General features: G+C 42.4%; 1 protein-coding gene and 1 long non-coding RNA gene across 2 annotated transcripts; one reads left to right on the top strand and one right to left on the bottom strand.

Annotated features, from left to right (window-relative positions):
• Nucleotides 1-17,676: 17,676 nt before the first annotated feature.
• On the bottom strand, nucleotides 17,677-45,198 carry anks6 (ankyrin repeat and sterile alpha motif domain containing 6; the record flags this gene model as incomplete). The annotated part of the gene is made up of 19 exons (XM_079490086.1): nucleotides 17,677-17,778; nucleotides 18,841-18,934; nucleotides 19,184-19,300; nucleotides 19,868-19,935; nucleotides 20,047-20,236; nucleotides 20,795-20,955; nucleotides 21,844-21,988; nucleotides 22,458-22,652; nucleotides 23,196-23,239; nucleotides 23,628-23,862; nucleotides 25,167-25,318; nucleotides 25,648-25,754; nucleotides 35,988-36,192; nucleotides 37,357-37,401; nucleotides 37,575-37,725; nucleotides 39,226-39,424; nucleotides 42,159-42,374; nucleotides 43,763-44,005; nucleotides 45,071-45,198. 19 exons carry the CDS (start codon nucleotides 45,196-45,198, stop codon nucleotides 17,729-17,731), a joined length of 2,745 nt encoding a protein of 914 aa, XP_079346212.1. The 3' UTR covers nucleotides 17,677-17,728.
• Nucleotides 45,199-49,734: 4,536 nt separating this feature from the next.
• On the top strand, nucleotides 49,735-57,098 carry LOC306913435. Its single transcript, XR_013788533.1, has 2 exons — nucleotides 49,735-50,108; nucleotides 54,935-57,098. It is a non-coding gene; the product is annotated as an uncharacterized lncRNA (long non-coding RNA).
• Nucleotides 57,099-72,089: the final 14,991 nt, after the last annotated feature.

Raw genomic sequence — 72,089 nt, 5'->3', positions numbered from 1 at the left:
TTTTGATTAGGGCACTGGCCTCAGAGTTCTTCACACTCAACCTGAGTGTATGTGAGATCATATTAAGCTTGTTATATCTTTCCATTGTTGTCACGCAAATACCACTCTTTAAATCTTTCACTGATGGTTTCCTGTTCACCGTGCGTACACTCTACCAGTGCTGTATCTGCGTAGAGAGGTTCATGGCAGTGGTTCACCCAGTGCTCTTCCTCAAGTACAAACCCCTCAGGTACAGGGTGGCTTGCTCTGCGGTGGCCTGGTTGGTCATTATTGGGACATCACTATTTACATGCTGGTGGGTCCTACCATGATATTGTTTTATGTTCATTTGGGCAAATATTACCTATTTTTCATGTCAGTGATGCTGTTGTGCAGCCTGGCCGTTCTCAGGGCTCTGAAACAGCCCATGCCAGGGGAGACGGGGAGGGAGAGGGAGAGGGACAACAGCATGAAGAGGAGAGGCTTCATTATCATCTGCCTGGTCATGGTGTCATTTTTGGGAAGTTATTTTATTTGGTACATTATTGTCAATTAGTCAAGGACACACACAGTGAACTCCCAATTATGATCTTACACTTACATGACTAGTAGAAGGTTACCCTATTTAATGTTGCATAATTATGTAATCCTATAATTTGTTGTTTTATTGTATATTCTTATTCTTTTATCTCTATTCTCTGCTTTTGTCTGCTTTATTGTTATTTTGTTTGGCAAAGCACTTTGTAACTTTGTTTCAAAAAAGTACTATATGAATATAATATTATAGCGTAGTTCAATAGTGTTTGCCATACCCTGAAGAAGGCATTTGGTTGCCGAAACGTTGGTCCCAATAAAAAAAAAATTGCCTCGTGACTACGAGCTGTGCGACCTCTCCTTCCTTCTTTCAAGTTTTGTCTCCCGTGGTCAGCAACTCCCCACTATTGGCGTGCGTTCCTACCTCTTTGTTTTGGTAGTTCAATATTGTTAACACATAATCCTCAAACTGTCATTGTGAAAATGCACCAGTTGTGTTGTTTCCCCAACTGTTCCAGTGTATTGCTAAGCTTCAGTAAAGTGGCTACGGCTAGTCTCTTGAGAAATAAGTTGTAATTATGTGTAGCTTTCCACAACTCGGGTCCATTTTTATTATGTATAGAAAAGTGGAATGACTGAAGTGATAAATTCAAAATATTTTGAAACTACCTAGGGTACTTTGAGAAAACCTGCACTAGACAGAGCCACACACAGCCATAGGGGCAAAGATAGACCTTCCTCCACCACTTGTTACCCTGTTGCCACACACAATGTTAACTTCATCAGACCAATACACAAATCCATCTCTGCCAGAGCGTGAAACATGAGATGGCAGGTCTGTCATGTTCCCTGCAAGATAAACAACTGGAGGAGATGGACATCATGATCAGCAAAACCAAAAGATGTGGGCAGCAGTCATCATACACACATACAGCCTCATTCAAAGCGATGCTGCACACCTGTGTATACACGCATGCATACACACACAGTCACACACACACACACATGCGCGTGCACGCACACAACCACGTGAGCGAGCGAGCGATCACCCTCCCTTGTGCCAATGTTGGCACCTGTGCCTATTGTGGAATCTGGAATTCCATAATTCAACATATTTCATAAGTAATGTCTCCCATGTGCCAATGTTGGCACCTGTGCCTATGGTTGCCCGTTGCCTATCCCTGTTCTAAATGTATTAGGCTACTACATTTGCTATCATTCTGTGTTTTTCCCCCTCTCTCTCTCGTGCTCATTTCCTGTTCCAGTGCCGTTTGTGTGAGGAGTGATACTTGCCAGAGGGCTCTGAAACAGATGAAGTCAGCTAGGGGAAGAGTGTCAGCTGTGGTACTCAATGGGGGCGGCAGTGGCTCAGGGGTAGAGTAGCCAGGGGTAGAGTAGCCAGGGGTAGAGTAGCCAGTAGAGCGGCTGGATGGGAACTGCGAGGTTCCCAGTTCGATCCCCCCAGACTTAGTGTCAAAGTGTCCTTGAGCAAGACTCTGAACTCCTAATTGCTCCCGATGTACAGTTGAGGTTGGTGCCTTGCGTGGTTTCCTCCGCCATCGGTGTGTATGAATGTGTGTGTGAATGGGTGAATGTAATGCACGATCTATGTAAAGCGCTTTGGATAAAAGCGCTATATATTTACCATTTAAATGCACCATTTACTCAATGAAGTTAAGACAAAAGCTCTTAACATTTTTTAACTGTCTATATAATTATGATAATCCTTTGGTCAGTTTAAATTTGTCATTTGAAATCCAGTTACAAGTCACTCTATGCATGATCTCAACTCATCAGCACGGGGTGACAGTCTGCTTCGTTTCTGTGACTGATAGCTAGATGTTGTTTGTGCTGCAGAGGTTTCACGTTGTGGAAACCAGATGAATCTGCCAGAGCTAAAAACAAAACAAAAAAAACAAGTACAAATATTGTTGCCATGCCAGGTTAGGATGAGCACTGATGCGCTGTCAGATGGTAACTATTTGCATATGAAACCACTGGAGAACATATTAAAATGTGGTACACTGCATCTGTGGACAGCAGACCACACAGAGAAGAAGACCCCACAGGTCAAGGTCTGACTGCAAAAATGTAACAGTTATGATTAGTTATGTGAATGTAGACATGTTTTGTAGACATTAGTTAATATGTTGTAGTGGTGTTTTGTATCATGGAGTATACAGTATAGGTATTTTGATTAGTATTACATTGTAGAGGTGTTTTGATTAGGTCTATGTTGTAGCTGTGTTTTGTAATAATAATGTAATAATCATTTGTTTTGTCACTATGTATATTTGCACTTACATGAAATGTGTCCTTTGCATTTAGAAACTGTAACCATTCTGAGCAGGGCAGCACTCAGGGACACTTTGACACAGAACTGTGGTGTGAACCGTTTCCCAAAGAGACTATATCTAGGTAAGTCCATTTCTATAATTATATTGTGGAGGTGTTTTGATCAGCATTATGTTATATTAATATTGAAAGTGTCTCTTATCACTATGTTTCTCTCTCTCTCTGTCTTTTACTCTCATTTGTTCTTTTGTCCATCTCTTCCAAAGACTTTATTGAATTGTGAAAATAAAAGAGTCAACGCTGCCGCCAGGAAAATGAACACGTCAAACGAATCCTCTGTCTCTACCAACATGATTTTAGACATCACAGGTGCAACAACGACCCTGGTCCTGGGAGTCCCCATCAACATCACAGGTGCAACAACGACCCTGGTCCTGGGAGTCCCCATCAACATCTACGTTCTGTGGCTGATATTAACCGGACCAGCTGATACAATCGCCTCAGAGTTCTTCACACTCAACCTGAGTGTATGTGAGATCATCTATAGCTTGTTATACTTTCCCTTTTCTATCACGCAAGACGTCCGCTTACAATCCTTCACTGATGGTTTCCTGTTCAGTGGCCGTCCGCTCTTCCAGTGCTGTATCTGCGTAGAGAGGTTAATTGCAGTGGTTCACCCAGTGCTCTTCCTCAAGTACAAACCCCTCAGGTACAGGGTGGCTTGCTCTGCGGTGGCCTGGTTGCTCATTATTGGGACCACACTGTTATATGGGCTATTACGCATACTGGAGGACTACCATATCAATACATTGATTTATGTTTATTTTGGTGAATGTCTATTTTTCATGTCAGTGATGCTGTTGTGCAGCCTGGCCGTTCTCAAGGCTCTGAAACAGCCCATGCCAGGGGAGACGGGGAGGGAGAGGGACAACAGCATGAAGAGGAGAGCCTTCATTATCATCTGCCTGATCATGGTGTCATTTTTAGGAAGTTATTTTATTTGCTGCATTATTCTCATTTTGGTCAGTCAAGGAGTCTTTTCACATGACTTAGTTAAAGTACTTATAGCTGTATGTATGTTCATTGCTGTGGTCAGTGGGTTGGTTCAGCCTCTGCTGTGTATATATATATATATATATATTTTTTTTTTCTTTTCTTACAATTTATCTCTACACCATCTAGGCTATGTTTCTTGTTCAGCTGTAATAATGATCTTGTTTTATGAAGCACTTTGTTTCAAAAATTATATATATATATATATATATATATATATATATATATATATATATATATATAGCCTATATATATAGGCTAAATAAACAGATGATTACATCATGTAACATAACATGTAACAGAGAAGAAGTTAAAGGCATTTACTATACATAGTTGTGGCACTGCAGCAGCCAACAAAAAAAATAATCAATCAATCAATCAATCAATCAATCAATAATCTACTATATATGTGCAATCTTTCTTCAAAGTTTAAATTATAATTAAATTTAAATGTCCCATTGTCACATAATATCGGTGTGGGAGCCATTTAGTATTTTAGTATATTTTCTATATAATCTAATGCATTTATTATTTAGTTTGCTTTGCTTGATTAGTTTGTTTACAGACATTATTTTACAGCTAAATGCTTTTGTTTTGAAGGTGATGGGCAATTCTGGGGGCACAGCTGAGTCTACTTAATTAGGTGAGCACACACAGGTAGTCAGTGAGCACCGGGAAGGTTCATGGTTTTTTACCAGCAGGACAGGGAGTGCCTATAGCATTTTGACATCTTTTGCTGTATGTGTCTGGACTACAATAAAACACCATCAAATGTTGCTGCCTGACTGGACAATGGCCTCATTTCCCTATACCACACTGCGTAAGATTCGCTGCCCGGTGCCTTTAGTGGCCTTTTAAGTTTTTATTGTTCATTGTGTGAATTAGCCACTACATAAAGTAAAAAACCTCCCTTATTGAAGCGGAAACTTTTATTGTTGTTTTGGATTTTTTTGCACTGTTGGATGTTTGGAGTTGGAGTTGATCGACGCACTTGCACTTTCAAACAAAGCAATCAATGGAGCCACCAGCCATGCCGGCACACCCGCACAATGCACTGTCACTTTGAAGTTTGGATCAAGCTGTTAAAGATACGATCAGAGGACCAAGCGGCCCAAATGGACATCACACTCGCACAAAACTACGCAGCAACAACATTGGTATGTGAAGAATAACTGTCAGCCTTATTGGAAGGAGGCAAGCTCATTGGAGTGACTGGATTATTGTCCTGCTACACGTTGATGCATATTGGGAGTTTGTTGGACGTGTGAGTCATCCTGACGTAAATTAATTACACATTGCTTGTGTGAATCACATTCAGAAAAATGGATCCAGTTGTGGCAAATGAGACAGTGACTGTGGGTGGTTCAAATGTGTCAAGTGTGGAGAATGTTGCTCAGCCCGAGCCCTCTGCAAAACGGGACATCAAGTTCACAGCAAAGGGATTGGCTTTTTGCATGCAAACATGCCAAGAAAAAAGATCTGCTAAAAAACAGGCCAGGAAATACATTGAGCCAATACGTGTGTTGATGAAATCTCATGACAATGTGAAATCTGTGCAAAGTAATTTGTAACTTCATCAGATGTTATGAGGAGGCCATGGATATGCATGAGTCTTTCATAAATATGGATTTGCCTGAGGAGGAGGTCAAAAGGCAAAATACATATTTCAATGCAACAATGGTGAAATTGTGTAATTTCACTGAGGATGTCAAGGGTTGGTTGTTTGCTGCAGGGCACCCTCATGTGGTATCAAATGAAAATGATGTTGAAAATGAGTCTGAAATACATGACAATGTTGATAATGATGATCTTGAGACCCAAACTAAACAAAGTACTATTATTGACGATATCAATCCAGAGGACAGTGCCTCCAACATTTCACGTCCAAGAAAAAAAACACACTCTACTGCATCTAAGACCTCCTCTACTGCATCTAAGACCTCCTCTACTGCATCCGCCAGGCTAAAGGCTGAGGCTGACAAAGCAGCACTTGTGGAGCGCATTAATGCATTAAAAAGGAAACATGAGTTGGAAGCAAAGGAGGAGGAATTAAGGAAGGAAACGGAGAAAATAAGAAAGGAAAAGGAACAGTTGGCTCTGGAGAGTGAGCTAGCTGCAACTAATGCCAAACTCAATGTGTTGGAAACCAGCTCAAAATGCAGCTCCAAAAGATCAGATGGAATGAACTCATACCTGGAAAGAAACAAGGCTCAGAATCGGATGACAAGCCAACTCAACCCTCGAGCTAATCAATTTGTCCCACAGGGAAATGACAAAAATGATATGCAAAATGTATTTCACCCTGAGGCCCAGGCTGTCACTGTAAGGCCAAAGACAACATCACAGACCATCAGATTTATGGAAACCACACAAAGGGCAACATTGCAAACCTCAGACCACCAACCAATAACACTCAAGCACCAATAACACAAATGGTTCACAATGCTCCACAAACAGGACAGGCATCCACCTCAAACATGACATCTAACAATAGCACCCAAAATGACATTGTGAACATTATGCAACGCCAAACTGAAATTACTAATATGTTGGTACAGCAAAATTTAGCATCTTCCCTACCAGTGAGAAACATACCCATTTTTGATGGTGATCCCCTTCAGTATCATTCCTTCATCAGATCTTTCAAAAATTGTGTTGAGGTTAAAACTGACAATGAAAGTGATCGCTTGCACTTTTTAGAACAGTACACCAGGGGGCAACCAAGAGACCTGGTGAAAAGTTGTCAGCATCTACCCTCTGTTCAAGGCTACCAAAGGGCCAAATCCTTGCTTTCTGAACATTTTGGAAATGAATACAAAATTGCCTCTGCTTATATGGACAGAATTCATGATTGGCCTATGGTTAAAGCAGAAGATGTAAAAGCACTGCAGTCCTCTTTTCTTGAGGGAATGCTCTAATTTAACACAACAAATCACGCACATGAGTGAGTTGGACACGCCATCAAACCTCAGAAGTATTGTTATGAAGCTTCCTTATAAGATGAGGGAGAAATGGAGGAGTGTTGCATGTGATTTACAGGAGCAACGTGGTTGCAGAGCACTTTTTATTGACCTTGTGAACTTTGTGGAAAAGGAAGTTAGAATTGTCTCTGACCCACTGTTTGGAAATATTCAGGATCCCAAAAATACCAGCTACAACAGGCAACCCCCCACTGTCAGTCAACCAAGGCAGAGGAATCAGGGCACCTTTGCCACCAGTGTCACTGCAGTGAAAGAGGGAAACAAAAGTCACATAAAATGCTGTTTATTCTGCCAACAAACCAGTCACTCACTTGACGAATGCTCACAGTTTGAGTCCAAGACACAAAAAGACAAAGTAGATTTCATAAAGGAGCATGGGATTTGTTTTGGATGCCTGAAAGTGGGACACACAAGCAAATTTTGTACGAGTAGATTGTATTGTGGCGTGTGTCAGAGAAGGCATCCGTCAGTTCTTCACATTGAGCATAAGGAAGCTCAGGAAACTGGGAGTGAAACCTCCTGTGAGTCTCAGACATGTGGCCATATAGGGGCCGGAGAGGAGGACAATGCTGTGTTTTCCATTATTGCAGTTAAAGTGAAGAGCAAAATGAGTGACAGAGTTGTGCAGACATATGCATTTTTGGATCCGGGGAGTTCTGGTACTTTTTGTACTCATAACCTTGCAAAGAGACTGGGGCTAAGTGGCAAGCCAGCCAGTATTCTATTACGAACAATGGGGCAAAAGAAAATTGTGAATACCAGTGTATTGTCTCATTTGGAAGTGTCTGGCATGGATATGGATGATTTTATTGAACTGCCAAATGTCTTATCCCAAAACGCTATGCCAGTGTCACGGGTGAATATTCCACAACAAGATGATGTGGAAAAATGGCCTTACTTGAGAAACATAAAGCTGCACGACTTGGATGCAGAGGTGGACTTGCTCATTGGAACTGATGCTGCAAAAGTGATGGAACCATGGGAGCTGATTAACAGCCAAGATGAAGGACCATACGCAGTCTGAACAAGAATCGGCTGGGCCATAAATGGACCACTGAGGAGTGGAAGCAACGACAGAGCTAAGACTGGCTGCTCTGTTGTCATAACAAACCACATATCTGTGGAACATCTGGAAGAGATGCTCATTAAACAATACAACCATGATTTTAATGAAAAAACAACAGAGGGGCAATTGGAAATGTCAAGAGAGGACATTAAATTCATGGACATAATGAAAAATACAGCAGAATTGAAAAATGGACATTATAATATTGACTTACCTTTCAGAGAAGAGGATCCGGTATTGCCAAATAATCGCTGTGTTGCAGAGCAGCGACTACGAGGCCTAAAGAGGAAGTTTGAAAAGAACATCAAGTTTAAAGAAGAGTACACCTCATTTATCAATGATATGCTGGTTCAAGGTTATGCTGAAGTTGTACCCACTGAACAGTTGGAACAAGAGGAGGGAAAAGTGTGGTACATTCCCCACCACGGAGTACATCACCCCACCAAAGGAAAGCTGAGGGTTGTATATGACTGTGGTGCCTCATACAAAGGAACATCCCTGAACTGTCAGCTCTTACAGGGTCCCGATCTCACAAACACTCTTATGGGGGTCCTCATTCGCTTCAGGAGTGAGCCTGTCGCAGTCATGGCTGACATCCAGGCCATGTTTCATCAGGTGCGGGTACCTGATAAACATGTTAACTTTCTTCGCTTTCTTTGGTGGCCTCAGGGTAACACCAACCAAGAACCAGTCGATTGTCGAATGAGGGTACACTTATTTGGGGCCGTTTCATCCCCCAGCTGTGCCAATTATGCATTGAGGCGAACTGCGGAGGACAATGCAGTTCACTTCCCTCCTGAAGTGATTCAAACAGTCAATCACAACTTTTACGTAGACGACTGCCTCAAGTCAACAGCCTCGGAGGGAGATGCTATTAGGCTTGTAAAGGATTTGACTGGACTTTGTAGTCAGGGAGGATTCAACCTCCAAAAATGGGTGACAACCAGCCGTTCTGTCTTGGTGTCAATACCAGTTGACCTCAGAGCAACAGAGATGAAAGAGCTGGATTTGGATACAGACCACCTGCCTATGGAAAGAGCACTTGGTCTGCAATGGTGCGTTGAGACTGACCAGTTCAGCTTTAGGACTTCATTGCAGCCACGCCCACAGACCAGGAGAGGTATCTTGTCGGTGGTCAGCTCTCTGTATGACCCTATAGGGTTTTTGGCTCCTTTTACTATACCAGCCAAGTTACTGTTGCAGGAGCTTTGCCGGCAAAACTTGAAGTGGGATGAACACATTTCCACCTCCTTCTCCAAGCAGTGGTCTGATTGGCTGAGTGACCTACAAAAGATGAGTGTATTCAAGGTGGAACGCTGCATCAAAACACTGAGCCTTAAAACATCTGTGACAGCACAAATTCATACCTTTTCTGATGCCAGTGAAGCTGGTTATGGTACAGTGTCATACCTGAGACTGAAAGAGGGCAATAAGGTGCATGTTTCATTCCTTGCTGGAAAGGCCAGAGTTGCACCTCTGAAGCACATCACCATTCCTCGTTTGGAGCTCACAGCAGCAGTCCTCGCTGTCAGAATGGATGGAATGCTTCAAAAGGAGTTACAGTGGCAACTGGAGAAGTCTGTTTTTTGGACTGATAGCACGACTGTCATCAAATACATCTCCAATGAAACCAGACGTTTTCATACATTTGTTGCCAACAGAGTCACTGTGATCAGAGAAGCTACAGATGTCAACCAGTGGAAGTATGTGGGCTCCAAGCTCAACCCTGCTGACGAAGCATCACGTGGTTTGAGAGCTGAGGAATTTCTCACACATGGAAAATGGATTAAAGGCCCAGATTTCCTCTATTTGCCTGAGAATGAGTGGCCTAAACTAGACATGGATCATATGATTCCCATCGATGACCCTGAGGTCAAAAGAGAAGCAGCAGTAAATGCCATTGTTCAGGACTCTGAAAATCCAACAGACCATCTTGTCAACTACTTCTCATCTTGGAGGAAGGTTAAAACATCTGTTGCTTGGTTCCTTGAGCTGAAAAGACTTCTGCTACTTATAAGTCAAAAGAGAAAGGAACTTAAAGCTGCCGAAAGCGACAAGGATGCTGGAGTCAGAAGTACTGTGGAACAGAAACTTAAGAGCTTCAAAGCCACACATGTTGGAAAACATTTGTCTCCCGAAGATTTTGATGAAGCAGAGAAGGCGATCATTCATTTTGTTCAAAAACACAAGTTCAAAAGTGAAATTGCCTCTCTCAAACATGGCTCAAAGATGGTTTCCAAGGACAGTCCACTGTACAGGCTAGACCCCATACTGGAGGATGATATTCTCAGAGTTGGAGGTCGTTTGCACAAGTCTGCATTACCATCAGAAACCAAGCACCCTGTTATTCTCTCTAAAGATCTGCATGTCTCCCAGCTCATTTTACGCCATATCCATCAACAACTAGGACACGCTGGGAGGAATCACATGTTGCACAGACTTCGACAGAGGTATTGGATAATTAATGCCAATTCAGCTGCAAGGAGGGCAATTACAGAGTGCATGGTGTGTAGACGGCACAGAGGAAAACTTGGAGAACAGAAAATGGCAGACCTGCCGGAAGAGAGAGTTGTGCCAGACATAGCTCCTTTTACTAATGTGGGAGTTGATTATTTTGGTCCCATAGAAGTGAAAAGAGGAAGAAGCCTTCTAAAAAGGTATGGCGTGATTTTCACTTGTCTGACCAGCCGTGCAATACACCTGGAGGTGGCACATTCCCTTGATACAGACTCTTGCATTAATGCCTTGAGGAGATTCATATGCAGAAGAGGCCCTGTGTCAAATTTAAGGTCTGATAACGGCACCAATTTCATTGGAGCAAACAAGGAATTGAAGCAAAGCCTTGCTGCTCTGAATAACGCAAAGATCCAGGACGTCTTGATTCAGGATGGAATTAAGTGGAGCTTTAATACGCCAACAGCCTCACACCAAGGTGGCGTTTGGGAGCGTCTGATTCGTTTAGTAAGGAGTGTACTGACCTCTGTTCTTGGACAACAGGTTTTGGACGATGAAGGCCTGCAGACACTGTTCTGTGAAGTAGAGGCGATACTAAATGACAGACCCCTCACAAAAGTGTCTGATGACCCTAATGACCTCGAGGCCCTCACCCCAAACCACATTCTCCTGCTGAAAGGAAAACCCATCTTTCCCCCAGGACTCTATGAAAGGAGTGACCTGTACATCAGAAGAAAATGGAAGCAAGTACAGTATATTGCAGAGCTGTTTTGGAAAAGATGGACATCTGAATACTTACTTGTGATGCAGGAAAGACAGAAATGGGCAGCTCCAAGAAGAAACTTCTCCCCAGGAGACATTGTCATTATAGCCGACGCTTCAGCTCCAAGAGGATCCTGGAAGATGGGTCGAGTATTGAGCACCAAGTCCGACTCCAAAGGATTGGTCCGCTCTGTGTGCATCCAAACCAAAACCAGCGTTCTGGAGAGACCTGTGACAAAGATCTGCCTGCTGGTGGAGGCCACAGAATAAGACCACAATCTCAATCTATTTTCTCTTTCTATCCTGTCTTCTCTCCATCTGCTTATTTTTCAGTGGCTACAGAGAAGGAGACAAAGTACATGGATAGAAATAATAGCTCCCTTACATGTTTAAAAAAATATAATTGTGATTATCACAATTAGGGGCCGGAATGTGGGAGCCATTTAGTATTTTAGTATATTTTCTATATAATCTAATGCATTTATTATTTAGTTTGCTTTGCTTGATTAGTTTGTTTACAGACATTATTTTACAGCTAAATGCTTTTGTTTTGAAGGTGATGGGCAATTCTGGGGGCACAGCTGAGTCTACTTAATTAGGTGAGCACACACAGGTAGTCAGTGAGCACCGGGAAGGTTCATGGTTTTTTACCAGCAGGACAGGGAGTGCCTATAGCATTTTGACATCTTTTGCTGTATGTGTCTGGACTACAATAAAACACCATCAAATGTTGCTGCCTGACTGGACAATGGCCTCATTTCCCTATACCACACTGCGTAAGATTCGCTGCCCGGTGCCTTTAGTGGCCTTTTAAGTTTTTATTGTTCATTGTGTGAATTAGCCACTACAATCGGCATAGAATAATAGCAGAAACCACATTGTCTCTCACAAAATATTAGCACAAAAATCCTTTCAAGATTTCATAATAGAATATAGGCCTATTGTATATTTACAGTAGTATAGGTCAAGAGGTACAATTGCCCTCAACTGTATTTCCGAGTATAAATAAAGATGATGATGAGGTACAACTTTCCATTTCTAATTATTTTGCATTGCATCTACATTATTCACTGTTTCAATTAATCTGATTTGTTCTCCAATAAAAGTCTCCAATACTTGTTTGAGTGAATGTTTGCTTACGCCTTGACTGAAATTTGATAGTTTCCACATTTGCGTTGATGATGGTTGAACACTGATCGACCGACGTGTCAGAATATGAGAACTATTTGCATTTCAGCCACTTCAACAGGTGGTACGTTGCATGTGTGGACAGCAGAGCTCACAGAGAAAAGGACAGGTCAAGGTCTGATTGCAAGTATTATAGGCCTACCTACTGTACCATTACATGTGTTTTTATCAGAATTATGTTATAGAGGTGTTTTGATTAGTATTATGTTATAGAGGTGTTTTGATTAGTATTATGTTATAGAGGTGTTTTGATTAGTATTATGTTATAGAGGTGTTTTGATTAGTATTATGTTATAGAGGTGTTTTGATTAGTATTATGTTATAGAGGTGTTTTGTGATTCAAAGTGTCTCTTATTATGTTCATCTCTCTTTGTCTCTGTATCTGTCTATTACTGTCCTTTGTTCGTTTGTCTTAAAGACTTCACTGAATCGTGAAAAGACAGAGCGCTCTCCAATCAAAGCTGCCAGGAAGATGAACACATCAAACGAGTCCTCCATCTACAGCAACATGGACATTGTACAAATCACCAGCACAACAATCAACCTGGTCCTGGGAGTCCCCATCAACAGCTGGGTTCTATGGCTGGTATTAACCGGACCAGCTGGAACAATGGCCTCAGAGTTCTTCACACTCAACCTCAGTGTATGTGAGATCCTCGTCGGCTTGTTAAATCTTCCAGCTGTTATCAAGAAAATGGTCCTGTTTGGAGTATTCGTTAAATGTTTCCTGTTCACTGGGCGTCCGCTCTTCCAGTGCTGTATCTGCATAGAGAGGTTCATGGCAGTGGTTCACCCAGTGCTCTTCCTCAAGTACAAACCCCTCAGGTACAGGGTGGCTTGCTCTGTGGTGGCCTGGCTGGTCATTATTGGGATCACACTGTTATATGGGCTATTATACATGTTGGGTTTTTACAATATATCTTTTCCTCTTTATTTGGGCCAATGTCTATTTTTCATGTCAGTGATGCTGTTGTGCAGCCTGGCTGTTCTCAGGGCTCTGAAACAGCCCATGCCAGGGGAGACGGGGAGGGAGAGGGAGAGGGACAACAGCATGAAGAGGCGAGCCTTCATTATCATCTGCATGATCATGGGGTCATTTGTGGGAAGTTTCTTAATTATGTGCATTGTAGCCATTTTTCACATGCAAGGACTAGATCAGCATCTTTTACTTGGGGCTATAGGATGGTTCATTGCTGTGATCAGTGGGTTTGTTCAGCCACTGCTGTACCTCTGCAAAAAGACTGGCAAACTGCCCTGTGTTAAATGTTAAACCTGTAAGGTACATAGATACTGTAATCACATCCCACTAATTATTTCTGTAGTTACATTAATCAATCAAGTATAGTGAGGGGTCATGGCTAGGTGTTCAATGATATGTAATCCTATATTGCGTTATTTTATTGTCTATTTTTATTATTGTATCTCTATGACATGTTTCTTGGCTTGTTTTGCTGTAATTGTATTGTTTCTAAAGCACTTTGTAACTTTTCTTTGTGTGCAACAGTGTAACACTATACTTGTAGCCTGTAGGTTTGATGTGTTTTGGCTGCGCCAGTTTGTTTCACTAAAGTTGGACTTTAGATTTTGAAAACTGATTCACACAGTGTGTCACATTACAAGATAATCTGAACATATTCTCTCATCAGATTATTTTAAACACACTACACAACTTTAAAACAATGAGGCTTCACACTAAAGGATTGTATTCCAGTTGTTGAGTTTGCTAGTTGTTGGTTGTTCAGTTTGAAGGTCCTTCACATTAAAATGTTACACTCGACTGGTATTATGACTCGACTGGTAAGTCTTCCTCTGTCTAACCTGTACACACCCTGCACCAACATGTTTGATTGTTGAATACTTTATTAACAGTTTGCATGGACAATCGCAGTGAAGTACAGTGCAATACAAGGTCTGCTAAAATGATTTTATCCAAGAAACCTTATGGCTTGTTTCCATCGGGTTCCTTTTGTACTCAATTCATCGAAACATATTGCTACTACCTAATCTACACATCACCCACCTGGACAGAGGCAGACGTAGGGGCAGGGCTTAACATACAGTACATTAGCAATGCTTTCATATCGAAATTATGTATCCTGTAATGTGTCAACAACACTATCTCAGCTGGGCTACATTCACCACTGTAGGACTTGAAATACATTATGGATTTTAGAAAATAATTTATATAAAATAATAATAACAATCATCATGTGTGGCCTTGATGTTTGTTTGATATTATGGCTATTAGTGTTTGCATCTTTTAGGGCACTGAGTTGTTAATTGGTATAGACTGACTGCCAATATATCATCTGTTTCTGCATGCGAACCATAGATGCAAATTATTCCTGGAATTATCTCTTTTGTCTACTAGGTGGTAGTATTGTACTGTACCTTCAAATTATGACAGGGAGTCAAAACCTGAGTCTGCACAACACCTGTAACTTCTTTGGAAGAGAAAATACGTTTAAATCTGCATCATGCATGAACTAATTAATATATAAAGTGACACACAGGTCAAACAAGGTTAAATGCGTTGTTAATCATCATCTAACTCTACTAGTTAGAGCTATATTTAGCCTTAGACGTTTTATGAATATGGCCCCTGCTGGAGTTCATCTGCTGATTATGATTTAAGAGTGCACATATTTAATTAACAATCACGAAAAACTGAATAGGCTTATCCGTTTTAATAGCAGTAGACTATTAGCAGTGAATATTCGTGCAGTTCAATCACAAACATTCAATACAGGAATAATATGAACGTGGCAATAGGTAGGTTACAATTATTGAAGAATCGTCTGATTGCAATTATTTGAGATAATCACAATTAGTCTGCATAATTGTCAATTATCATTTTCATGTTGTAAAATGTTCATACATTTTCAAATATTTTACAAAAAATAAAGATTTAGATTGTCTATTTCCACTATTTTAAAAGGATTTTGAAAGTATAAAGTTCAGTCATTTCTTTGTATATTGAAGTTATTTGTCATATCTGTCCTGTGCAATTTGTTTACAAAGCCTAAAAGGCAAACAGTTATGTAATTTCCATTCACATGTTCCAATGTTCAATACCAAAAATGACAATAATCATTAATCACAATTATTTGTATGACAATTAATCGTCCAGTAAAATGTCAGGATTGTGACAGCCCTTCTTGGCAAAGGGGACACAGACAGCAAACTGTGCATGTGTTCACATGAAGCAGATGTCAGGTGTCAACCACAGGAACATTTGCCGGAAATAGCGAGCTCACAACTGAGCTTGTAGATCGGCTAATTTCCGGTGAATAGATTTGGTGTAGAAGGAATACAAGAGCAGACCAAGTACAGAGCCAACTCAGGTCCGTTTCATTTTGTATGTATGGAGGGCAGGGTCATGCGCACTCTGCAGTGTCATCGGAGGCAGAAAGAGTACTTTGGGTCCTGTGCCAGTGGTTTGGGTCCTGTGCCAGTGGTTTGGGTCCTGTGCCAGTGGTTTTCAACCCTTTTCATATCAAGGCCCATTATTTATTGTGTATTTGAGTCACGGACCATGCACCAGTCGTTGGATGTTGGATTTTGTCCACAATTCCATGCTGTATTGATGTTTGGTGCATTGGAGAGATAACAGGCAAACGTTGAATTGTGTAGACTTCTTGTAAATTAAGTAATTCAGATGTTTAACAATAATTTAACTCTTGAAAGCGTAAAATGCGTTTTATTTTACGCTCTCAAGAGTTAATGATCTACTGTATAAGGGTCCATTTTCATTTGGTTACCAACTCATCCATCATTTAGCTGGGGACCACCTGGAACCCCCTCAAGGACCACTGGTGGTCCCCGGACCACTGTTTGAAAACCACTGCACTATGCAATAATAATTGGTCGAAGGTCGCGACCAAACCCAAAGCCCCTCCTCACACGTGCTACGCTTCTTAACACAGAGGGAGCACACAGGGTGAATTCTATGTATGGAAGTGTGAATGGCGGAGAGGAAATGTCTTCCCTTGCAAAACGTAACTTCATGCACTTATACTCTACCATGTTATTTAACACTGAAGTAAAGATTTTGTCACAAAACTAATACTGTTATGTATCCGTTGACATTTCTATGTGGACATACTGAAATCTTAGGAGCTTCCTTATTAGTTCTACAGCGTATACCCGAGTCTACAAGTACACCACTGTTCAGGAGGACATTCATCCATATACTTTGTAACTAATGAAATTCGACTATGAATACTGTAAGGTTGTCCATTGCTTACCAGTGACAAGTCAATGCTGGTGGTGTCCTCCTTATACCGTATGGAGAGACCAGAGCATGGCATTGTGCTCTATAAGAATCACAGGCATGTATGCGTATCGATTAAGAAAGACACAGATTCACAAACATACATAAGTAGGCCCATGCCCATAGCCCAAGTTGGGCATGGGCACCTTGAGCATGTAAAACTGTTACTTTTAAGCTGTTCTTAAAAGGAAAGGACATTTAACATTTAAATATGAAAAAAAATATATAATTCACAGTACCGCTCAAGGCTACCGGCACTGTGGAATGTTTTGACACAGTGAATGAATCAACCCAATTTAAAATGTCAATATGACAACTTAAAGCGCTTAACCACTTCAACCCTAATTTACTTATTCAACAGGAGTCCCCCAGGGATCTATAAAAACAAAACAAAAGTTTTGTAGCAAAGGTTTGCCACATCTAACGTGGGAAAGCACACGGGAAAGCCCTTTTTTGTACGATTTGTGGAAAAAGCTTTAAACATTCCCCCCCCTGACTTAACTGTGATTCTGATTCTGATACTAGTTCCACACCTTTTAACCAAAATTATTTGCCAAAAATAGCTAATCTGCAAGCTCACAACCTTTTTGTTTTGCCACATGTTGAGAGCTTGTAGAGCAGCTATTTTTGCAGAATGTTCACCCCAGTTCAGGTGGTTAAAAATGTATATTATGCACACTGCAAATATTCCTCATCAGGAGAGGGAAAAAAAGTGCCAGAATATTGTTCCACACCCCTGCACATACTGTAGGTAAAAACAAGGGGTTGGTCCGCTGCGTCCGCACGTTTCTTGGATACGGCGGTAATCTTGCATGCACATTTAATCTGCAAAGTACGATCATTTCTACGCTCACACACATCTGAATGCGGTCTGAAAGCAGCAGAAAGCAGGATTCCCCTCCTAAGAAGAATCCTGGTCGATGTCTATGGAGAATCCCATATATGCGTCTCCTGGGAGCCTGGACCTTTTGCCATTAGTGTTCCATGATGCCTATATGCAGGAGTATTAACATGGAACACAGATCTGTCCAGGAGAGTCCGCATGACCTGCACCTTGACCAGAAGTGACCAGAATGTCACCGTTGACCGTAGGGTTGTCTGTGACCAGCAAAGGTCATACTCTAGTATCCAAAGGCGAGAGGCTTATCTCTTGTTGGAGGAACAAACTTGGTTTCTCGTCCAGCCAGTTGGAGCTGGTGAAAAGAGAGATGGATAAGACAAAAAAGAAATACATAGGGTGAACTGGTGGGCACATCCAACCCAACTGGGTTCAGCTGCCGGTTTTGTACCAAAGCTTACATTTTGCACTGACCATGAAGCCAATATCCAATATAAAACTATCATATGGCAATACATTTCTGTGTATGCTGTTTTCTGCACTCTTGACAGGACACCAACACACCTTTTGGTCTTAATCATTGGTTGTGAATTATTAGCCTGGAATCCGGAGTGATCGGCAGTGTTCAGCAGACAATTTCTTATCCCTTCGCTTCTCAGTCTGGCCGTCTTCCTATGTGAAAGGGGCGGTCTCAGAGGACACCCAGGTGCAGAGGATCTTGATTGGGGTCTTCCAATGAAAAATTGGAACACAGCCTTCCAATGTAAAATTCAAGCCACTTCCCTTCTTCTATTCGTTGACCACTGTCCAGTCAGAAATTATGTCACGTGTGCCTACGTAACAGGTGACGTTCGGGAATGCAGGCTCAAATGCTAGACAGCCAGACTGTCAAGTGAAGTGATAAAAAATGTCCGCTGAATGGAGCGAATCAAGTCTTTATTCCAGGCTAGTGAATTATTACTCTATACCAGTGGTTTTCAACCTTTTTCATATCACGGCCCATTATTTATTCTGCATTTGAGCCGCGAACCACCATTTGATGAGATTTGTCCTCAGACCAAAAACTAAATAATATTTTGTTGTCGTTGCATACGTTGCAAGTTGGTACCATAGGAGAGTATGATGTTGATCAAAATAACAATTCTTCTACATTCTCTAATTGTGTAGACTTAATACAGATGTTTAACAATAATGTAACTTTGTAAAATTAAAATTAGCAATCTCAAGAGATAAAGATCTATAAGGGTCCATTTGGCTACCAACTCTCCATCATTTAGCTGGGGACCTCCTCAAGGACCACTGGTGGTCCCCGGACCACTGGTTGAAAACCACTACTCTATACCTATTCCTTTTTGACCAATCACAGGGTCCATACGGTAGCTCATTGACAACAAAGGCCTCATAAGTAGATACTCACAACATGGTTGTCCAGGCCTTGGGTTACTGGCACTGCTCCCAAAGGAAGACTGGAAGTTATGAATGGTTTCCTGAAGAATCAGCCTCTCTCGACCCTGTGTTACAGATAATAAATAACTATGGTCATGCAGTGACAAGAGAATCTACCAGATTCATTCAACACTATTATATAAGAGTACACACGAGTAAAGATAATTTTGGTTTTGTTTCCATAACACTGTAGCAGCAAGAACAACAGAAAATAAATAATAAAGATCTTCTTCTTAGTAGCAAAATAGCAAGTATGTACACCCAGATCTATGCACACATTCACCACAAAGTACAGTACGTAACACTTAACACACCTTCCCTGCATTGAGCTCCGAGATGGCGGCCAGGATCTGTTGTCTGGGTCCATCGGTCTTAATGCCCAACTCTTTTAAGTCACCATCTGTGAGGGTAAGGAACGCCTCCATGTCCACCTGGATATGGAAGTGAAAGATGTGCTTTTATATGAATCAAGACAAAAAAGGCTGTACATGGCTGTCTATACTCGCCCCAGGCCAAACAGTAGCATTTGGCAGTGATAGGGTTTATAGACATTAGTGGGCACTAGGGAGTCGGGACATCTGGGCACCTCGATGCAAAATTGTAAAAAAAAAGAACCCAGCAAGCACGGTCAGGACCTGGACGAATTAGTGACGTCTCGATTGGAGCCAGAATCAAGTCAAACCAAGACTAGTCAGATCTGGCCCAGAATATCACCTGAATTCTGCCCACTAAGACGCTGGACGTCGCTGGATGAATCAGAGAGAGTCTGATCGAGGTCAGATCAACTTAAGTCATATCATAACTAGTCAGATCTGGCCCAGAATAAGCTATATTATTTCAACTGGTGAAGATGAAGACGTCTTGGAAATTACGTAAAGATCATCCCCATATGGGCTGGGATCTGGCCTAGTGCTGAATGTCCTGAATGTCACCGGGGGACGTCATCATGACGTAATTTGGCTTGCTGGGAATTCTTAGAGGGAGAGAAAAAGACATACCTCCTGTTCTTCAAATATGGGCTGATATTTCTCCAGCGATAACTTCTTCAGGATACTGGACAGCTCATCTGCGAGCAGAGAGAGGCAGAAAACAAAAGGACGTGTTACTAGACTAGTCAGCTTTGTACCGTGGCAATTGTATGAGCCGACACACGTCTGCTTTCAAACGGCTCTCTCACCCTCATCCGTGATGGTGCCACTGCTAGAGCCCCCGCTGCTTTTGGAGCGAGGGTGCGAGGAGGCAGAGGACAGGGAGTCTCCTGGACCGGCAGGGGGCTTGGGTGTGGGAGAGGGCGACGGAGTGAGGGTAGGCGAGGTGCTCTTGGAGGTAGAGGAATTACCCGACTGGGGTCTTTTCTTCAACTCAATCTTTTACAAGGAATGGTTGAGTAGAAGCCATGGTTAACGTGTTGTATAGAATCACTTCATTCAGATAAAAAAAGCCATTTACCAGGCAGTGAATAGCGTCTTATGTCCAATAAATAGGTTAACAATTTGTGTATTGGAGACATAGGGCTCCATTTTCGTCACCACTAAACCCCTTATCCCTAAACGTCTTTGCCTTTTTTTTTTTTTTTTTTTTTTTACTATTTTGCAAAACATTTTTGAATAGTTTAAATGGCCAGTCTACAAGCTCACAACGTATCAATGTAGATTGGCTAGTTGAACTATTCAAAATGTTTTTCAAAATAGTAAAAAGGTTTAGGGACAAGGGGTTTAGCGGTGACGAAAATGGAGCCCATGGCATACAGTATGTCCATGTGATTCAAGCAGTCACACCTGGCACCACTGAATCTGCCATACATTTTTCCCATAGAGATTTACAAAAATATTGATATCAATTATTTTCAGCATAGAATCAAGCCAGCCAGGGCCTTCTAGCTGTGAGGCGACGGCGCTACCGATTACTACAATGTTACTACTAACCACAGAGGCATGTTGGGGCGTGACGTCAGCCTGGATGTGGGGCGGGGCCGGTGTGGGACTGAGCAGTCCGTCCAGAGCCTTGGTGTCCTTAACGTCCACAAGGCCGGCCGCTCGCCTCCTCTGTGCCGCAATCTGGGAGAGCACACTGTCGGCACTGCCACCTGGTGGAGACGATGGATAATATAACACACTTGTTACACTGAATGGCATGCATGATGATCAAAAAACATGATGATGAATGATGCATAAATCATCATGTTTTCTACAGTTGAATGTCACAGCCCCTGTAGTTGGCCTACTAGGGCCTGTGTGTATTCCTGTAGACCCATGCATTTGGCTTCCCACAGGTTCTTCTGAGTTGCCGATCAGGTGCATTGGGAGCACCTGGCCTGTGTTCCCAAGGTGCACTATAAATGGCTGGGCGTTGGCCACGCTCAGTCTCTCTCTCTCCTTCCATGAGAGCAGCAGCACTTGTTTGCACCATTCAACACCCCTCACTACACTCACCACACATCCACTCACTTACAATACTGATCTACTGATTAACACACCCCACTTAGTATGTTAGTATTGTTTGATGCATATTAAGTTGTTTATGTTGTAAATAAATATTGGTTTGTGCACTTTTAAACAGCCGTGTGTCTTCCTCCTTTGTTATGGCCCAAGAGCCAGGCCATAACATTGAATTAGTCGGCTAAAATGTATTTTGGCGGGCCTTGATGTCGTCATAATGGCTGATTTTACACTCGGTTCCATGTTGAAAATAGCCGATCTACAAGTACACACAGTGCTCACAACGCGTCGCAATGTGAGCTTTTTTAGCATGCAACCAAACATAAAATGGCGTGTCTTTTAGTTCTACTGAATATCTTGTGCACTAGTCCCTCCCTAACATTTTAGTCTAGTTTTTATTTTTTGGCGAAATTGTCAGTATATATTCAGTGTTAGTTTTTGTCATCATAGATTAGTTTCTATCTAGTTTTCCTCAGTGAAAAAAGGTAGTCGACGGACATCTTTCGTCGCAACGGAATCAACACGAGTCAGTGTACCTGAGCGGTTGAGGCCGGCCACGCCGTTGGACCCTCCGGAGGAGTGTGGGGAGTGGTAGTGGCCGGAGTTGTTGGGCGAAGAGGAGGACGGACCCTTGGCACTGGGATACTTAATGGATCTACTGACCACACGACTGATGGACGTCTGAGAGAGAGAGAGAGAGAGAGAGAGAGAGAGAGAGAGAGAGGGGTATTATACAACAGGTAGTTGAAATGGGCTCTTCATCTGCGAACAAGTGAAGCTTCTCAAATGAAAGATTTGAGAATGGCCAGTCGGTGACTGCTGTGCTAATAGCTACTGTATATGTGAAGTTTGCAGATGTAGTAGCTAAATCTGTCATTAAAATGTTTAAGTCGTTATGGTACTAGAGAACTGTACTCAGTCCACTCTGTGACTACCTTTCCAGGGTCATCCCTATACTCCCTTGGTTCCCCACTTACAGTAGACTTAGGGTTACGGTTAAGTTTAGGGTTAGGTAAGCGGGGAACATAGATGCGCTCCCCTCTTTCCCTCCATCTCAAATACACACACACACACAGACACACGCACGCGCGCGTGCACACACACACACATACACACACACACACACACACACACACACACACAGACTCACGATATCAGAACTGCCGCTACTGTTGAGCTTCCGCTGTGGGGGCATAGGCAGGCGGGACGCCTCGCTCTTGCCGTCCTTGAGGAGTCGCGAGCGGTCCGAGTTCCACGGCTCAAAGTTGGACGGCGGCAGGAAGGGTGGAATCACCGCTTTGAGTTTGTCATTGGGCAGCCGGGTCAGTGGTGCTCCGCTCCTCAGCTACGATGAGATGGACCCAAATATAAAATCACCACGTGATCAGAGGGAATGCACTGGACAGCACCTGAGCAACCCACCCAATTTATGTAGACACGCAGTAGAGTAGAAAAACCCCTGAACAGTCGGGGGAGGTTAACGTAGATGCTAAAATATTTCCATCAGAAACACTTTGACAATGTCTGCAGCAGCGTTTGTGAGAAGGCACACTTTCACGTGCCAGAACGTTATTTGACATGCCAGAAAGTTATTTCATGAAGAATTAAGGAGTGCCAAGTCAAGAATAAGAACAAAGTCATCTTCCTACTTTCCACCACTGGCTCTCACAGTGTGGTCCATACTACTGACTATAGTATGTAGATTAATATGAACACCTCCGCTATTCCAACTGGCCAATTCTGGTATCGATTTTGAGTTTGACGTGATTTGAATGTGACATAAAAACTAAAGTCTTTCAATTGCAGTATGAGGAAATCATTCATAAGCACAAACCCCCAAGCTTAACAGAATATGTATAGAGTGAACAAAGCTTTTGAACATGCCTACCATCGTAGTTATTAGAAAGTCTTCCTTTTCTGTCCTGCCAACACCTGAAAGAAATGTCACATATCACTAAATGTTCTCTTTCATAACACACATTACATCATGAACTTCACTTCACTTCCACGTTCCACCTGTAACTGTATATCACTGCTGTCGGAGAGAGAACTTGTATTAAAAGGTAGTTTCACACTGGTGCGTTTTCTCGCTGTGTTTTGCGGATCCGAAAGTAGTAGGCTAGCTGTCATTCTGTCACCAACACCCCACTAGACCCCACTAGACAGCAGAAAATGGATCCGGTCTGAAAAAAACTTTATACGAAAAAACGCACACACCTTTAGAGGCAAACTGAAATGTAATATTCTATTATGTTCAATGCAAAAAATTATAATAATAATAAAAACTAATTGATCACAATTATTCAGCTATTCGGCTCACTCTTGTCTTTGCTTTTGGCGGTCCAGGCTGCGCTGATGTCATTTCCTGCCAGGGCAGGGGGGGGAGCCAGCGCCCCAATGGCCTCGTTAAATGTCCCGTCCGCCTTCATGGTGGCGTCCAACGAGACCTCAACGCCGTCAGGGAACGGAGCGAGGCGATTGGACGAAAGGCCGTGCCTCAGGGTGTGAGTCAACTTCAGCCGGCGAAACCGATTGGACATCCGGTTCCACCAAGACTGCAAGTGGGTAGAAGCAATTACCTTAATAAGGAGCACAATTACAACTCTATCTTCATGGTCCTAATGCTCATCATAAGATGGCACCGTTCTGTCTACTCATGGCAGGCAGGTATCTGAGCTGTCCACAGCCCTCCTCTGAGACACAGAGTAAGTAGACAGAAATGGCGCAATCTCATAATGAGGAGACATACAGTTGATCTGGCTTGGTTTGCTAGACGCGCACGCACACACACACACACACACACACACACACACACACACACACACACACACACACACACACACACTACATTTTATTGTGTACTGGTGAAAGTTACATCATCGTGTTTTAATGCATTTTATACACATACACACAGTACAGTTTATTTTCACTGCCAGGCAGAAACCGTGTACCTTCTGCAAGGAAACACCTCAGCACAATAATATAGTGGCTAATAAAGGGAAATGACTAACATATATATATTTTTTAAATAGGTTAAATGTTACCTATATCACCTTTAAGCCTATTGTCGTACGTACAACAGTGTCACACAAAAGTAGTGAGCTTTTTCCACCTACAATGGCAGGCCCAAAACAGGGAAGCCCGGTTGAAAGCGGTTAAGTGCGCCTGCAGGTTTTATAAAAAATGTAACCAATGAAAAGTAATAACTTGAGCTTTTGACTAAATAATAACTATAATATCGTCAGAGTTAACCACCTTAACTAAATTTTTGAGGTTTTTGATATTTTCTTTTTGCATAAATCAGTGCTATTGTACACCCTTTACATCTGTGTGTTGTTTCGAAAATATTTAACCAATGACAAGTAGTAAAAAGTGCTTCGGGCCAAAACCTCTCAACTCCATTGGACCCTCAAACTATCTGCTAAACTCCACCACCTCTCCCCCTCTCATGCAAGTCATTGACAATGCATAAACCAACTTCGATGAGGCAGTATTGCTTTGTTTTCAAAATATACGGCTTTCTTCATTTCCTGAAAACATTTTGGAGTTGTGGTGGTTTCTTAAAGCTCATTCATAGTCTGTGGTGAGGTGACCACCGCTCTGGTGGTGAGGTGACCACCGTGGTGGTGAGGTGACCACCGGAGCTGAAATAACGTTGAGTGGTGGTGAGTAAAAACAGAGAGAAGGGCTCGGGCGGTGGTTTGCTCTTCACCGTGGCTCGTGACGTCATGTTGTAGTTTGGTGGTCACCTCACCACCGAAAATCCGTCGTCTCATTGAAATCTGAATGAGCCTTTACCCGACAGCAGAGATATAATATGTGTATACAGTACACAAATTGTGATCAAAGGGATACGCACCTTCAGACCACCTCTGTCGTCAGGGGGCTCGGGGACATTGTGGAGGGTGTGTCGGCTCTTGGAGCGCGCCACGGGAGTGACACGCCGCTGCTTCCCCTTCTCTTTATCCACCTGCATACACACCGACGCCAACAGACGCACCAGCTCCGTGTCTGAGCGCATAAAGAGAGTGACAGAAAATGAAGAGTGGGACAACGGGAGGAAGGGAGGAGACACACAGGAGCACAATATCTTTTACATTTTCATTTGAAAATCTGATCGGTTGGTTCATTAAACCTGTTGAACCTATACATGTTTATTGTTTATAAAAAAATAAATAAATGACACATCTGTGTCATTTTATTTTCATTATTATTATTACTATAAAAATGTAATTTCTTTCTATGAATGTTTCTATGAATGTTTCCCATCACCACCACAAACATTTTTGCATGTTGATTTCTTTGAGAAAGGCCTCTCAAGACATTAAGTGAGACTGTACCTGGGTCGTTAAGCAGCATGACCAAATCGAAGGCAGTGTATCCATTCTTAGCTCGCAGGTTCACGTCCGCACCCTGGTTCAACAGGTACTTCACCACATCCTTATTACTGAAGAAGAAAAACCACACAAACTGAGACCAAATGGAAACTAGCACTGAAAACACAAATACTAGAAGAAAAATCACACCCATGTGAAGTGAGGGGCCTAATCAACAAGTCTAACACATGTTGATTAGGTGATGTAATGGTGATGTAAAACAAACGGTGCCAACACAAACATTAAACACCATTAACAATAAAGAGACAATATGAGGTAAATTTTCACTTCATTGTCAATGGCATTTACAAAACAAACATTGAACTAAAGACAAACATTAAACCTGTGTATAGGAGGGGCTGGCACCCCTCAAACAAAAGGAAAAAGAGAAAACTAGAAAAAGTGCCCCTCGGGGCACAGGTCTCCACCAGGGCAGGTCAGGTTGTGGCCTCCTGGTGGCGCTATAATAGGCCAATGTGAAAAGGGTGCCATTTCTTCATACGCCTTTGATGGCAATTGGATGATTTGAGGCATTTTGCATTTTGTTCCAAAAATGTGTTTTGCAAAAATCAACCTGTTGGTGGCGCTATAACAGGCCAATGTGAAAAGGGTGGGATATATTCCTCAGCCTAGTAAGAAAATGTGTGAAAGATTTCACGTAAATTGCACGCTGCGTTCATGATTTGAGGCTTTTGTTCAAAATGGGGCAATCTTGCAAACTTTGAAAGCCAATTATAGCCAATTAGGATGGAATATGAAATATCAGACAGATCCGACTTGAGCACATGACTATAGAGATACTGTGTAACGATTTGTGAGATTTTTGGACAGAATCTGGAGGAGTAATATAAAAAGATGTGTTTTACAAAAGTCGGCCTCCTGGTGGCGCTATGAAAGGCAGATGCGGAAAATGCAGGTCAAAGGTTTGTCCTTGGCCTCTAGGGAGTGTGCATGCAACGTTTCACGCAGATCGGTGCAGTTTTAGGTAATAAATGTGAAAAGGCTGCCTCATGGTGGCGCTATAACAGGCCGTTCTGGAAAATGTGGGGCAGAGGTTCATCGTTGGCATCCAGGGAGTGTGTGTGCAAAGTTTGGCATCGACCGGGTTAACGGTGGCGGAGATTAGCTGGTAACGGACGGACGGAAGGACGGACGGGAGGACGGACGGAAGGACGGACGGACGGACGGACGGACACACGGACGGAGTGCAAAACATACTCTCTCCCCATGCCTTCGGCCTGGTGGAGACAAAAAGAGGTATTATGATTCCACTGCCAGTGATTCTCAATTTAGCTCCTTTTTAGTGTGCTAAGTAACTTTCCAGTAAGAGAAAGGGTCCTTACACACTGGCGAATTAGCGATGCGATTTGTTCGTGCGAATAATTCCCTTTTTAAAAAAAAAACCTCATAAAGTCAATGCAAGCTTCCACACCAGTGGCAAATGTGCGAATTTGCAAAAATGCTCTGTTCCTTTTTCGCTCTGGTGTCAAATTTGCAGACATTCGCTGGCGAATGCTACACCTCTGACCAATCATAATGCAGCATAAACTGCGTTTTTTTCCCCTTACTTTTTATCCCACAATTTTGTAACCAATTTTTCACCCAGTGTGAATATTATCGAATGTAATCCTGGGCTCCACACTCCCTCTGCCAACCTGGGGAGAGCAACGGACTGGCCTCATGCTTCCTTCAATGCATGAGGAGAAAAGAGAAAAGTGAACAAAGAGAAAATGAGGGCAAATCTTCAAGCAGAAAGAGAACAAATAATTCCATCTACATCACAGTCCAAAGATAGCAACAGCTTTGATGAAGAACAAATGGCCGTTCAAATTGCCAGCTCCATAACCAGCCAGAGAAAAGGAGCCAGAACAATTAAAAACAGATTTGACGAATTATACATGAAAGCAAACCACATATTATGTAAACAGTGAGGTAAGAGTTTCAGTACATCAGGAATTCTGAAGACACACCAGTGTAGTCACAGTGGAGAAAAACCTTTCCACTGTACACATTGTGACAAGGGCTTCAGTGTGTTAAGTACTCTGAAGACATGTCACCAGTGTATCCACACTGGAGAAAAACCTTTCCACTGTACACATTGTGACAAGGGCTTCAGTGTGTTAAGTACTCTGAAGACACACCAGTGTATCCACACTGGAGAAAAACCTTTCCACTGTACACATTGTGACAAGGGCTTCAGTGTGTTAAGTACTCTGAAGACACACCAGTGTATCCACACTGGAGAAAAGCCATTCCTGTGTAAACAATGTGGCAAGAGTTTCACTACAGTAACTCAACTGAAGACACATCAGCATATCCATACTGGAGAAAAACCTTTCCGCTGTAAACAATGTGGCAAGAGTTTCATTACAGTAACTCATCTGAAGATACACCAGCGTATCCACACTGGAGAAAAAACATTCATCTGTAAACATTGTGGCAAGAGTTTTAGTCAGCTAGGTACTGTTTTGTAAACGCATTGACAATGAAGGGAAAGTTTACGTCATGTGTCGTTTACGTCATATTGTCTCTTTATGTTAATGGCGTTTAATGTTTGTGTTTTACATCACCTAATGAACATGAGTTAGACTTTAATATATTAGTGCCCCTCACTTCACACGGGTGTGATTTTTTTAACTAAAGTTCATGGTTCCAAAATTGTGGTATTTTTAGTTCTCATTTTGTCTTATTTTTTTCCAATACATTGCTGCTATTGTCAAAATTATTGCCACAGCCCATAGCCATATACAACCACTTCAGAAGTCCAAACCTTAAATAAGAAAAGGGGAAAAAACACTTTGGGATTAATAAAGTGACAACTTCTATCATTATGTCCATTACCATTATCCAAATTAATTCATTTTTTAATACATTTTTAAATTAATTTACATTATTTTATTTTTTGGATTTAGGAAAAAATAGCCAATTTAACACTGATGTGCCCACAATGTTTAGGTGCTTTTGGTGCTTTTGCAATGTGGAATATCTGATCTATATCGTTGTGAGCTTGTAGATCAGCTATTTTCAGCATGCAACACGTCGTATGACGACAAATAAATCAGGCTTCACTGTGGGTGGGAGATATCTTTTGTTTTGGCCGATCGAGGCAAGCATGTGTGTACACAGAACGCTCCTCGACGCAAAAATAACAAGCTAGTGGAAGCTATTTTTCGGTGGCACATTATGTTTAATGAAACAACAAGTTTACCTCTGTGTTTGCGTCGGGACATGTTCTGTGTCTGTTGTCTGCGTCTGCATGCATGACTGAATAATCATCTAGTTGTAAGATCATGAGCGCTGAGCTCCAGAGAAATTGCACGGATGTAAAAGATTAGTTCATTTGGTGTCAGGTTTGGGCTTTTTGGTGGGTTTTCCACTACATATTAAGACCTGTTTAGGGGTGTGTTTAAGCTGGGTTTTCGCCTGGAAAGACTCACACTCTTGAACGAAGTGAACTATGAGAGAGTGACGTTCACACACGCCATAAATGAACGGGTTCACACAATAACGTTCATCAAGCAGAAATACAGTATGTTCAGTTCACGATCACCAAAGATATGAACAGGTTCGTGAACGATCTTTCTTTGAGCGAGTTCAGGGACTGCCTGTATAGTTCAATTCAGTGATTGTCAACCTTCTTGAGGGGCACTAGCCCCTCCAATGCCTGGCTTTTGAAATTACGTGATATGGCACTAATGGCAGCCAAGTCTATGGACTATTAATGTTTGTTTAGGGCAGCAGTTAAACAAACATTGACTATGTGAGACATCATGTGGCCAATTTAAATACATCTTATGACTGATTTCATTTCATACAATAACACACTGCATGTCTCGTAATGTATATAGTGGCCCCCAAAGGCGCCCCTTCAAAATCACACCGTGTGAACTGAGCGGTGCAACTATACTTGTATTGTGATAGTTACTTTACTGTACTGTACTCTGTACTGTACTGTATGGTACAGTTTGATTTATTTTTTAAATATTTAGCTAGTTATACTTATACTATTGTTATAGTTATAGTGTTCAGTGTGAACGGGCCTGTAGGCTGCTCAACAGTGCCACTTTATTTCACCCAGCGGTATTGCAGTTCATACCCCAAACGGACATACATAGGGACACACAAAGCATTTGAGCGGTGTGCACCGCTCAGAAAAGGAATAGCCTTTCCCTGCTGATAGTTGACGCCGCAGCTATATCTGTAAGAAATACAAGGGGTTGTGCCATGCATCCAGCGAGCCCAACCCAGTATTCACTTTGAGTGGCACCACACAAAGCCAAGGGTGAACATGTACTGTATGTCGGACAATACTATTACTAACCCTACCCAAAACCCCAATCCTAACCCTAACCGCAATCATGACGCAACGCATGTCGGACCAAAGCAAACTTTACTTTATCCACAAAACAATGATGTTTGCGGTGGACACAAAAGTGAGCAGGATTTGAACCCAGGAGGTATGGATTGAAAGTCTATTGATATGATATGATATGATATGATATGAACTTTATTTGTATAGCGCTTTTCAAAACATAGTTCCAAAGTGCTGCACAGAGCAAGATTAAAACAGCAAAAAACACACAATAACAACATGATAATGGCACACAAAACAAGGATGTATGTACAACAGGCTATTAAATAGTTAAAAAACACTCAGTATAGAGGTGGGTTTTCAGGCGTGACTTGAATAACGGGACGGATGGTGCTACCCTAATGTGCACTGGCAGTGCGTTCCACATTCTGGGTGCCCGAGCGGCAAAAGCCCGGTCACCCCGGGTAACTAAGTTAGTGCGAGGGACAGCCAGAAGGGCCTTATCTGAGGATCTGAGGGTGCGCCCGGATTCAGGGAGGGATAGCATATCCCGGATGTAACTAGGGGCTAACCCATTTAGGGCTTTGAACGTGATGAGTAGGATCTTGAAGTCACATCTGGCGCTCACCGGCAGCCAGTGCAGATCTGCTAGTATTGGTGTTATATGGTCCCGTTTCTTTGTATTTGTCAGTAGTCGAGCAGCAGAGTTTTGTATTAATTGTAAACGGGATGTGATTTTCTTCGGAAGGCCAGAGTAGATGGAATTGCAATAGTCAAGACGAGATGATATGAGAGCGTGAATAACAGTTTCGAGATCCGGGGCTGAGAGGAATGGCTTGATTTTGGATATGTTCCTTAACTGGAAGTAGCAGGATTGGACGACTGTTGTTACCTGTTTTTTGAACGAGAGGTCTGAGTCGAAAATCACCCCCAGGTTACGGGCTGCAGGAGTGATATTAGTGGAGAGGGAACCAAGTTGTGCGTGTAGTGGAAGGGTTAAACTAGGGGGGCCGAATAATATAATCTCTGTTTTTGACTGATTTAGTTGGAGAAAGTTCTGTGTCATCCAGTCTTTGATGTCTGATGATGTCTGATTTGATGTCTGATGATGTCTGATATTGCCTGACGAGCCATGCTACGAGCTGGAATTCTTTTCCAGAGCCTACGACATTATAAGACACCCAACTCATGTAAAAGAAAAGAAAAACCCCGTCCAGTAGGAAAAACCCTGCCCAGTAGGGGAGGGGTTTGGGAGGGAAGCCTCGCCCCGCGTCCCCGCTATATTTCTCAGTCAGAGATATAGCTCAGGGCTGCTTTCACCCAACACCGTTGACGCCCCATTCCGTAGGATTACGTGCAGTGACTAATTATTATCACCCTCCCTGCCTTGCTTCCCTCCCCAAAACATGGGCCAACTGTGTTTGTGTAGGACTAGTAGCATGCCATTGCCATTGAGAATACATTGGGCGTTTAAGTTAAATAACTCCGAAACTTGTTGGCCCGTCGTCTCATATTGGTAAATTGGAAAGCAATAAACCCACCGTCATTCAAACAATGGATCAATGAAGTGGTGAGCGCATTAAAGTTAGGAAAGATTAGATACTCTGTAACCGGAGCAAGAGAGAAGTTCGATACAACATTTATAAGATATGTGGAGACCCGAGCTGTCATATAAAAATAACACAAACTAAGCTGCCATCGTGCTGGTTCTCTTTTCTCTCCTTCCCCCTGCCGATACACTGTGCAGACTGCATCCCTGTTCATTCGGGGCGGCAGGTGGCACAGTGGAGAGGATGGGGGGGGGGGGGGGGGGGGTAGAGAACGGAAGAAATAAAATCAGTAGAGGAAACATCTACTGACTCTCTCGGAGGCCTGACCATGCCTATTTTATTTATTTTTTCTGTTTATTTTTATGTCTATTTTTTATCTATTTTCTTATTCTCTACCATGATTAATATCTTACATCCATGAAACCGATGTAATCAGGGACCTTTCATGCATACTACAGTGATCAACACTATTACAGTATTATTACCAACATCACTATGTCTCATGTCTATATACAACAGGTTCTATTTCTGTCTTTGTATGTATACTCTCATACAATTGTCATCACACAGACTGTCATTTTATGTATATTGTACAGACGTTGCGTTCACTTGGACACTTACCCTGGTGCGGGAGGGGGGGGTTACATATGTAGTATGTATATACATGCACATAGAAAAATGGGGAAAGAAAAAAAAATGGCACATTTACTGTGAAAAAAGAAAAAAAAATGAAATGGAACACTGAATGGGGAGAGTCAATGTATGGAGTAAGAAAAACAAAAGTTAATTAATGCTGTAAATGTATATGTTCACTCTCCTCCCAGTTCTGTACAAATTGTATGAATGAGTGTGCTTACCAATAAACAGAATTAAAAAAAAATTAAAATAACTCCGAAACTACAAATCATTTCAAAGTAAAACGTTCCAGCATGTGTCTCCACAGTAAGCTGAATTATAAAAAGTGTGAATGGAGTTTCTAGGTGAAAGTGCTTTTTTGACGTCCATTGTGAATTTCTCAAATTTGAAAGCACTATATTTCTAAAACTATGAGACATTTCAAAGATTTCTTTTCAGGCAAACATGTCCACCGTAAGATGAACCTAAATAGGTTTGAATGGGGTTTCTAGGTGTAAGTATGTATGACTAGTAGCATGCCAAAGTTTGTGCTATTGCCATTGAGAATGCATTGGGCGTTTAAGTTAAATACGGGGGGGACATATTTTGACAGCAGAAACTGCCTGTCATAATTTCTCCCCCCTCCCTATTCCAAAGCCCCTCCAGGTACATTATATATTTAAACTATTTTCAGCAATGGTACACTTATTTTTTCAGTGGGTAGATCTTGTTGAGCTGGTCATTTTGAAAGTAGATCTCACGTCATAAATGTGTGGGCACCCCTGATGTAGGACTATAGTAGCATGCCAAAGTTTGTGCTATTGCCATTGAGAATACATTGGGCGTTTAAGTTAAATAACTCCGAAACTACAAATCATTTCAAAGTAAAAAGTTCCAGCATGTGTCTCCACAGTAAGCTGAATTATAAAATGTGTGAATAGAGTTTCTAGGTGAAAGTAATTTTTTGACGTGCCATAGAGCTGCCATTGAGCCCCATTGTAAATTTCTCAAATTTGAAAGCACTATATTTCTAAAACTATGAAACATTTCAAAGATTTCTTTTCAGGCAAACATGTGTTTCTAGGTGTAAGTATGTAGGACTAGTAGCATGCCAAAGTTTGTGCTATTGCCCAGACAATTGCACGAGTCCCTCCGATCCGAGTCCGAGTCGAGTAGCAAGTCATTTGGTCCAAGTCTCAAGCAAGTCTCAAGTTTTTCTGTTGTGGGCAAGTCAAGTCAAGTCGAGTCACAAGGTTGTCGAGTCAAGTCGGGTCGAGTCACAAGGTTATGTCAAGTCAAGTCGGGTCGAGTCACAAGGTTGTCGAGTCAAGTCGGGTCGAGTCACAAGGTTATGTCAAGTCAAGTCAGGTCGAGTCACAAGGTTGTCGAGTCAAGTCGGGTCGAGTCACAAGGTTATGTCAAGTCAAGTCGGGTCGAGTCACAAGGTTGTCGAGTCAAGTCGGGTCGAGTCACAAGGTTATGTCAAGTCAAGTCGGGTCGAGTCACAAGATTGTCGAGTCGAGTACTGTACTGTACTGTACTGTACTGTACTGTACTGTACTGTACTGTACTGTACAAGCTCTCCTCCCTGGCCTCTGTCTGTGTGTTAGGCTGCACAACAGTGACACTTGATGGTGGTGACAATAATTATGCTATTTCCGTGCTCGGATACAGGGACACAGGGACACACACAAGTCACACATAGCTGTCTATAGTGGTTGCACCACTCAAAAAACAGGAAAAGAACACTTATATCAAACTTATGCCAATTACAATATGTAAAATCACAATATCCAGTCTAATTATATGAATATAATACTGATGCCCTGCCCATGCACAGACAGGCCTAAAGCAAGTACAAAAATAATACAAAATAAAATATATATAATAATAATAATAATAATAATATATTATTATTATTATTATTATGAAAAATAAAGAAATAAGAGTTTCCCATTCAGACACAGAAGTACAGTCCTGTGTCTGCATTAAATTGTCTTAAGGAAAAAAGAAATACCTTGTGTCACTCACTGCCACATATTTTGTCTCAGTTCATTTTAAGCTCTGTATAGGAAATCAAAATGTTCTGTTGTACTTAGTAGTGTAGCTTGTTAAAGACGTTGGGAAGCTTAACGATGTTTAATTGACTACAGGTGATAGAGTGAGAGACAACGACCGCGTCGTCAACTTCCCATGTTCAGCTGTGGATGTTTTTATTTTCCTTTTTTTTTTGATGATCACAACTTAAGTTAGCGTCTTGTGTTGTTGTTGTTGGAAGCTGTTGCTGAATTAAGGACTTTTCAAATGGAATAATTTATTTGGAACAATAAAACAAGACAGGTAAGAGGAAAGTAGGAAAGGAAGTTTGCACCCGACGGACAAGCTTATTGTTCAACTGTGTAAAACATGCGTGGCTCACGCAGTTTATCAATTTGACCCAACATGATTACATGAAACCTGCATTTATAACAGTGAATGGCCGGACAGGCCGGTTACTTAAGTTGTCCGAGTCAGCTTGTCTCAAGTCTAGTCGAGTCTGGAGTCATTGTCTTCCAAGTCAAGTCGAGTCTCAAGTTTTTACCCTTAAGTCCAAGTCGAGTTGCAAGTCGTCAAATCAATGACTCGAGTCAGACTCGAGCCGAGTCATCATGACTCGAGTCCAATACTCTGCTATTGCCATTGAGAATGCATTGGGCGTTTAAGTTAAATACGGGGGAGACATATTTTGTCTATATTCCAAAGCCCCCCCAGGTACATTATATATTTAAACTATTTTCAGCAATGGTACACTTTTCAGTGGGTAGATCTTGTTGAGCTGGTCATTTTGAAAGTAGATCTCTTGTCCTAAATGTGTGGGCACCCCTGGTGTAGTCAAATCCATTCAGATGCACCACGGTGGATTTTAATCCACAACCTCTGCGGTGGTCGGCAGGCAGGCACTTTACTACTGCGCCACCCACCCGAGCACTGCCGCTCTTGTTTGAGCGGCACTAGCCACTCCAGCGTGTGTGTGGGTGACACAGTACAGTATGACATCATAGTGGGTGCCACAGTACAGTATGACATCATAGTGGGTGCCACAGTACACTATGATATCATAGTGGGTGTGGGTGCCACAGTACACTATGATGTAGTGGCAGCCATGTCTATGTACTTTTTATGGAACTTTGATGACCCTTGATGACTTCGATTCAGGGGCTGTAGCCAGGTTGGGTATGAGTCCATTTCAAAGACAACACTGTAAATGACAAAATAGCATGTGTAATTGTGTATGTAGCATGTGTGTAAGATTGAGCAGAGTCGGTGTAGTATATATCCACGGACAGACACATGCTGTGTTACCACTCCATGAAACCAGAACTTTTATCTTCTTCTCTCCGCCGAGTCCTTCCCCTCCCTCTCACCAGACTCAATGACCTCCTCCTCCTTTCTCTCCAGCGTTTCAGTGGTCCTCAAAGTGGAGTTCAGGGACCCCCAGGGTTCATCGAGGGGTTTCCAGAGGGTTAGGGTGAGGAACAGCAACCACGATATTTGAAAGTACCCCATCTACCAGCTCGAAACGTGTCGCATCGTGAAGCGTTTTGAGATCGCTGCCCTCTCTCCCTCAGGACGACACGTTTGTTTCCACCAGCTCTTGGCCAATCAGATTGATTGATTGATTGATTGAAGTATTTATTAACAGTATGTATGCAGAATAGGTACATTTCAAGCACAACTCAATAGTCAATACAAAAACTGTTAACTGTGGACGACACCAGAAAGCATTACACTTATTTACAATAGGGTCCACCATTTTCAATTCATAAGAGAAGAGAGCTCCTGCTTACCCATGGTAGGTGGCTTGCATGAGTGCCGTCCACCCGTGGACACAATCTTGTTTATCAACGTTGGCGTCGTTTTCCACCATCAGCTGAACGACTTCCAACTGGCCACTTACAGCCGCCATCATCAGCGGCGATGCTCCCTCCTGATTGGATGAATTCACCTGGGCGGGGTCTTCCTCCAGGATCTCTTTAACTAGCTGGGAATTTCCTGTACAACACATGCACGCACACACACATGCACACCTGTTCATGAATATACAATATACAGTACTAGCTGTTCTTTTTTGTCATACACATACATACATACACACACACACACACACACACACACACACACACACACACACACACACACACACACACACACACACACACACACACACACACACACACACACACACATACTTGCGCACTCTGCTTGCGCAAGTACTAAAAGCTGATCAACAGTTAAGTAGGCCATGCCTACTTGTGTGCAAGCAGAGCAAGCAAGTACTGCTACTATGTCTATTACAACTCTAACTGCGACATACATACCCAGCCGATCACCCAGCCAATCACCAAACGTACCTTACAATTACAATTTACAATTTAGGCATTTAGCAGACGCTCTTAATCCAGAGCGACTTACATTAAGCAAGAACAAAAACATGGGAATACATCACATATGTAAAATGCATTTGTCAAGAAACATGCGTAACTAGAACATATCTATATATAATGACACTATACATATAAACTATACATATATGCTATACTATGCTGTACATATATACTATGAAGTGCTATGACTACATACAATGCAATTATTGTGCTGTCTACATGACATGCTATAAGTCTGTTTCAAATGCTAGTCTAAAAAGTGCTGTCTAAGGGGGTAGGGTAAGTGCTATGGGCCATGATGGAGTCTGAAAAGGTGGGTTTTCAGACTACGGTGGAAGATCGGGAGTGATGCTGCAGTTCTGATTGCAACGGGAAGTGCATTCCCGTACCTTAGTTACGTCATCAAGAATGGTGGTCCCCTTTTGGCCGGTGGACACCACTGACATTTACCCAGCCGATTACAGTATCAAAGGCCTAAAGAATGACACTCACACCTTGTCCAGGAGATGGCACTTCAACTTTTCTGTTCAATAAAACAATGGTATCCAGGCCATGCTGTGAACTTTTACTTTTTTATGTTTTTTTAGGTTGTTTTACCACGTATATTGATATATCCATTTTACCATTGTGTTTTAGAGGATGGTTTTGGATCATGGTAGGGGGTTAGTTTTAAAACACCAGATAGCTGTGGAACATATGCTGTTTACTATCAACCAGTAGTCTAGTGGTCTAGACATAGACCCAGAATATACAGGGTCAAAGGTTCACTCACCTAACTTGAGAGCACTGAAGACATCTGGTCTGCTCTTCTCATCATCTATGAGGAGCAGAGGAACACTAAGTCAAGTCACGTTTATATATACATAGTAGTAGTACATGCACACGCACGCACGCGCACGCACGCGCGCGGACACACACACACACACACACACACACACACACACACACACACACACACACACACACACACACACACACACACACACACACCTGTGAGGGGTCGTACACTGGTGATGGAGTCCAGATAGGCCTTGATATCTCGTTGATTCAGCATCAGTGCCAGCTCAAAGGCGGTCTTGGACAGAACATTGGTCCGGTCAGGGTCAGCTCCTCTCTCCACTAGCTGCTGGGAGACGCTCACCTGGAAACAAACAGTGACATAACTGAGCAGTTAAGATAATACACGATGTATTGATCCTGCAAGGGAACTTCAGTCGCAAAAGGCAGCACAAGCACAGCAGCGTAAGATACAGTTACAGGGCAAGAAAAATAAATGTATACCTGACTTACCTGTAGATATACAGTGTAAAGACATCACACAAAAAAACATCAATAATGAACAAAATATAAACCAACAAAATATAAATCATCATCAGGACTTACACAGACAGTAACCATGTCAGATCGTGTCCTCACTGAACTGCTGTGACTTCAGAGCCAGTCTCTCTCTCTCTCTCAAGACGGACTGTTGACTAACGTCAAATTCAAAGGAAAGGAGGGCGCAGTTTTTCCTTTATTTTTTGACGATGGGTTCTCACATTGCTTCAGAGCTAATTAGACAACTGAACGAGCAGAGCGGCCAGCGTGTGCCTCGTTAGGAAACAACAGGAAACCTAAAGGGGCTTATGCAAGGCCCCTATCGATGTGCAGGCCAATAAGCAGTGGATATTAACTGTACAGTTACTGAAGTACTGTACTTAACACATTTAGACCTGACATCAACATTTAAAAAATGTCTTCTAAATCATGACAGTTTTCTGAAATACCTATGTTTCAGTGGTGCTCAATATTTGATGTCAAGGACCCCCAGAATTATATGTATTTGTCCACGGACCCCCATCTGAAAATATGTTGTTATAAACTTATATGAGTGCAAACGGTGTGGTTTGGTAGGAGAAGGCGGACAAAGGCAGACGGATAAACGGGGTGCTTGGGTTTTAATTAGGGTTGGATGTGTGTGACATCATCATCATACCCGGAAGGTATGTGGGAACGCCTACCAAGTGGCAAAAAACAACTTTCTGTCCTTGACAGCCCATACATTCAAACAGAAAAGTCCTATCTATGTTAACCCATTTTGGGCAGGAACCCCTTTTGGTGTTCTAAGCATTATGTTATACTTTAGCTATTCATTCCCTGAAGAAGGCAACTTGTTGCCGAAACGTTGGAAAAATAAAGATTTTGATGGCATCGTGACTACGAGCTGTGTGGCCTCGCTCCTTTTTCAGTCATACTTTAGCTATTGAAAAATAGCAGATCTACAAGCTCATAGCGCGGCACCGAGTGCCGCGCTACGAGCTTGTAGATCTGCTATTTTTGAAAAATCGTGAAAATGTGGTGCAAATTTCGAATATATATTCTTTCAGAGCGAACATTTTAACTCAAATCTTTGCTTCCGGGGGGGTCCCTGGAACAACATGTTTTGACATGAAAATGTTTGAGAACGACTAATATAGAAACATGGGTTTTTCTGAAAACATTTTCTGAAGACATTGTAGAATCGTCCTCAGGTCGAAATGGGTTAAACAACATTAAATTGCCTTTGCCACTCACTTTGCCACTCGATTTGCCACTCAATTTTGCCATTCACTTCGTGCTGCATGCGCATACCCCTCTATAAGCAGCAACTCCACACACCCACCTTCCCACTGAGCGTGGCCAGCATCAGCGCTCCCCAGCCGCTCGTCTTCTGACAGAAGTTGACGTCGGAGCCCCACTCCAGCAGAAGGCGGACCACGGCCTCGTGGCCGAGCAGAGAGGCCACCATCAGGGCAGTGATGTCCATGAAGTCCTTGCATCCTCCCGCACCACCACCACCACCACCATAGCCCCCGAATCGACTGCTCACATAACCTTCACCACCACCAGCACCACCAAAGCCAGCCGCGCTGTGTAACACAACCCACAGTAGCCTCGTCTTTATCTATTGGTACTATGCTATGCTACACACTCAAATGTTAATTTAACTCCAAAAAATGTATAATGGAATTATTCTAATAGCGCTTTTCTGTGCACAATCTGTATGCTCAATCTGTTAGTACATCTTGTATATTGCCTATCCATGTATATTATCAATTATCATGTACATACATATTAATATAGTCATTGTAGCTATGTTTAAACGATTTGTTCTACACTTTCATTCTGTACATATTCATGGTTATTACAGTATGTTTTAGGGGTGTAAGCCTGCAGGCTACAACAAATGGAATTCTGAACTGCGTTTACAGTACTACATTAGCAAAGAAGAAACACAGAACACAGAAATCACAGTCCCCACAAATGTGTGGAATAGCTTACAGGGGGGGAAAGTGCAGTACGTACACAAATGTTGACTCAACACAATCCAGTGTTTCAGGTTATTTTGTGTTATGGCTTAGCTTAGACTGATTTCAGTTATTCTTTAAATTCTACATTTTTATGCCACCATTTTTGCAACCCATTTTTTCACTTTTTAATCCTGGGTGCTACACTCTGCCAACGTGGGGAGAGCAACGCACTGACCTCATGCTTCCTTCTATGCATGAGGAGTCCAAGCCGCTTCTTTTCACCTGACAGGGGGAGTTTTCCCAGTTAAACATAGCACATGGAAGGAACACGTTATTCCAACCAGTTCCTTTCCCCCAGGCGCCCCGGCTGGCCAGGCAGAGGCAGTGTACAGACCAGGATTACTGCATGTTTTTTGTGAACGTACCTAGCCTAGCGGACACGGGGGGAACATGCAAACTCCACACAGAAAGGACCTTTCGCCAACCCCACCCAGGGTATGGGCACTGATGACACGGAGGAGAGAACCAGCCCCCAGCACCCACAGCGTCCCCAATGGGAATTGAATCCAGGACCTTCTAGCATTGAGGCGACAGTGCTATGGATTTGCACTGAGAACAGCCTGGGCTACATCACCATTGCACGTGCAAAATGTTTCTAATATTTGTTGCTGTCCTTTGCACCAACCGGCTTACAAAGCCAAATTCCTTATAATATGTATTATATAACATATGTGACTAAATAAATAATTCGACAGGTATACGACAGGTATACAGCACTATCAGCTTCAAATGTATTCACATTGATTATGGAAGAGATAAGTACAGTATGTGTTGCTATAATACTGTCTGCATGGTACAATGGGCTGTATAAGGTATGCAGCAACTCACAAAAAAAAGCTAATTGTCAATGGACACCCAGCTGTACATTACAATGTTTGAGCAGTGCAGATGTGCATTAAAAAGTGTGGTCATAGGTTTGATAATATTGTTGCCCAACTTTTGGTGAAGTTCGCGACCAGAGGGCAATGTTGTTTTTGGTACGTCCTCATGTCTAGATTGGATACTGATGGATCATTTCTTTAGAGTAAGACAGAGTTACGACAACTCCGTTCACTTCATGGGGCCAGTCCAATTAACCTGACTCCGCCAGATGGGGCAGCAGAGAGTACACTGGGTTCCCCCCTCCTGCTCCCATCTGGGAACTCTCAGGCAGACTTGATGCCCGGCCACAAAACGGCCTGGCCAATCAGCAGCAGCTTCTAGCAGTTTCTAGCAGCAGCTTCTAGCTTCTAGCTGCTGCTGATTGGCCAGGCCGTTTTGTGGCCGGGCATCAAGTCTGCCTGAGAGTTCCCAGATGGGAGCAGGAGGGGGGAACCCAGTGTACTCTCTGCTGCCCCATCTGGCGGAGTCAGGTTACAGTCCAATGGCGGCTCTTCTACATAGACTTCTATTGGCGAAGAGCATTGCGATTAGTGACAATGTCCTGGACCGGAAGTTGGCAGAATGCACTGGACTCGGGCAATAGCCCAGCTTTAATGATCTTAAATCCCTTTATTTTAGATTGTGTTGTAGTAATAGTATAACATAAACATTACAGAGACTTTAGTTGTTACTGTACAATACTTTAAAACAGTTGTCATGTTGCACACATGCCTAAAATTTGCGCCGCCCTCGTTGAAAACATTGTATTTCAAACTCCAGATTGTCACTCTCCAGGCTGCATGAACAGCGCTCGAGCGGCACGCTCGGTTTTCTGCCCCCTCAATGTCACAGAGACTTTAGTTGTTACTGTACAATACTTTAAAACAGTTGTCATGTTGCACACATGCCTAAAATTGCTGATATTTGCGCCGCCCTCGTTGAAAACATTGCATTTCAAACTCCAGATTGTCACTCTCCAGGCTGCATGAACAGCGCTCGAGCACTCGGTTTTCTGCCCCCTCAATGTCGTAACTCTGTCTTACTCTATGGTTCTGGTTTATTTGGCAGGAATTACAGACAAAAACTAATTTGAAAAGGGTTATTATGTCGCCCCAATCTGTGATTGTGAAAGGAAAGGAGCTGTGTTTCCAAAACAATTCACACAATATGTATGAGTTGCGATGCGATGCATTGTGAGCTTGTAGATCGGCTATTTTCAAATGATTTTTGTACACTTGAAATAGAAAAATAGTACATTTTTAAATTGCAGTATTGATACTTTTACATAAGTACAAAATGTGACTACTTTCCCCCCACCACTGAACATTAGTGATATCTCTGAAACCGGGCATAACTACAGCAATGCACGGCATGTTAACATTACCTGTTGTTGTTGTTGCCATTAGGGACGTTTCCGTCCGTCCCGACGGCCAGGTGATCAAAGTCGTCGACGTATGCCCCGCCCTCCAGGAGCAGCTTGACCACGTGGGCGTGGCCTCCGCGCGCCGCCATGCTCAGGACGCTGGCGCCCAAACGGTTGCGACCGTTAATCTCTGCGCCGTGCTCCAAGAGGATGTGGGCCACACTCAGGTGGCCAAACCTGAGTGAGAAACAAAAAAACAAAACAAAAAAAACAATGATAATAAAATGTCAGCTCTGTAAATAAACATGAACACGATAAACACAACTGATGACATTCAAGCCAATTTTATTGTAGTGCCCTGTGTTTACATATAGAGCAGAAACCTGACGCCCCAGTGGTCCTTGAGGGTCCCCGGCTACATAACTGATAGTTAGGAACCAAATGGACCCATTTATGGGTCGGTAACTCTGACCCTAACCTATAACAGGTTAATTTGGTTCCTTGTGTACACTCTGAGGGGTTATGGGGGTCCGACGTTTTAATTTCAAGGACCAGAGAGTCCCTGGACCTCACTTTGAGAACCACTACAATAATATATGTGCAATACTGTATGTATGATTGAATTTGTGTTTATCAAAAATTATAATGAAAGCTAAAATGTTATACTAGATTATTTTTAAAACATAGAAATCGTTTAGGAAGGGAATCGTTAAGAGGGAATCGTATAACAAAAGGAATTGTTCAAATCTTATCCTGTTAAAACCGGGAAAGCTGCAAGATTTCAGATATACAAGCTCACGTCATCACACTGCTAGCTTGCACATCTGCTATTCTTTTTTTTTTTTTTTTTAATAATAATTTTTTTATCCTACGTTTTTGTAACCCATTTCTTCACCCAGTGTCAATTATCTAATCTACACTCTACCTCTGCCAACCTGGTGAGAGCAACGGACTGACCTCATGCTTCCTTCAATGCATGAGGAGTCCAAGCCGCTTCTTTTCACCTGACGGGGGAGTTTCCCCGGTTGGACGTATAGAGCGTGGAAGGAACACGTTATTCCAACCAGTTCCTTTCCCCTCCATTGGGCAGTTTAGAGACCAAGATTACTGCATGATTTTTGTGAGGGTACCTACCCTATAGGGGACACGGGGAGAACATGCAAACTCCACACAGAAAGGCCCTTTCGCCAACCCCACAACTGCTATTCTTGATCATTTTTGAGTGGTGTAAACCACTCCTACAACTGGCTTTGTTAGTGCAGAAAAAATGAGCATGGTTGCTATGTTCACCCTGTTCACCCGGGTGTGATTTCATTACGTCAGACATGATTTTTGAGTGGTGTAAACCACTCCTACAACTGGCTTTGTTAGTCTGTGCAGAAAAAATGAGCATGGTTGCTATGTTCACCCTGTTCACCCGGGTGTGATTTCATTACGTCAGACATGATTTCATTACGTCAGACAGGCTATATAAGACCTTACACCACTCAGTTCACACGGGTGTGATTTTTTTAAGAACGTGCAAGAACTACTGGTTTAGAAGGCATTCGCAGAATCGGCCTCAGCCAGGTCTTATAGGATCCCAACCCTGCGTGCTGCTAGGCAGGCGACAGACAGTATAGTACCTGGCAGCCTGCATCAGAGGGGTCCATCCGTAGTGGTTCCGGCTGTCCACCGAAGCTCCTTTCCTCAGCAGGAAACGGACCAGGTTCTCGTGTCCGCTTGCCGAGGCGAACTGCAGGGGGGTGTTGCCCTCCTCGTCGGTGCAGTCCACCGGCACCAGCGGCACCATGAGGGACACGCCGTCGCACGCCGGTTCCGATGACCAGGCGTCCGACCGCAGCAGTCTGCTCTGCCTGCCGGTAGGTCTGTCACAGTCAGTACATATAATCGCCTAATCGAATCGCAAATTATTGAAAATAATCACAATCATTTTTTCATATTGAAAGAAAAAATATCTAATATCTAAGAAATATTGGAAATAGCCGATCACAACGCATCACAGTGTTATACCTTGTGAGATTGTACGTATACACATTGAGAGTATTGGTGTTTCTCCTAGGCTTATATACATTATTGTGTGGGGGGCCCCACACAATTTTACTACACTTTGAATTCTGGACTATTTTTTACTTTTTGGCCTAAAAGCCAAATGTTCAATGCCAAAACACAATTGAATCGTTAATTGCAAATAATTGGATGACAATTAATCATCAAGTAAAATGTAATTTGTGATGTTCAGACCTAACTTTGAATATAGTGTGCCATATAGTGTCTATGCCAATGTAATGTCAACATTTCTATTATTATAGTATAATTCTGACTAAATTAGTCCTATCAGCGTCCTACCTATTGTGAAGAAAACCTATAGTCGAGACTGGCAAGTGGTTCAAGTTATAGGATATGGTTATAGTTCTGGACTAGTGATTGATTGATTGATTGATTGATTTATTAACAGTTTGCAGAATTAAAGTACATTTCAAGTACAACTCAATACAAAAACTGTTAACTGTGAGTGGACGACACCATAAAGCATTACACTTGTTTACAATAGGGCCCACCATTTTCAATTCATCAAAAGTGGTCCATAGCTAAGGGGCTGGTCGAAATTATACTTCCTAACTATATGGATAATAGCTTTGCTCCAGGTCTATTCCGTGTTTGGGATTTCAATAATTTGGTCTTTTCAGTAGCATATACAGTAATGTATGCCTACTGCTTTCATTACATGAACAAGAACATTTTTTAAGCACCAACACAAAGACCTGAGGGCTTATGCAGTCCTGCAGTGTATTCAAATGATGGAGAAAGGGAGGGAGGGAGCCAGGGAGGGGTCACTCTCAGGGGTGTCATTACAGGGGTATATCACTATTATGATTTATTTAATCAAAGATTTGCCACGGTCACAGCATCTGTTGGACCCCTGCCCCTACCTGCCGGTGGCGGACTCCCTGGATCCGGACCCCCCGCCGGGTTCCAGGAGACCCCGGGCGGTCTCGTAGTCCCCCTCGTCACAGGCGCGGAGCAACAGCAGCGAGTTGGCCGGGATGCCGAGACTCATCGTCGGTTCTGGACTCTGGTGGTGCTCGATTACAATCAGTGATCAATAATGATTGTGTTTGTCCCGTTATTACTGGGCGAGTCTAGGTTTGGAAACTAAGGCGACGTCATAAGAGTCTAACAAAAGAACCGCAACAACATTGAAACTGCGCCAGAAAAAAAGAGTTTGTTCTGAACTCATCGTCTTCTCTCCGCTGGCTCAGTCAATGATAATAACAGATAATGAAAATGTAATTATTATCATTCCGTTACTCTGGCTGCATGGGGGTTTGGAAGACATGGCGTCATGTAGACAAGTCCAACAAAAAAAAGAACCGCAAAAAATGTGAAACGTTGCGAGAAAAAACATCCAATCGATACGATGTCACTTGAGCGAGTCCCACGAGACTTTTATAAATCATAGTTATGGATATAAAACAGATGATGAATGTTTTCACAACTGTGTGTAATAGTGTAATAATGCTGTTGTTGTACTGCCGTCCCGTTACAACCCTGGAGCTAAACTTTTCTCTCTGCACTCTTGACTTGACTCTAGTCTGAATCCACGTATGCGCATGCGCGGTTTGAGGCTTCTCTGGGGTTTGTCAAACCAGCTTAGAGGTGCATTACCTCCTCCAACTGGACTGGAGGGTCGAACAGGACATGACATGAGGAAAATAACTAAGGACACACCAAGGGGAAATAATAAATAAAAGGATAAAGTAGGCCTACTCAGACTCTCTCCCTCTTTTCTTCGGCAGCTGACAACTTTGTCTTGGGCATCATCAGCATGCAGGCACACTGTAGCCTGGTTAATAAACCAGACCGAATCAGCCGTTGGCAAAAAAAAGTGTTGTGTGATATTAGTCTGGCTTATTAGCCAGGCTAGGCACACTGTAGCCTACATATTATTTATTTTAGATTTCTAACCGTTTATGTTTTTGCATACAATGTAGCAGAGTGGTTTAGAGTCTCTGCCTGATAGCCTCAAAAGTCTAATATTTCCCCCGGTCCATAGGGATATCCCTTTGGTCTAGTGGTTAAGATATTGGACTTTTGGGGGTCACGGTGGCACAGTGCTGTCGCCTCACAGCTAGAAGGTCCTGGGTTTGATTCCCGCTGGGGACGCTGTGGGTGCTGGGGGCATGTTCCCTCCTCCGCGTCATCAGTGCTGACAGTGCCCATACCCGAGGCGGGGTTGGCAAAAGGGCCTTTCTGTGTGGAGTTTGCATGTTCTCCCTGTGTCCCCTAGGGTAGGTAACCTCACAAAAACATGCAGTAATCCTGGTCTCTAAACTACCTCCCCCTGGCCAGCCAGGGCGCCTGATGGAGGGGAAAGGAACTGTTTGGAATAACGTGTTCCTTCCACACGCTATGTCCGGCCGGGGAAACTCTCCCCTGTCAGGTGAAAAGAAGCAGCTTGGACTCCTCATGCATAGAAGGAGGCATGCGGTCAGTCCGCTGCCCCCCCCCCCCCCCCCCCCCCCCCCAGGTTGGCAGAGGAAGTGTAGTGAAGTGTAGTTTAATGTCATTAAATGTTCTGATGAAATGAATATTGAAGAACCACAATGGAAACAAGCCAGAGGCTTTCTTGGGTTTTAAAGCCTCTTAGCAGACCTTGTATTGAACTGTACTTTCCCGTGTTTTTTTTCATCCTGCAAACTGTTCATAAAGTATTCAATCATGGTGGCCAAAACGGTGCTGCACTCTTTCAATGGCTGACCAGTTGAATCGCTCTTTCTTCTCAGAATCAGAATCAACTTTATTGCCAATCGTTTACCTGTGTAAATTAAGGAGGGGTGAAATTGTTTTTTGTGTCTTGTGATTGAAGGTCAGTGAGGATCAGCAGGGTGTTGACTTGGTTGAAGCATTGTCTATAGGTGGCCGGCCAACTATACTTCAATGGATGAGCTAAATCTCTGGTGACTGTACAGTCAGACTCCAACACCATCATAAAGTACGCGAACGACACAACAGTGATAGGCCGAATCGTCTAAAACTACGAGTACGACTACAGAGATGAGATCAACACACTGGCACTCACCTCACCCTCAACGTTGACAAGACCATGGAAACTGATTGTGGACTTCAGGAGGCCGCGGAGAGATCATGCGCCCATCTTCATCGATGGAGCTGCATTGGAAAGGGTCAGCGTCAGCGAGTTCAAGTTCCTCGGAGTAGGCCTACACATCTAAGACGATCTCAAATGGGACTCACACACCACAAATGTGAGGGAAAAAGGCCCAACAGTGACTGTACTGGCTCCGATGACTCTGAAAGTTTGGTGTAGGACAGGGGTTCTCAACGTTTTTGGCTGGGGACCCCCGGAAATGCTTTGGCCATGTCTCGCAATTTCCATTTTACAGCCATTCAGTTGCAAAAGAAAATATATATTTTTTTTTTTATACCTTTTTTGGGGGGGATTCCCCAAAATAATTTGGCGACTCGTGACCCACAGGTTGAGCATCCTATCACGCTGTGTCAAGGCCTGGTTTGGGAACTGCAATGCCCGAGAAAAGATTAGCCTACAGCGAATAGTAGGGAGGCGAGCTCCCCGAGCTCCAAGGACTGTACAACAAGCGGTGCTTAGCCAAAGCCCAGCGCATCATCAAAGACAAGCACAAGTCACAAACTGTTCAACCACTCACAACGCCCGCGGAAGGGCAAGGGGGCCTATCGCAGTATCAAGAGTATAGCACCACCAGGTTTCCACCCGATAGCCGTCAGATCTATTGCTGAAGCATAACCGGCATGAGTCTGCCATCAGGACGCTGAGCAAGGCATGAGTCTTGCTCAGCGGCCTGATGATTGGCGATGCCATGCTCAGCCAGTGGCCTGATGACAGGCAATGCCGATGACAGACAATGTTGTCAGGCTGGCCCAGACCATTTTGCCCTTCCTGAGTCTACTGTGGATTATACCTGGGACTATAGCTGACTTGGCTCTTTAGCTCTTCTTGAACCACCCGCGGACTATATGCACCGTAAACAATGTTGCACCTTGAATAACATTGCACCTTGAATAACGTCCTGTACCTTGAATAATGTCCTGCACACACACACACACACGCACACACACACACACACACACACACACACACACACACACACACACACACACACACACACACACACATATACATATATATATATATATATATATATATATATATATATATATATAAAATTTGCACAGCACACAGTGGCATATGCTCACGCATCTTATTGTCTCAGAATGTGTAATTTTCTTGGGGAAAAAGAGACCCCTTTGTTGTACGGCTCTACAGCCTGTAAATAAGCTAAGAGAGACCCTGCGGTTGTGCCGTTTGTGAGACAAGCTTCCAAATATCTGAAACCCTTTACTTGTACTGATGTCTGGCGCCTTGTTTTTAGGGCCTTTGAGTTGCTGTGGTAAAACTTTGAAGTCACGGGTGAAACAACTGCTTAAATCAGGCTTAAATAAAAATGTAGTCCAGTCAACCCCAGTTCGCATGATGCGCAGTACTGCTTCCGTAAGATTGCATTGGGACAACCGGGGAAAACATGGTAGGCCTACTGGCTGACAAACAACCAATAAGCGGTTGTTTTACCCCTGACTTAACATTTTATGTGCCGGTGTTAAGTTTATCAACTGTAGGGTAGCCAGGTACCCTCACAAAAAACATGCAGTAATCCTGGTCTCTAAACTGCCTCCCCCTGGCCAGCTTTTATGGAGGGTAAAGGAACTGGTTGGAATAACGTGTTCCTTCCACACGATATGTCCAACCAGGGAAACTCCCCCCTGTCAGGTGTAAAGGAGCAACTTGGACACTCAGGCATGAAGGAAGCATGAGTTCAAGTCCGTTGCTCTCCCCATGTCCCCCATATATGGGGACTAGGTTGGCGGAGGGTATGTGTAGAGCCCAGGATCACATTAGATAATTGACACAGGGGTGAAAAATGGGTTACAAAATCGTGGGATAATCGTGGTTTATCAACTGTATTGGTTCTGATACCTTTACTTTTTGGAAACAATACTGTGAAAAGGTAATAGGCCTACTGTTTGTGGACGGCTCGAGCCGCTCGACTCCATTTCGACCTTTGCAGGGATATCACGGGACGGAACCTCATTTCGGAGCGAAAGCATAGCAGCGTAGATATTGAGGTTCCAAACGGAGCTGCATGCTGATATGACTGGAAGAGGGTGGAATTGGCTAAAATATATGGATTTCTGATTGTGCCTCGTTTAGCTGGAGGAATTTCTGAGACACCCAGAACTTGATATTGGGTGTTAGTCCATTATCTATTTTAGCCCCTTTATTCTGACCTTGTTTATGGTGAGAAGCCTACTTTAACAAGTAGCCTACTCAAGTAGGCTTAATAAATCCCATTTTGGCAAACTGAAAGAGCTCTAGGCCTCTAGCACTGTGCTGAAATGAGAAGGTTCGAGAATCACTGTCCTACTCGGTACTACTACTCCACACTCCAGTCCAGATGGTGGCGGTAATACACATCCGTCCCGAAAGAATAAGAGGCATAAGAAAAAAGACCCGGAAGTTCTTTGCATTGTTTGCTGCTGCAGCTTTTATATACTCTATGTTGCTACTACTGCTAGCTGCTCGTCCGTCCGATTAACAAACACACTGTCTGGCTGAGAGGAGGCATCAACGTGTGTTAACCGTTCATTACGGTCGTCGTCATCATCGTTAAGTGCGCCTTAATGACCACCGAAACAGAAGACACAATACTACCATGTCGACGTTTATGTCGCGCTACGCCGACGTTCTGGACGTCACGCTGAGAAATGCGTTGTCAGAGACCAGGACACTTTATGAGAGTTTGGTGGAAGAGCTCCAAGCAGAGAGGTGTTTAGTCAAGAAGGAAAACGAGGTTCTCAGGTCCAAATACAACCGTCTGAAGAAGCAACGACGCATTGACACTGCGTCTCAATGTGGTGAGTTGAATTAGCTTGTAGCTAACTAGAGTCAGCCATGCAGCTATTATGTTGCATAACTTTTAATAACTAGTTTAAAACAGACAGACATTTTTGTCTAGACATGCAGGTTTATTACGAACATTAAATTGATTAATAATACATGTTGGCTGTCAAATTACAATTGGTACAATTAACTAAACTGCTAGCTTAGTTGCTAGCTTAGCTCTTTCTTTAGAAGCAATGTCTCAAGGCAGTGAAAATGGCGACACAAGCTGTAGAAATTCCGGATTTAAACAGTTGTTTCACATCAGAATTTAGTTTTACCACCCAGTTTTTACTACTGGTATCCGTTGGCTTGATTGATTGATTGAACACTTCAATAACAGTTTCCATTGGGGTCCTTAATGTTATGATGAATTGAAAATGGTGGACCCTATTGTAAACAAGTATAATGCTTTATGGTGTCCACAGTTAACAGTTTTGTATTAAGTTGTTAGTAGTTTGTATTAAATGTACTGCAATTCTCCAAACTGTTAATAAATAAATCAATCAATCCTTCATACTCAATACATCAAAACATTTAAATGACATAGAAATATAATATACAGTACAAGGCTTAACATTAAGGCTTGTCCTGTTGTCTGGGACAAGTAATACATCTTTCTGGTGTTGGACCGGTGACTCTTGGTTTCACTTTTTCTGTGATGCTCCTAGCAGCCAACAATATTGTCTGGCTTTCCTAATAATCACCTTTCCAATATTGTGAATAACCCTAGAATAGAATGTCTGTGATTTGACATACGTTTCATGTATTCCAAATACACAGCCATAGATCAGTCCTATCCGTGCCCGGTTAGCAGACTGACCACGTCGGCATTTCAACTTGCAGATGTAGCACTGCGTGTGTGTACTCACCCAGTTATGAATTCCTAAGACTTGGAGTCAGATAGTCCTCTAGTTTCATATCCATTTGAAAGTTCTGGCAGAATTTGCGTGTTAAGTAAAATATCGCCACTTTTCCAAGAGGAAAAGTTGGACTGAAAATATGAAAACTTCCTTTGGGACCAGTTGATGTTTGGGAAGCACAAACGTATGGGGCACACAATTGACAGGTGTGTTGTGATTGGTGTGGCGTAATTGATCTTCTTGGTGTTTCCTAAAGGAAGTTTTGATATATTCAATCCTGCATTCATTCCGGGCCCCTCGCCGGAGAGAATGTCGTCCGTGGTACATCTCTAATTTTAAACCTGATGTACTTCCACTTTGGTTCTTTGTACCTTCTACCAGAGGGCAGAAGTAAACTCTTCATGGGTAACATCACTGACAATTTTTTGAGCGAACCAAACTGTGATGCCAAATCTGACATGGCTTTCTAAGACCACTCAATAGATTAGTGTTCTATCGAGTGGTCTTAGAAAGCCTGGTCAGATTTGACCAAAAAAATCACTTTAACTTTAACTTTTATGTTTTTTTTGGTCAACACCATGAACCATTAGACGGTGGAGGAAGTTCAGTCTTTGTACTACAGAGACTGTCCATATGTGTTTTCCAAGTTAAGTGAATTGTCAATACAAATGCCCAAGTATTTATACCAGTAAGACACCCTTAGGGCGAGAGGCAAGGTCGTTGCACGCATCCGCCTGGGTGACAGCAGACTGCTGGGCGAGCACTGGTGCTTTGGTATGGGGGGTCAGATCGACATATGGAATGAATTCTGTACTGGTTTAAAAAAACGAGGGTTGTGCACACCCAGTCCCTCGCTGGTGCTGGACAAAGGTAGATACAGTTCAAAAGGAAGTCTGCACAACAGCTCTGCTCCACAGTGTTTTATTTACTTAAACACCGACAAACAGTCACAACATTTCGGCCATGACTGGCCTTCATCATCATGAATTCTGTACTGGCCATATATGGAGCGTGTCTTGAGTCTTTGGGGTGTGATGAGGTCATATCAAGATATGGAATGTCAGAAAAGGTCGGCTCCATATATGGAGATCTAAGGGCGGCAGCGGGGGAAGTGTCTTGAGTGTACAGGGTTTGATGAGGTCCCAGGTAGGGCCGGGCCTTAACTTTGGGGCCTGTTGAGAGCTCTAGTTTTCACCGGCTGCCGGGCGCGACTGCACTAATAACTTTGGGGTGGGCTAGAGTTTGAATGGACAGGTATTAATCAGTTAAGGATGGATGGGAAAGGATCAACATATGGAATGTCAGACTCGGAACAGGTCAGCTCCATATTTGGAGATCTAAGGGTTTGAGGTCAGATGTAGAGTTGCTGGCCAATATTGATGACATCAGGGATCTCCATATATGGGCATTCCATATGAGTAGACTCTATTTATGAGTAGACCATAAATGGAGGCGTGGGTGACGGACTGACGGGAAATGCACGTTTTCATAGTAAATGCGACCTGTGGTCGCAGTGCCATCCCATGCGCAATGTAGAGTTAGTTGGTGTATTAACATTTAAAATGAATAAATATTTCTAAAATCAGAAAACATGTTTGTGGTGTTCGGGTTAGAAGCCATTGAAAATATTTTTCTAAGACCACATAATATAAAGTACTTTGAGGGTCTCTTAAGTAGCTGGCAGCCACAAAGCGTCATCATCCACAACTGCGGGTATTACACGTTCTGATGACGTCACCGGAAAAAACATCCGTTGTACTGGCATGCAAAGGATTCTGGGAGATTGAGGCCCAATGCATTCCGAAGGCGGCGGTGGTGCGCAGCGGGCGCGTTTCTCCTCCACTCTGTGTTGATCGCCAATTTGGATTAATTTCCAACACTACGACGTGGCTCTATACAGTGGCTGTAGAGTGGCTCTATACAAGGTAAACATTTTTCCTTGAAAACGATGAAAGGTAGACTAGAATTGTGTCTGAATAGAACAACGTTTTCTTGCTAATAAGCAAAATAAAGTACATCTTGGAATTAGATATTTTCTCAAAATCGTTTCAGGCTATTATTATTGTGTAAGTACAAGGCATGACAATGCAATTAAATGTATTTTTATGTTTTGTTGTCACTGATGTTTTGTTGCTGCAGCATGGTGAAAGCCTAGACAAATTTCCCTTGTGGACAATAAAGTTTACCTTGAATTATTTAAAAAAATCCATGGAGAGCTGCCAGCTAGTATATATAATACACACACACACACACACACACACACACACACACACACACACACACACACACACACACTTTGTTTTCGTTACTGTACAATTACAATGGCTTTCCCAATAAATTCATATTATATTGACCCAAGACCCAAATTGTATGTGAATATTTAATCACTGCTCAATATTTGTCACTATAATCCTTCATAATGTTGATGTCTCAACTGGCTGACAATTATATACCATAAATACAAATGACAACATCATAGCCTACTATGTTTGTGATTAGCGCTGTGGCTTCTCCTGCATGCTTGTCCTCCCTAAAGCTGTGTGATGTGTGTTGGGCTTGAATAATCACAATACCATGGTTGTGTAAGTGATAACTAGGGTTGTCGATTAGGCCTGCAACAACTAATCAATTGAAATGGAGAATAAGATTGGTTACTAAATGCATTAGAACTAAGTGAGGAAATAGCCAGCACACAAAGAATTTACTGGAGGTGCTCCGATCGATCGGCCACTGATCGGTGATCGGACGATATTCACTCCAAGTGACTTGATCGGTGATCGGCAATTTACCCGATCTGGAGAAACCAGTATAAAAGTCAATATGGTCGATATTATATAGTATAATATATATATTATATAGTATAATATCGTTTTGCATCTTTGTGTCAGGCCTAAACATTCTCCCTTTCCTCCCCACACACGCAGGAACAGTTTTGACGTGGGTTTTGACATTTTGGAAATATTACAATTTTCCCCTTAATGTACAAGATCGGTATCGGCCGAACGTGAGAGAAACAATCGGAGATTGAGATCAGTCCCAAAAAACCTGATCGGAGCACCTCTAGAATTTACTTTTCACATTGTTTTTATTTTAATACCTGTAATCCTGTATAGATTGAAAATGTATAGATTAAAACAGGCACTGAGTGGCACGATTGAGTTGCTTTAAAGTTTAAATAATTCAATCCTAGAATTTTTATTGTTTGCAATGCTAGTTATATATTCAGCAAAAATAGGTCAACATCAACATGGTGAATTATATTATTGTTTGAAAACAGCAGATCTGCATTAGAGCTTTAATCAGGCCTAATAATTTGAGCCCGACCTGGGGCCTATTTCACGAAGGCAGAATTAACTAATCCAGGATTTAAACCAAGTCTGGTCCGTACATCCAGGTTTATTCCGTTCCACTAAAGCTAAGCAAGGCTGTGAAGGGGCACATTTGTTGAGCCAGGATCATAAAGCCTTGCTAAATGCACATGCACATTTTTCCTCAGTAGACCATGCTGTGGAGTACCTACAGTATTTACTGATCCTCCTGCCATAATGGGTATTATTGACAAATGTTCTATGGGCCAATAGTTACAATGGTGGGGCACATTTCTTTTCACATCAAGTGTTCAATCTGAACATCACATTTGAGAACGTTTAACTAGAAATTATTTTATTTAAACACTTGAGTTTAAAAAATAGCTGCTCTACAAGCTCATTACGTGTCACAATCCAATGCGTATATTTTGTATTATTCACTTTACCCAAAATCTAGAGACAGAAAGGTTGAAAGTGGTAAAAAAGGAGAATTGGGACACATTGGCTGCATAACGATAGATACAGATAAACAGTAAAATTATGTCACTTTTTATCGGTCAGTCTATAATTAAGCAAAGCTTAAGCTGTATCACCTGTTAACGGCTAATATCTTAACTTTTCTCCTCCTAGACTTCCTGCACCAGGTCCCGGAAGAACAGGCGCATCTTGAAAGGCCAGAGAAGCCAGCAGCATTGAAATGTAAAGACGATGAAGACAGAGAGATGGAACGTCTTAATTGTAGAGCATCACAGCCAACTAGTGATGACCAGCTCCTCTCTTCACACGGTTCCGAAACTGACAGTGATGACAGTGAGGATAGTCAGAGCAGTGTAGACAGCAAAGAAGATTTAACCACACTGAAACCACAAAACAAGCGGTCCACGGAGCTGGAAGCATCGAAACAAACGCCATTCACGAGGGGTCCTAGAGTTTGTACAATTTGTAAGAAAATATGTCACAATACTACGGGTCTGAAGGTGCATATGAAAATACATATATTAGAAAAAGCCTACGTTTGTACAGTTTGTGGGAAAGGGTGGTTTCGAAAGGGAAATCTGACAATACACATGAAGCAAAAACACACAGACGGTAAACCCCAGTTAGTCGATAGACCCTTTAGTTGTACAGTTTGTCAAACAAGCTTTAAGGAAAGTGCACATTTGAAGATGCACATGAATATTCATACTTGTGTTAATGCCTTTATTTGTACAGTCTGTGGGAAAAAATATAAATATAAATCGGGTCTGGAGATGCACATGAGAATACATACAGAAGAGAATACGTTCAGTTGTACAGTTTGTGGAAAGGGTTTTAATCAAAGTAAACATCTGACTACACACATGAGAATACACACAGGAGAGAAACCCTGTGTTTGTACTGTTTGTGACAGAAGCTTTTGTAATAGTAAAGGTCTGAACAGGCACATGATAGTACATACAGGGAATAAATGCTTTAGTTGTATCATTTGTAGGAAAAGATTTTATCTAAGCACAGAGTTGAAGGAACACATGGTGATTCATACGAGTACTCCTCCTAAACCCTATAGCAAATGTGTTGAAACACATGTTGATCATTCATATGCAATGGCATTTCCTTTTGGTTGAAAGCCCCTCCTCTCATTATTACTACATTATTCATTATTATTGTCAGGATAATTTCATTTAGTAGTTTTTACATTGGGGACTTTATCCCATATTTGTTTTATTTTTGTTTTAATAGGAAAAACATCTTTAATCATATTAAAGGAAATTATCCTTTAATATTTCAGTTCAGTTTCAGTTTTGCCAAAAAGCATCTCGGCAAATGTCAATGAATGTATGCAAAACTTTCCTTTCCTTTCCCATAGCCAATGGGAAGGCCACTGTCTACTGGCCAATAGGAATGCATTATGGGAGGGACAAAGTAGCTGCAGGTTATCTGGTCTGTGAGAAGCAACTTACAGACGGCAGTAACGACTTGCCAAATGGATGCTATGTAAGCTTATACAAAGCTTAAGAGGTTTATTACTCTGCTTTGGTTGGTGCCGTGTGCAGTGCATGTTCGGACTAACGGGACTTCGGATCTATGGGCAGTTCCCCTTTGGTTCTGCAAAATACAGATGCTTATCAACTGTCATGTTTAGCCCATTGTGACAACTCGCAGTATGTACTTGACATTGGAATTTTCAAAAAAAGAAAAAGGCCCGGTACCCCTAATGTTAGGAAAAGACTAAAGTTTGAATAAAAAAAGTTTTAATTGCTGGTGATATTTACTTATTTATTTTTATGCCAAAAGTCTATGATTATTATCCTGGTGTTGGTTCATTTGAGCAGTACATAATTTCCCTTTTGCTAGGTGTCCACCTGGGTGACACGTGCACTCTGAGGGGCTTGATGGGGTTGAAAGTATTTTTTGCCTTTCTATCTGCCTGAGACACAGCAGTTCCATGTAGGGCCAAGCTCGGCTGAGACTAAACCAAATGGTGATGTGTAATGCTACTGACTGACTTGTCAGATAATCCTCACTAGCTACACACAGATGCATCCGCGGGCGACTATTGAATCTCGCAATTTGTGTTTGTTACGGCAACACGTTATTGTTTTATGTGTATTTTTTATTTGTGAGGACGTCTGGTGTTGGAAATATGTGATTAGACCGCATTGTTTGTTGCTGTAATTAATATATGGAGCACTGACAGAGTATACATTGGCCAAAAGGACCCGTATATCCCTGCTGTCTTTCTGTATATTTAAACCTTAGATATTCTTGTAAATATAAATGTAACTATGTCTAGCAATAAATGGATTAATTTTGTTTTAAGTCTCTTTGCGTGTTCTGTTCCCTTATGCTCACTGTTATTTTAGAGTGGATGGAGCATAACTGTACACTGTACAAGGTGTCCAAGTGGGATGGAAACTGAGTAAAGGCAAGGCGTGCTGATACTATGTATTACTATTATTACTGTTAGTTGCTCTGGATTAAGAGAGTTGTGCAGTTTAGGGGAAAATATTTAACAATAATGCAGGTCTAGAGATAAAATGAGTATACACAGTACGTTTGTAGCAAGGCGTGGTATGAAAAGGCATATCTGACAACATTTGAGGATTCAATTTCATTCAGGTGAGACACCCTTCAGTTGCACAGTCTGTGACGGGCATTTTAACCATGTGGAAATAAGATGACCACATGAGGATACACACAGAATAGAAACCCTGTGTTTGTACTGATGTGGACAAAATAGCGTCAAAGTAAAAGTCTGAACAAGCCGCTTATGGTGAAGAATTTTTTGTAGTAGTTGTATAATTTGTAGCAAAAGATCCTATCAAAGCACAGACATGAAGGAAAACATGGTGATTCATACGAGTACTCGTAAAGGTAAAAAACCCTGTAGCAAACATTTCAATACATATGATCATTCATAGATATGAATATATGGATATATATGGATAAGTTCAGATTTCAAATACAATTTTGGTTTAATACCATTGGGGACATTTCCAATTCTGTCAGCCTTCCCTTTTCACCTTTTCTGCTGTACAACCAAACTACTATTTGAAAAACTGTCGTTAAATTATCACCATATCTCTAAGGGTAAAACTCATTTCGGCCACTTGTATTCAAGATTGAAAAGTTAAGTCATCTGTGAGAGACTCAGAGTAGAACCACTGCTTGGTGACTTGGGAAGGAGCCAGCTTAGGTGGTTCGGGCATTTAGTACGGCTGCCTCCCGAGTGTCTCCCTAGGAAGGGCCTCGCTGCTGGAAATCTCTGTTGGAACTCTACCCCCGTGACCTGATTCAGGATAAGCGGTTGAAGATGGATGGATGGACTGATTAGAAATCACAAATGGAATAATAATCTTTTCACACCCCTGCATTGATTGAAGTATTAAAGGTTTGCAGAATGGGTACATTTCACATGAAAACACAACTCAATACAAAGACTGTTACTGTGGATGACACACTGATAATGCATTACACTTGTTTACAACAGGGTCCACCTTTTTCAATTCATCAGAACATTTAGAGATGTACAAATATACACTTCTATATAAAAAAAACAGGATGTAAGGAGGTAAAAGGGAAAAGAAACTTATACAGTAAGGGGGTGGGGGGGAATCAGATTTTTTGGGGGGCCAGTTTTGAATTGCAGCTGTCCGTAGGTGCCCTTTGAGAGCGGTTTTGAAGGAGTCAAGGGACTCTCATTGTCATGACTCGAGTGTGGTGTGACCCAAAAGCTCCACAAGGAGAGGCCAAGCAGAGTTAAAGCCCACCCGGGCAGATCTTTATTCACAAACGGGGGTGAAGAGAGTGCAGGGATCCGTAGGCTGCTCCACAGCTTGGGTCCCGGAAACACTGGAGAGGAGAAAAGGTTGAGTCAATGGCAGGTTCACAGAGGAGAGAAAATGGCACAATAACGGCGTGACGTTCCACATTTTGGTGGCATAGGAGCGAAATTAATTTAGTCCCAATCTGGGTTGCACATGGTTTGTTAAACTGGTTTGTTGTGGGTGTGAACTTCGTTGAGATTAAGGAAGTATTTAGATAAGGTACATGGGTATCTTGGTGGTGTAGCGAATCTTGTTGACCAGGGCCATTGCAAGATGCTGTACTCTGTCGTCAACCCTAAGCCATTCCAGCCTGTTAAAGTGGGAAGGGGTGAGGTGGGTTTGTGGAGTGAGGCCAAGTAGTAGCCTGACCAGTTTGTTTTGGGAAGTCTGGAGTCTTGTTTTAAGGGCCTTTTAGGTGCTGTGGTACCAAGAGGTGCATGCATAGTCGAAGAAACCTTGTACGAGGGCTCCTGTTAGGGTCTACAAGGTTTGATGCAGATGTATTGTCTCTCAGACACAATTCTGTGACTTTGTCACCTGGACTCCAGAAATGTCTGTCATTCAGAGCAGGATGATTTCTTCCTCAACAGTGCTGAGGCTGAGCAGACTTCGGAAATGCAAACTAATAGGCGAGTGCGCTCCGGTGTGGTATTTCCGAACGCGCCCACAGTTTTGGTGAACACACATTTACCCTGCTGTTTGGCGTGAATGAATACCAAACAAGTCGCCCCTTTACCAACTCGCCCTGGGCATACAGGCGGCAGAACTGCGCGGCCTGGTATTCCTAAAGTACCCTAAGTAAATTATTCTTAAATGGTTAATCCTAACCTTAACCTCAGTAAAACTATGCCTAAACCTAACCCTATACCTAAACTTAACCCCAGTAAAACTATGTCTAACCCTAAACTTAATTCTAACCTTATTCTCAGTAAAACAAAATAAAGAATACAAGAACCGCGGGCACCGAGCGGTCGGCGTGAGTATGGCCGAAAAAAATCAAGGGGCGAGATGGTTTAGGGGCGACTGTACCTGATACCACGTGAATTACATGAAATAATTTTTTTACACACAACTATAAACAGTAATAAATATGTATTACAAACTAATAACATACCGATGTACTTCAATGTGACTGGTGTATTATCATAGCTCATAATGAATAAAATAACAGGAAACAAAGGGGATCTAGTTCGTTTTCAGTTATAATTAAGGGTACAAGATTCGATACACCACCAAGATACCCATGTACCTGTCTAGATACTTCCTTAATGTTAACGAAGTCCACACCCACAACACCAGAGGGAGTGCAACGAACCATGTACAACCCAGATTCGGCACAAACAAGGGACTAAATTATTTTCGCTCCTATGCCACCAAAATGTGGAACGCCCTACCAACAGTCATTAAGACATGTGAATCCCTTGACTCCTTCAAAACCGCTCTCAAAGGGCACCTACGGATGGCTGCAATTCGAAACTGGCCCCCGTAAAATCTGAATCCCCCCCCTTTTTTTTCCCTCACTGTATATGTTTATTTTCCCTTTTTACCTCCATTATGATGAATTCCTGTTCTGTTCTTTGTCTATATAGAAGTGTCTATTTGTACGTCTCTAAATGTGTTGATGAATTGAACATGGTGGACCCTGTTGGAAACAAGTGTAATGCTTAATTGGGTCGTCCACTCACAGTTAACAGCCTTTGTATTGAGTTTGTGCTCGAAATGTACTGTAATTCTGCAAACTGTTAATAAATATTTCAATCAATCAATCAAAAACCCACGTTCGGCACACTGATTGCACTGCCAATACAAACTAGGCGAGTGATATCCCGTGCGCATTTCCGAACGCACCCCATGACCCCATCGCCACATCGATAGTGTTGACAATCAACACTATCAAAGCAAACGGCATAAACAATAAGTTTGCCTCTTCTACAAAAAATAAAACGTACAAGTTAGTTACAAGGCTGCATTCTGTCGCGCGTGTCAAACTGTCATTCTGTAGCCTATTATTTATTTCTCAATCTCACCTGGCACGGAGTAACCTCGCGTCTCGGAGGACAGTCAAGACGGGCAGTGTCAGTAGACCAATCACAGGCAGGGGGGCGTTACCATGCCTCAGTCATGCCTATGCGAGGACACAAACGGAATTCACGCGACCCCATCGCCTCGTAAACAATGACGGCGGAAGTCAGCGCGACGGTGGCCCCAATGCTCAACTCTAGCTGGCTACATACTTTTATATTGACTAAATCATGAGATTGAGATGCTAGCCACACAGACAACAGGACACAGACGCAAGTTGACTGACTGTTGTAAGTTAGAACGGTTGACGCTTAGGACATGCGCGAAACGTCGCCGACCCGAAAGTGCATATTTGCAGTGTCTCTAAAGGATAGCTCGATAGTTAGCTAATTAGCCGCGCCATCAGCCACCAGGCTTTCCTTTCCACCACAGAGGAACTGGTGTCTAGCTTGGTGGAAAGCCTGGTGAGGCGATGTTAGTGTCTAGCAGCTCAGCTTGGACGAAAGGCAGCATGTGATGTTATTAACGCGTGGTAATAATGAAACACTGAAACAAGACAAGACCACATTATTAGTGTGGATATGTCGACAGAAAGTGACTTTGAGAGGCGCTTCGCCGCCGTTCTGGACGAAACTATGAGAAACGCGTTGTCGGAGACCAGGAGCCTTTACGAAAGCATGGTGGAAGAGCTCCGAACAGAGATGTGTTTAGTCAAGAAGGAAAACGTGGCTCTCAGGTCCAAATACAACCGCCTGAGCCTGACGAAACAACGACGCAATGACACTGCGTCTCAATCCGGTGAGTAAATTGATAGCGTTAGCTTGTAGATCACTAGCGTCAGCCATGTTCTGTACGCTATATAACATTTACTTACTATTTGTTTTAATCCGATGCGTTGATTTTATAGTACAGTTTAATCAAACATTACTACTCATAGGCCTACATACACAATAGATGTCACGTTAATACGTGGAAGCTGAGTTGGTAGTAGCCCCATATGTGCCCTCTCCCTACGCTCATTCTGTAGCTCCGGGATCTCGGAGCTAAGCTACATAATGAGCGTAGTGTTGAGGGAACATACTGGGGCTAAGTTGGTAGCTAACTTAGCTGCTAGCTTGGCCCTCCCTTTAGCAGCAGTGTTTTATATCGGACATTTGGCACAACTTAAGCTATATATCCGATTTAAACGGTTGTTTCACGTCTGGATATCAATTTACCACCTGTTTTTGCTACCGATATGCGTAGAGGGTAGGACCGTGTCAATATCGTCCCATTTGTGATTGACGTTGACTTGAAAATGGTGGACCCTGTTGTAAACAAGTGTAATGCTTTATCATGGTGTCGTAGGCAGTAACCGTTTTTTGTATTGACTTGTGCTTTCGTTTAAAATGTACCCATTCTGCATACGGTGAATACAAATTTCAATCAAACGTTGGACGTTGTGGTAGTCTAGTTTAAACAAAGCTACGTAGGGACCGTTAACAAAGTGTAGAATGTCTCGTCATAGAGATCAGACTCGGAGAGGGGGCTCTCTCATTGTTGACAACTCTTGCGAGAGAAATAAGCCAACCCACCTCCAAAAACAAGCCCAAAACAAGCCAACTCTTGGCAAGAGAAATAAGCCAAATCTTCTCCCGAAAAACAAGCCCAATTATAACGCCATATAATACTATTAAATAAATATTTGATGCATTTATCATTATAAATACTATGTATGTCTATAATTATGAATGTTTTGGTTAATTATTATACTTTTACACACATAGTAGAGACACCAGACCGATTCTGTCACTCAATGTGATTCACACCCCAAACCTATGGGTATTTATTAGGGATGTCCCGATATATATATTTTTCTCGTTCCGATACCACTATTTCTGTGTTAGCCGATACCGATACCAGTGTCGTGATCTCGTGTTGTCTATAGCTATCTAGCTATATCTCATGTTGTGTTTATAGCAGACTCCTCACTCAAATGTGCACTTGCAGTTTGGGCAACTCGAAAGCAAACTCCACATGGCCCAACATTTTATTTACCTGCCATAGTGTCAACACCTTACCCCTGTGTCGGTTCGGTGGTTAGACTGGCATAATTTGCAGATACCGATATGACCCGATATGACAAATAAGGGCCGATACCGATACTTTTCAGATACCGATACAGTATTGGGACATCTCTAGTATTTATAGTATACACAATAAGGCTGAACGATTTAGAGAAAAAATGTAATTGCGATTTTTCTGACCAATATTGCGTTTGCGATTTGACTCGCGATATATATATTTTTAAATCACACCCATGTGAAGTAAGTGGTGCAACTCTGTGTGGGCGTCCCCGGGGGGGTCCCCGAAACTTCCAGACCCACAGGAACACGCCCAGGGTGCCGGCCCGGTTCAGGCGAGCCGCCCTGCGTCCGAAACGGTCGAGAAATGACAGTTACCGTGTGGGGGTCCCCAGGGGGTCCCTATACTGTACTATACAGTCACTGTACTGTACTGTCACACCCGAAATCATCATATAGGGCCTATACAGTTTGTGTGTGTGTGTGTGTGTGTGTGTGTGTGTGTGTGTGTGTGTGTGTGTGTGTGTGTGTGTGTGTGTGTGTGTGTGTGTGTGTGTGTGTGTGTGTGTGTGTGTGTGTGTGTGTGTGTGTGTGTGTGTGTGTGTGTGTGTTAGGCTGCGCAACAGTGACACTTGGTTGTGAAAACCAACCAAATGCTATTTTCGTGCTCGGACAGACCCAGCCAGCCACCCACCCACAGACACACAAAGATCCGTAATGAAGTGGTTGCACCACTTACAAAGTAAAGCTTCAATTTAGTATTCACTGTGTCCATTTAAAAAGTAATGAAACATTACCAAATGGCATATTGAACATTATGTTCAATTGATTTATTTGTTTTTGAGGGGCACTATAGCCCCTCCAATATCCACTTAGCACCCCTGTGCTCTCTCTGATCTCTGCCCCCTCGCCCTGATGTGGGGCAAGCTATACCATAGCTGGACACTGTGAATGACAAGTCACAAGCTTTGCGTTTGTAAACGTACTCATTTGCAGACTAAAGATTGAACGGAAAACTAATGGAAAGACGAGGCTTGCGCTCAACATACTGTACAAGGGCAAGCAATGAGGAAGAGAGCGTTACCTCTTTCAATTCTCAACCATTTTGGACGCAGGGTGGCTCGCCGGAACCGGTCCGGCCCCCTGTGCGCGTTCCTGGGGGTCTGGATGTTCGGGGACCCCCACACGTTAACTCTGTCATTTCTCAACCGTTTCGGACACGGCGGCTCACCGGAACCGGGCCGGCCTCGGCACACTGGAACTTCCGGGGACCCCACACAGAGTTGCACCACTCACTTCTAGGGATGGAGCTCGATAACCGATACCCAATACAATCCGATAACAAGCTTATTGAGTACCCGTTATCAATACGTTTTGGGCTTATCAAGCCTGTTATCGAGCATAGTGGCCCATGACGTCATGTTCAAACAATCATGGCAAGAGGCTATCAAGAAATAAATGTAATCGTCCATGCTGACACAAACATGTCGATCTAAAAGTGTAGTGAAACTTGCCAATCAGCACTGTCCGGGTAAACAAAATAACACTTTGAAGTTTAGCAGTTTCTTTAATATTATTTTATTGGTAAAAAGGTCAATTGCCTGTTAGAAATTTACTTTATTTGAAGGCCTATACTGGTTCTTTTCAGAATTTATTGTCTCCCGTCTTTCCACAAAATAATAGATAATGCTCGATAGTGGGCTCGATAAGAACCCGGCTCGATAAGCCTTATTGATAAGGTGATCGTTATCAATACAAATTAACGAGCTCCATTCCTACTCACTTCACAGGGGTGCAATTCTTTTACATATGCGGGTGGGTGCTCAAACTGCTGATTCACAGACTAGTGCAAAACAGAAAGCGTCAATAGAGGGTATGCGTATGCTTAAAGTGAATGGCACATCGAGTGGCAAAGCAACATGCAAAGTGAGTTTACCATTGTTTAATGTTGTTTAATGCAATCAGATATGACTTTTCTGTTTGGATGCATGGGTTGTCAAGGCCAGAAAGTAGTTTTTTGCCACTCAGTAGGCATTCCTGCGTAACTTCCGGGTTTGGTGATGATGTCACGTGCATACCCTCTATACTTTTTCTAGCAGTGCTGCACTGTCTGGGCTGTTGACACAGTAATGTATTTGATTGCCCATTTACCTATGATAACATGTGCTATGATTCATGAACATTTATTAACAATATACAATAGGCCTACCGACTTTGTTAATCTCCACGTTAAATCTGTTAATTGAAAATAGCTGATCTACAGCTCACCAGGCTGTGTAGAAGGGTTGGGTGACGATACAAATCTATCGTCAATCGTGATTTTACGAGTCCAATCGCCGATTTATTTTTATTAGGCGATTTTTCGCAGCGATTTTTTTCTTCTGAAAAATAATATTAACCTACAGCGAAATAATCAATAATCAAATCAATAAGTGTGAGCAAAATGCGATCAATTTGGGCCAGCAAAGTCGTAAAAGCGGCCGGGTGGAAAGTGGAAACCCCCTCCACTCGTTATAATGGTATGCTCCCAGAGTCCCAGCAGCATCAGGGAACGGCGCTCCGCTCACTCTGGCTGAGTAAAGGCTGGGACTGAGGCAGAGGGAGGCTAATGTACTGTAGCCTACATGTTGTTTACGCTCCGGTGTCCGGACCCATGCAGTTTAATAATATATAGTCACACCAGAATGCACACTGCTGTCTCGTGTGTCTCATCACAACCCAATGCGTGACCCGTGAAGTCAGGGGAAAAAAATTAAAAAGAGAGAAAAGGAAAAGACTTAGTGACAAATCGTTAGCAACAAGCTAAGCTAACAGGCTGGTTAGCTAAGCTGTTGCTGACTATTCAACGCACTGATTGAACTTTACTTAATCTCCGCCTGTAATCTAGGTTATTTTGTTATTGACAACGTGAACGAACCCTTTTGTGCTGCAAAAACAGACAGATCTACAAGCTCTCAACTCGCTGCAAACGGCGCTGCAGAGACAGACGCGTCTGCGGGTTCTCAACGAGTTTGTTTTTGCAACGCTTGTTTTTTTCGACTCACGACCAGCTAGCAGTTAATTGACAGTTGGCCTACTTTTATGTCTTTTGGTAGTGCAGTCACTGCAGTGGCATGATGTAATTAATCATTTGAGACCACCTGTGTACAATTCATTATAGTAGTCTATAAACATTTAAATATATTTTTGGTAGGGTAATCTCCACATTAAATCTGTTCATTGATCTGCAAGCTCACTAGGTTGGTTGTAGATAGATTACAATAATAGTGGGAGTCTTTCAGATCGGCTGGATTGATACAGGGTGAGTCACCAGCTTAGAGTATATATGAATAGAGACGGCACCCAGAGGAAACCCTGAGGCGAAATGGACATAGTGGCCGAATTTAATATTGCAGCGCTGGGCCAAACTCATGAACGTGCTGGTCCGTTGACTATCATTGTGCACGTTCATGATGACACGTGAACGCTGTTTCATTCGTGAACGTAGTGGTTTCATACGTGAACGTGTGCAATGATATGAGTTTGGGGAAAATCCACCCCAGAATGCACTCTGTTCCTGAGTGAAATCGCCTCATGCGCTTTTGAGCAACTTAATGCAAGTGGATGGGAGGAGATATCCGGTGCCGTCTCTATTCATATACTCTAAGGTCACCAGGCTTTCCACCGTGGGAAGTCTGCTGCTTGCTGGCCGAAGTTTGCATGCTTTTAGCTTGATATCGTTTCATAGAGTATACAATAAAATCACAGAATTAAAATAGAAACCTCATATATAGGTCTGGCGGGATTCCAAAGCCCACCGAAATGTGTGTCCTGCCCACAAAATCAAATGTTATGGAAATAAATGTTTTTAGCCAATATAAAAATACCACAATATCTGTACCATTTATCATTCATGATTGGTTGTGCAGCATTTTTAGAGAAATTTAGCCCCACCTGAACCACCTGCTTGCCATCAGTGCTGTTAATCGACAGGGTGCTGATGGAAATTGGGTTACTGTTGGTCAAAGAAGAAGATGGATGGATAGATCGATACAATTATATGGTTATAGCATAGTCTTCTATGCATTTTGATGGTTTTCGGGGATTTGACCCGGAATCTTTTTTGCCTGCACCACTATGCGGCACATGCGTGGTCACCCCTATATTTTCAGCAAGCCCACCCTAGTGGGGCAGGCTAGGACCGGCCCTGTACCTAAACCTACCCTAACCTCAGTAACACTATGCCTGCCCGGGAGCCAATCAGACACATGGTAAGGTGGGTCTACCCAGAGCCATCTAATAGAAGAGTTACGATATTTAGGGGGAAGAAACCGAGCGCTTGAGCGCTGTTCATGCAGCCTGAACTGAGACAAGCTGGAGTTGGAAATACATTGTTTTCAACGAGGGCGGCGAAAATAAGAGCTATTTTAAGCATGTGTGCAACATGTCGACTGTTTTAAAGTATTGTACAGTAACAACTGAAGTCTCTAGAATGTTTATGTTGTACTATTACTACAAAACAATCTAAAATAAAGGGATTTAAGATCATTAAAGCTGGGCTGTTGCCTGAGTGCATTTCAACAATGCATTTCTGCCTACTTCCGGTCCATGACTTGTCCCAGTTGGTTGTCCCCATTCTCAACAGAAGTCTATGTAGGAGAGCCGCCATTGGACTGGCCCCATGAAGTGAACAGAGTTTTCGTAACTCTATGGCTCTGGGACTACCCTAGAACATTGGTGGGATTCATAAACACACCATGCAGCACAGTAGATTTGGAACAAAGAGGGGGTGTGGCCTCAGCAATTATAGCTGATCCTCTAAGAACACCTACCAAGTTTGAAGCCTTTAGCATGCTGGGAACTAGAGTTATGGCTGTTTAAACCACAGCCAATAGGAACACAGGGAGCATCAACAAATTAATTTGCTGATGCAATTTGTATATCACAAATATCTTTTTTTTTATCATAGCAAGTCATTAACTCCTTACCTTTAAGTAGTCACAGAATATTTATCTCCAGTATGATCGATCCCCTGATCGTTGATAAACGTTTACTCTGTGCTTCTGCGATTGTTATTTAATATTTTAAATTTTCTTGCCAAAAATGCAGGGGTAAACAAAAGAGGTGAGATACAGCTGTTTTCATGAATAGAACAAACAAGAAGTGAACGGTGGAGATTTTGCGATCATGTGATCTCCTGGATCTCTGTGTGACAGAGTGAAATGGTGACTCAGGCACAACAGACGTCAAAACACGTGATTGGTGGTGTGGACTTCAAAACACTAGTGGTTGGCAGTGATTCCCCTTTTTAAAGTATCTGTTCTGGTACCGTTTTAAAAGTATTGCTTTAGCATCGGTATCTGAGTGATAAAACACTATTTATTTCTATTTTATTGGGACACAACCTCTGCATAATTGCCAATGCCAAATAAAGTCAAATAATGGCTTATAAATCGGCCAAACCTTTATATCCGTATAGTCATGGCTCAGTAGAGCAAATAATAGTTTCTATGTTATTTTTCTCCTCCTAGACTTCCTGCGCCTTCCCGTTCATAAAGAGGTTTCCCTTGAACAGCAGAAGAAGAGTCCCAGTCTGGTCCCTGAAGAACAGGAGCTAGCCAGCACCTCAACTGAACACATGGAAACACAAGCTGTTTTAGAGGACTGTGGAGATTCACAAGCAAGTGGTGATGACCAGCTCCTCTTTGAACACTGTTCTGAAACTGACAGTGTAGACAGCGATGACTGGGAGGAGACTGGTAATGAATGGTCAGAAAACTCTCAAAATGTGGAAGGTCTAAACAAGCTATCCCATGACCTGAAAACGGAAGACACAGGGACTCATACAGGGGTGAAACCCTTTAGTTGTACATTTTGTAAAAAAGTATTTCACAATGATGCAGGTCTGAACATACACATGAAAATACATACAAGCGATAAACCCTTTATTTGTACAGTTTGTGACAAAGGGTGGTATCAAAAGTCACATCTGACAAAACACATGAAGGTTCATACATGCAGTGAACCACTTAGTTGTAAAGTTTGTGGCAAAATCTTTAGTCAAGGTCACGGTGGACATCTGAAGATGCACATGAAGTCACATACAAGGGTTACACCCTTTAGTTGTACACTTTGTGGGAAAATATTTTGCAATAGTGTAGATGTGAGGATACACATGGTGATACATGCACGTGATAAACCCTTTATTTGTACAGTCTGTGGTAAAGGGTGGCATCACAAGAGATATCTGACAACACACATAAGGGTTCATACAGCCAATAAACCCTTCAGTTGTACAGTTTGTAGCAAAAGATTCAAGAAAAACACAGAGCTGAAGAAACATATAGAGATTCATTCAAGGAAGAGACACACAAGGACTCGTTCAAGACCTCATAAAGGTGACAAACCCTTTAGCAAATATTTGCTAACAAATGAACATTCATATGCTTTGATACAAAATGATCATTCATATGCACTGGCGTTTCCTTGTTAAATGTCTCTTCACTTTCCCACCAATTGTTTATTATATATTGGTTTTACATGGTAAAAAGAAAATCTATATGCATCAGAACAATTTAATCGACAAGGCATGCTACCTTGAGAGGTAACGCATTGATTTCCTGTGAAGGGAGTGTGCCCAACTATTGGGAATAGCAGTAGCTGCAGACCCCATACAATTTTCCCATAGATATTTCCAAAAAATTATATTTATATAATTTGGGGGGGGGGGTGTCATCTTGTTTCCGTTTAATTTCCTGTTTTATCAATCGCCTACTCGCCTAGCAACCGAGGGTCATTCAGACGGTAGCGACGAGCACGATCAGCCACATAGCTAGAATCAAGCCATCCAGGATCCTGGTGAATCTTAACTATCAAACATTTGATTCTGTGGAAAATTATAATATTTATATACTATACTATATTAATAAATGCCCTTTGTTTTGCGGTTGTCAATATTTATTTTTTCCACAGAATCAAATGTATTGGTCATGAATCATCAGGATCCTGGATGGCTTGATTCTAGGCTTAAAAGAATTGATGTAAATATTTTGGGAAATCTCTGGGAAAATGAATGGGGTCTGGAAAGATTGAACCAGAAAATGGCCACCACTGCTATGCCCTGTTGTGATGTAGTGGTATAACAATATATAAATAAATAGCGGCCAGTCATTGACGGTCTGCACGTCAACTTCCGTGTTTCGTCTTGGAACGATTGATGCTGTCAGCTGGTCCATGTTAACGGAACTGTCACCTGCTTCGGATGCCATCAATGCATTGAAAGGGAGAAAATTGTGTTAAATCAGACCTTTTAATGGTCTCAGTAGACAAGCTACTGACCTACCGGCGAGCTCCGTAGGTGAGAATGGTTGTGAATGTCTGCCCTATTGCATGTACACAATCTATTTTTTTTTTTTGTACTTTTACCTAGGTTAAGAGTTTTATTAGAATCCCCATTAGCTGGTGCATAGCAGCAGCTAATCTTCCTGGGGTCCACATACATTGATGCATTTAAAGGTGGTGGAATGTTGTTCTTTAAAGGTGATATCTTTTGTTTGCATTCAGTGTTGAATAGCTATTCTGCTATTGATTACATTTTATCCAATCAGGAGACGGAACAAGTGAAATTGGAAGAGATGAAACAAAAAAATAAACATAATTGATAAATAATCGTTGTGGCGTTATCCTGTTTGGATAATATGTTTGTCCTGAGTTGATTGGGAGACCCATGTTTTTGAACAATCAATCTATGGCACTGGTTTGTGGACTGCTAATGGTCCATATTTGACTGTATTTGAAATATATTTTATTAATATTTCATAAGTGTGTGGAAAAAGACTTGAAATTGAAATTTGTCTTATAGTGTCGCACACCAAAAATACATCGACAAGCATACATATCACATTGCACTGCAGCTTGTAGATTGGATATGTTGAGTGCACAACTAAGAACGAAAATACATTCCATGGATGCACCTGGGACGTATCCTCAGTGATATATCCAAAGGTCATTGGGCTTTCGGGTCTCGCGAACATACCCCTCACTCGGGTGACCCAGCCGGGGTGATCAAGTCCCGACTTACGTCCCAGTAGCTACCCTCGATCAGACCCACTAGGGAAAGACCAGGGCCACACAATCCGTTGGAACTACTCCGGAACTACTCTGCCGGGACTGGGAGGTACAATTCTGGCATGTGGAGGGACTAGGCTCTGTGGGTTGACTCCTGTCCGACAGTCCGGGCCTCTCCTACGACTCACCAGATCCACTCCTGCTCTCACCAGGAGTACAGCCAGGACATGTGCGTTGTACCAGACACTTCATTCAGGAGTGGTGGATTCTTGAGCCGCAATGGTTCCGCAGGCTCCACCTGGGCAACGGTGGTACTGCAGGCTCCACTTGCGGCTCGAATGGCCCTCCTAAAGGCCTCACCAAAGGTTTTTTGGGCTTCCTCCTCACAGAGGCTGGGGCGCCAACCCACACTGCTCCCGGGGTGCAGTGTGGGTGTTACATTCCGGCTGTCACCCGCCCAGACTATACCTGGTTGTCACATAGTCTATTCCTATCAGTCACTATAAATAGAATACTCCGGTACCTCAGAACGAAAATACATTGCATGGATGCACCAACTAAGAATACACATTAATAAAGATCATTAATGTTAAATATTTAACTGGCATTTGTTTTGTTAGTTGTCCAGTGGTAGAGCTAATTTTTTTTATAATTGAGCACCACTGAACTTTGAATATTTTAACCTTTTAATGAATGAATAATTATGATTGAATCAGAGACATTACAAGTATAAAATTGTTCTTTTAACGTAATCAAAAAGGTATAGGCAGAAGCTTATAGCTTATTAGTGCCTATCCTTATCACATTTTGTTACATATGAACACAAAAACAAATGTGAAGAACATACATAAATCACAAATAAACAAAACAATAGAAAATGGAACAAAACCATAACAATGGAAAAAAAACAGAAAATGGAACAAAACGACCAAAGCAAACAAGACAAATGCAAAATGTACATCAATTGAGCCTTTTTTTAATTGCTTTTAACAAAAAACAAACTTTTTTTCCCTTCAAAAGATATCACACCAGAGCCATAGATTTGAGAATTCACAAGTTGCCCTGCATATTATTATGTCGTTTAATTTAGATGTGGGTTTTTCTAATTGTTGTAACTTGTACCATTACCTAACCTGACTCCGCCAGATGGCGGCGGTATTGATTCACGACTAGTTCACAATACAGTATGCTGTGAAACCATCTGGCTGAGTCAGGTTAACCATTACCACCATTACCATTCATGTACCCAATCATTTTTGAAATGTCAAATTCTGTCTTTACCTCTTTTGACCTCCTTTTTCAGCCATGCCACCAGTAGAACCTCTGCAAATGAACCTGTGCAAAACT

The sequence above is a fragment of the Electrona antarctica genome (assembly GCF_951216825.1).
Source record: "Electrona antarctica genome assembly, chromosome: 20".
Classification (NCBI taxonomy): domain Eukaryota; kingdom Metazoa; phylum Chordata; class Actinopteri; order Myctophiformes; family Myctophidae; genus Electrona; species Electrona antarctica.
The sequence above is the reverse complement of the archived record's forward strand: the minus strand, read 5'-3'. Positions and strand labels throughout refer to the sequence as shown.